We start from the raw sequence: 70891 nt of genomic DNA, 5'->3' as shown, positions 1-70891 counted from the left end.
CAGATGCATTTATAACACACATTTTACCGTTCACTAGTGCCTTTTTTGTTTTGGTGGGGGGGGGGGTTATGATTCAGATGCATTTATAACACACATTTTACCGTTCACTAGTGCTTACTTTGTAACCTTTTTTTTTTAAACGACACGGACTGTCTATATTTCAATTCATCATCCACATATTATTCTTGGAAAAAAAAATTAGACATTCAATTCATCATTATAACACATCCAAAACCATTTATAGTATAGACAAATACAGTTGTAACGAAAAGCTAAAACGACTATCATTTAATCAAACAATCATATGGTTTCAAATTTAGGTGATTTTTAGCAGATATAATCTTTGAAGAAAAACCTAAAGAGTTATTTATTGGTTTACTCCCTGAACTTGTATTGAGGTGCAAATTCCCCCTAAACTTTAACTTTAGCCGATTACCCCCTAACATTCATAATTATCTAATTTTCACCTAAACTTTAATTTTAGCCAATTACCCTTTAAAATTTTATAAAAAGTCAGTTGCTCCCTAGCGTTAGATTTTAAATTTTTCATCAAATTTTCGTCCATCCAATTTTCCATTCTTTTTGCCCCATACAATTGTCATGTGTTGATTGTGTGACCAAAATGAATAAAAAGTTTGATGAAAATTAAAAAAAAAAAAAAAAAAAAAATCTAGCCTCATGGGGGAAATTGGCTATTTATAAAAGTTCAGGGGGTAACCGGCTAAAATTAAAGTTCAAGGGAGAAATTGGTTAATTATAAAAGTTCAAGCGGGTAAAATGGCTAAAATTAAAATTTAGAAGGAAATTGACAGCTCTATACAAGTTTAGAAGCAAATCAACAAATATGCCAAAACCTAAAACATAAACAGTTCAAATTGTTAAAATATATTACAAAGTAGATCTTATAAAATAAATATCAAAATGTTTATTTTGTGTCCCGCGATCTCACCCCTATATACGTACATTATCCTTGACACTGATCGTCATGCACACCAAAGAAAGAGAAGCTCAAATTTTTATTCACATTTTATTAGTTATCTACTATTAACCCTTGGATCGAGTTAATTGTCATGCGCACGCATATTCTTACATAAGCATCAAATTGATGTTATATTATAATGCCCCATCAAAAGAGGTTAAGGAGATCAAAACACAATATGGTCGTTATGTCCCCTCCCGCTCCAGTGTGATTAATAAACATGTTACCGTATATTATTAAGGATTAAGTATCTAAAACTCTCTAACCTTTTAGTGTCATTTTAAATTAATCTCAACTTTTTTAAATATTCCAAATAAGTACCTAACTTATTGAAAATGTCACATTCGTTAAGTCCCAGTTAATTTTTCAAACATAGATTATATTCAATACCCATCAATTGAGAATATCATGGTCAACACTAATATTAATTGCCTCAAATTCTAAATTTCAAACAAATTATATAATATGGAACCAATTGATTAAACGAATATTGAATTGAATAACAAATGGACCCAAATTGAAATTACATCAAGCAGGCAAGCTCTTAACAAAGAACAGGGATAAGAATTTAGACAGGTTTTAGGGAGCTTATAATGCTTCCAATTCTTCTTTATGGACAGTGAAGATGGTGGTGGCTGCATCATAGCAGTCCATACCATTTCAGCAACCTCCATGAACTTCTTCTTGATGGTGGTGGCTTGAGTTATACGGTGCAGTTGGTGGTTTTGCATTGAGTTGGGAGTTGATAGTTTGATGGGAGCGGTGGTGACTCTTAGTTGGTGGAAGTTATGCTTCCTATGACCTTCTATTGATTTTGGAGACAAAGTTAGCCCTAGTTAATGTAACATATTTTTAATTGCAGCTTAACGAATGTGACATTTAATAGGTTGGGTATTTGTTTGGAGTGTTTAAAAATGTTGAGACCAATTTGGAATGATACTAAAAGGTTGAGGAGTTTTAGGTACTTAATCCTATTATTAAATAGTAACACAAATTCTTTTCTTTGAGAATTAGAGAAAGTCCTATATTCCAACAACAAAACATATTAACCATCACAGGGTGCTCCGAGGGTTGAAGACGAATTTAGACCCGTATTCAACACAACACAAAAGTAGTTATGTGCATGTTAACCACTCACTTTCTTCTCCAGTATCTAGGAGGTATGATTCAGTATCCTAAAGGTGCACGTAAAGCAGTTCTGTGCGTGTTGTAAAGAACAAAAGAGGAATATTTCTCTTATTCTCAGAGAGTTTTAGGGGGAAAGTTCCTCCTTGGCGTATAAATATGTGTGTATATACTAGTGAGTGGCACCTCAGTCCAGGATGGCAGTGCACAGAGGATAAGAGCGTAAGCAGGGACTTGCCAGAACAGCTATAGCAACCGGGCCATCGACAAGGCTCGAAATCAAAGTGTTAGGAATCATACCAGCTCTCTTCGATTCCTTGAGATTCCTGGCAAACCTTTGGTCCCAATTCTCGGCAAATCCATGATTCAGAGGAAACTTTGCAAAATGCAACAACAGTGGGCCAAGTTGTTGTGTCCATGGATAACGAGAAAGGAATAAGATTCTCTCATCTCTTTTTTTCTCTCATTTGTTATTTCCTCTTATTTGAATGGTTACGGTTAAACTATGTTAATATTTTATATTAATTATTTATAGAAAGAAAAAAATAAAATAAAAAATGTAAAAAAATGGGATGGAAGAGAATGAAAAAAAGAAGTACAAAGAATTCTAGTCTGACAAGAAAATAACATAATCTTGTTTAATCTTGTTTAGGAGTTGGAGTTTACGTGATGATGACTTAAGAGACATGTAGGAAATTTGCAACGAGGCACCCAAGAGTGGCAATAACGTGGCAGACACATCACCAGATTAGTGGGCCCACTCATGTCCCGTATGAATAAAAAAAATTAATTGACAAACCTAACGAAGAATAGAAAGTGAATCAAAAATTGAATTTGAAGACTAATGTAGTTAAATTTGAGTTCCAAAAATCGACGTGAAATGTTTTTTTTTTTTTTTTAATAAAAAAAAAAAAAACAACCGGTAGCAAGTTACGATTATCCATCTTTTTTCAAGGTCGAAGAGACTTACAGAAGCATTTCAGCCTCCTATGATTACAAGTCTAACTTTTACACCAGCATCGAGTTTTGAACCCGAAACCTTCCGTTTTTAATTTTAAGAAAATCTCGTAATCCGTTATTTACCATTGAACCATTAGCTCGTGGTTAAATCTAACATGAAATTGGAGTCCGAGCTAGTTTCGAGTTTCAAGGAGTGTACGAAAAAATAAGGTTATTCACTAACTACTGTACGACCGAACTCGAGACTAACTAGTAATTATGCCCACTTGTGTAACTGTTTTTGTGTTTGCGTAATTGTGTCACATAAGTGTTTCTCTTTTATTTTTATTTGCAAAATGTATTAATACCAAAAATTAAAAGAAAATAAATTCTACCTCAAAGGAGAAAGAAACAACAGAAATTAGAGCAGGGGGAGAGTTGGAGAAGGAGACCGAAACAATAAAGCTCAGCGGATTGGAAGGTCCAATCAGAGGTGGAAGAAGAATTTCTTTGCTCTTCTCTGCCGTGCTCGATTGGGGGTGTCAATCTGAAGTTGAAGGTATCGTCCAATTTTATATGAAATTGTTGTCGGCAAATTCATGGCGGAATTGAAAGCGGTGCTATTGCTTCGCGGGGTTGAATTGGAGCTGCGAAGGCGCTGAAAGCCTGAATCAATTGTAAGTGGCGACTCTGAATTTTTATGTTCTTCTCTCTGTGCTGACTCGTTGGTTTTGATATATGTTCATTAGTTGATGTTAATTTTCTGGTTGAGTGAAATTAGGGCATAATTTTGGTAATTTTGGGTTTCAATTGCGTTATTAGGATTACAAATACGCCATTCATGGATAAAATTTTAGGGGTTTCTTCTATTTCATCATTTTTTTTATTTGAATTTCGGGTTCTGGGCACCATTATGGTGGATATTTCTAATTCTGGTCAATATTACGATTCTCCGTTATGCATTGATATTTCGGCTTTTTCAGCGATTCAAAGTTTGCATGTTGTAATTCTAGGTAAGATGTATATAATCTATCCCATATATCTTTTTAAGGCTCAGCCATGAACCAGTTTGTGTGCTTGGGATTGTGTGCAGATTGAACTACATTTTCCGTGTTAATGAAACACATGGTGTACTGCTATTTTATTAGCTCGAAAGATAGGAATTGTATTCTTTAGCATTACACAGTGGGTTTGGGATGGATGTTGAAGTGATTGATGTCGAAGGAATGGTGCATCATGGAATAGCGGATGATGGTGATGCTGAACGAAGTGAAGGTGGAGAAGTGAATAACGCGGAAAATTCCGAGGCTCATGGTGAAGATGGGATTTCCGAGCCATATGTGGGTATGGAATTTACTTCTGAAGAGGCTGCCAAGACTTTCTATGATGAATACGCAAGGCGTTTGGGTTTTAGCTCTAAAGTTGGTCAATCTAGTCGTTCTAAACCTGATGCGACAACCATTGCTCGGGAGTTTGTATGTGGCAGAGAGGGTTTGAAAAGAAGGCAGGCTGATAGTTGTGGTGCAATGCTTAGGATAGAGTTAAAGCGTCAAGATAAGTGGGTTTTGACAAAATTTGTGAAGGAGCATAGTCATGCATTAGCGAGTCCTGGTAAAATGCAATACCTTCGGCCTCGTCGGCATTTTGCTGGTGCTGCAAAGAATGCAGCTGAAACCTATCAAGGAGTAGGGATTGTTCCCAGTGGTGTTATGTATCTTTCCATGGATGGAAACCATGGTAACCGTGCCACTGTAGAGAAAAAGCGTGTAGTTAGGAATACTTCATCTGCAGAATCAAATAGACCAGTCAAGAATGCTGTAACAATCAATCATGCTCTTAGGCCTACTAGTCGAAGGAGGACACTAGGGAAGGATGCTCAGAATTTGCTGGAGTATTTCAAGAAAATGCAGGCTGAGAACCCTGGTTTCTTTTATGCAATACAGCTTGATGAAGATAATCACATGGCAAACGTGTTCTGGGCAGATGTGAGGTCAAGAACTGCGTACTGTCATTTTGGTGATTTTGTGACACTGGATACCACATACAGAGTAAATCAGTATAGAGTGCCATTTGCTCCATTTACCGGAGTGAACCATCATGGTCAAACGGTTTTGTTTGGTTGTGCATTACTTCTAGATGAGTCCGAAGCATCTTTTATTTGGCTGTTCAAGACATTCCTTACAGCAATGAATGATAGCCCTCCTGTTTCGATTATGACTGATCAGGACAGAGCCATACAGACAGCAGTTGCTCAGGTGTTTCCAGAAGTCCGCCACTGCATTAGCAAGTGGCATGTTTTAAGAGAGGGTCAGGATAGGTTGGCACATGTGTGCCACGCACACCCCAATTTTCAGTTGGAACTTTATAATTGTATCAATTTGACTGAAACTGTCGAGGAGTTTGAATTGTCGTGGGATTCTATCGTTGATAAATATGACCTCAGGAGAAATGATTGGCTTCAATCATTATACAATGCTCGCGCTCAATGGGTACCTGTGTATTTCCGGGATTCCTTTTTTGCTGCTATATCTCCCAATCAAGGGTATGATGGCTCCTTTTTTGAAGGCTATGTGAATCAACAGACTACATTACCATTGTTCTTTAGGCAATATGAAAGAGCTTTGGAGAACTGGTTTGAAAGGGAAATAGAAGCAGACTTTGATACAATTTGCACGACACCAGTTTTGAGAACACCATCACCCATGGAGAAACAGGCAGCCAATCTTTATACAAGAAAAATTTTTGCAAAATTTCAGGAAGAGCTAGTTGAGACTTTTGTGTACACAGCAAATAGGATTGAAGGTGATGGAGCTATTAGCACATTCAGAGTTGCGAAATTTGAAGATGACAACAAGGCATACATCGTTACATTTAACTATCCGGAGTTGAGAGCTAATTGTAGTTGTCAAATGTTTGAGTATTCAGGCATTCTTTGTAGACATGTTTTGACAGTATTTACTGTAACAAACGTGCTTACATTGCCTTCCCATTATATTTTGAAACGATGGACAAGAAATGCAAAGAATGGAACTAACCCAGATGAACGTAGTGGTGAGTTACATGGCCAAGAGTCTCTAACTTTACGGTACAACAATCTATGTCGAGAAGCCATAAAGTATGCAGAGGATGGGGCAACCACTACAGAAACTTTTATTGCAGCAATGACTGCTCTTAAAGAGGGTGGGAAGAAGGTTTCTGTTGTGAAAAACAATGTTGCTAAAGTTGCCCCTCCTAGCGGTCAGATTAGTGTGACTGGCTATGATGACAAAAAAAACTCGACATCAACATCAGATTTGACTCCTTCGTTGTGGCCACGCCATGATGAAGTAATGAGGCGTTTTAATTTGAATGATGCTGGTGCACCTGCTCAAAATGTTTCTGACCTGAATTTGCCACGGATGGCCCCTGTATCTCTTCATCGGGATGATGGTACTCCTGAGAACATGGTATGGAAAATAATTCTTTCCAATGAATTCTTTGTTTTGGTTCTGTTCTTCTATTTTGTTTTGTTCCGAGTGCAAGTTCATGGCATTGATCTGGGATTTTTTGCAGGTGGTACTTCCGTGTCTAAAGTCAATGACTTGGGTCATGGAAAGTAAGAATTCAGTACCAGGAAATAGAGTAGCTGTCATTAACCTGAAGGTACAAATGAAGAAATGAAAAAATAGTTGTGACATTTTATATTACCAAATAAAATTAGCTCAAGTTTGCTGTATTTGATAATCATAGCCAGGATGGCTGAGTTTCATGAAATCTTCATAAATCCTTTTATTGTATTTAGGCTATTTCTTCATATGTGATTATTGCTGCACTTAATTCTGTAATGTAACATTGCGCTAGTGGAATGCTTGGGTTTGCACCGTCAAGCTTAGCTTACAACTGACTGAGCAAGAGTGTTCTCTCCGTATTTTTTTTTTTCTTAAACACATCTCTTATGACCACTGCAGTTGCAAGATTATAGCAGAATTCCGTCAACTGAATCAGAGGTTAAGTTTCAGCTCTCAAGGGTTTCATTGGAGCCAATGTTAAGGTCCATGTCCTACATCAGTGATCAGCTATCAACACCAGCTAATAAGGTTGCTGTAATTAATTTGAAGGTATGGGAGTCAAAGTTTCAAACCTATATTTTGTAAATTTGACCACAGTTTGATGAACCATTTTTCTACCTTATGTTGTTTGTGTTCATTCTCAATACCTTTTGCCTCCTTGTGGGTACAGAAAAATGGGGTTCCCACTTGGAGACACCCTTATGCTATTTTTCTGACTTAAATGCATTTGTAACTGGTCTTCTGCAAGCGGAATGATGGATAATTGCTTCAGAATGCTCTAGGCTGTGTTCATTAAGCTTTTCCAATTTTATCTTTCTGTTAACCAGTGTAGGCTGATAGGCTCATGGCAATGCCCTTGGAGTATCATTTTTCAATCCCTTACTATGTTTTGTTTGAAGCTCCAACTCTCAGAGGGAAAGAGGGAGTGTTTCTGTTTTGGAAGGATTTATCGGCATGAGATCCCTCTTTTAGTGTTACTTTATTTACCTTTATTATTGATTGCACTGTCTCTATTTTCAATCCATACTAAATTGATTTGGAAGGCCAAAGTTTTTCCTGAGGTTAAACTTTTGGCTTGGATTGTCGCTCATTGAAGGGTGAATACTTCTGTAGTCCTTCAATGGAAGAGGCCAAATTTTGTTTATACCCTAACTGGTGCACTATGTTCAGAGGAACTTCGGAGAGCTTTCATTGTCTCTCTCTCTCTCTCTGCGAAATCCTATATTTGTAGTGACTTTTTGGGGAAGGAAACAGCCTAAGTTGTGAGGGAAGGTTGGGGAGTTTGTGGACTGCTTCTGGGATAAGGCTAGATTTTGGCTTAGGTTTCTTTTGGGTTTCATGACAGCCTTTCTTTTAAATATGGATCGGGAACTTTTATTTATTTATTTTATTTTTTTTTAAATTTATTTATTTATAAAAACAATGTCACTGCGGGTTCACTTTGGATCATACTCCCCACTTTTTAATTCATGGCAGTCCTTCTGTTTCCTACAAAAAGAATAGTGTATTTATTAGATTGGGCAGTTTCTTACCTTCCTACTATAGAAAAGAAAACAATTTATATCATTTCAAAGCATCTCGGGGAAGACTTTTCCATCTTCTCATATTCTTTCTTTGTTACATTGTGCCACTTATGGTATAGATGGTTTAAAAGAACTGAAAAAGATTTGAAGTCATTTTTACAACCATTTCATTTCTAGTTTTAGTTATAATTTTTTGTGTTAGTGATAGAGGGAAGATATATGGGGTAACGGAGGGATGAAGACAGTTTGAGGGAGAGTGTTGAGGGGGAATATGGAGAATGAAGAAGAATGTTTGAAACAAAAACTTGAAACTGTCAGTTTTTGGTTTTAAATTTTGTTATGTGTACCATTCTATACCCTCCCACCATCATGCCTCCACCCTTCTTTGTCTCTCCTTTCTCCCTTGTTTTTTTAATTTTCTTGTCAATCTCTAAAAACTAAAAGAGAAATGGTCACCACACCGACGCTAAAGAAAGAGGGTTAATTACTAGTTTTCACATGTTTGTTCATTTTCTGAAAAACGGGAATGCAGTTGCAATGATTTATTTCACACATTTGCTGATAGGACAGTGGGAAATCAACTGTTGTAATTTTGGTAGACATGAATTCATTGCATATTTTATTGGTTGTAAAAGTAAGCATTAGAGGAGGGGGACATCAACTAGGTTATCAAATGAGATAAGAAGAAGATGTAAGAATCGCATCATTTAGTCAGACGTTTCTACTTGTGGGTTATTGGAAATGCAACATATAATCTGTTACCTGTTGCACCTTTCAAAAGCCTAAAAGCATACTGGTTTTACAAACATTTCCATTGTATTGATCTTGATTCTAGCACTTCTAAAATTCCTAAACTTGCCTGGATGAACTCTGCACACACATAAATACACACACATTAATCATTTTCAATCCTTGTTGATATGCTTAAGCTATGGGTATGTGGAACGCCGACTGTTTAATTTCATCCGCCCCCTCTTGTGTCTGGACTCTCCCACCATTTAAATTAAATAGCTCAACGTTTAGAATTATAGTGAGGTTGCAATTGATGGGATATACTATGGTAATCTAAACAGTTTTTGAATCTCTTAAGATGAGGGCTAACACATCTTATGGGTTGGAACAGATTAAATGTTTAGCCCTCAAATGAAACTAATACTCTTAATATAAATCTTACATTAAAGCCTTGAGTCCATCTCTGTTGAGTGTTGACTATTCTGGATTTGAAATGAAAATTAAATAGAGGTCACTCCTAGATATGTAATAATAATTTGTTGTTCTGAAGGCTCTTTTTCCCATCTATTAACGTTTGATGGATTAAGATAAACAAACGTTTTGAATTTCTTCAGCTTCAAGACACAGAGACAACTTCAGGGGAGTCAGAGGTCAAGTTTCAAGTTTCTAGGGATACATTAGGTGCCATGCTAAGATCAATGGCCTATATCCGCGAGCAGCTTTCAAGTGCTGTAAGCTTTCTCAACCAATTCTGTATTGGATCTCTTGTTTTCGGTTTATCGACTACATTTATGCTGTTTCATGGATGACAAAAAATCTCCGAAATGTTTATGTTCCCTAGTAAATGATTACTAGTTTGAAAATTAGCGCATTTAGAATCAAGTATTTAGGCTGTACGACAGAAAGAATTTAAGATTTTACCGGCCACTATAGGCACAAAGCTGAAGAGAAAACCTAATGAACCATATAAATAATTTTTTGGTGAACATATTGCAGGTGTATCTCCAGAATTCCAAATAACATAGCTAGTATGGAATTTGACGTTTTGATGAACCAGAAGTATTGTAATTTTGACTCCCTTAAGTATCTGGCGATATCTTTTTCATAGGAAACATAATATTTTGTAAAATAAAGTAAAAATTAATCTACCCTCTCTCTCCCTCCCTCCCTCTCCAACCCCCCCCCCCCCCCCCCCCCCCCACCCCAAAAAAAAAAAAAACACAGTCCCTCTTAATACACTTCATCCAATATATTTGTTGGACTGACCATGTGAGGTGTTACTCGTCAACAAGACTTTCGTTGATGACAAAGGTGGTAACTTTTTATCTTATACAACGACTGGTTGCCCAGCCATAGAACTACACATGCAGTCTTTCTTTTAGGTTACAGAAGAGGAACGTATGCAGGAATGATGGGTGGATGAAATTTATTGATTTACTACACTTGTAGAGGCATACCCAGCATATACTGGGACTTTTGCCTCTTTTTATTATTAATACAATGTACTTGATAAAAACGAAGAAAAAAACCTGGAGTTTTGCGAAATTAAAGTAGGAAAATCCTGGACATTGTGTTTTTGTTGAGTGATTACTCAATTCCTTTAACTGTTTACTTATGTAAAAGTTTAAATTGGCAGGCTGAGATCCAGCCAGAGTCCGTCGCTAAAAAGCAGCGGAAGTAAGGGCATCCTATTTATTCTACTTCACATACTGTAACCCAGATGTGTGTGACATCGGGTCTCCATGCGTAAGGGTGGCCACCTAGCAAGTTCGGAGTGCTCACAGCAGCTACATCTATCGCCTTGCATGGCCCTCCTCTTGTGTATGATTGTTGTCAACATATTTGTACATGTACCGCTAGAGAATCCAAAGCTTCAAAGAGATTTGGTAGGTCTACGTGGGCGAAGAATCTACGACAGCCCAGAAATTAGAGGGTGCCACTATTTGACATGCTTGTGCCGAAATTTTTTTTCTATAGGAATTGGTAGGGGTGATTCTGATTGCCGTAAGTTTGCAGTTCCCACATGTTTTTTTGTTTTTGTGTTTTTCTTACGTTGTAGTATAAGATGTGAATTCGTTTGTTTTGCTTGACTATGTCAGTTGAAAGGAGTATCTAATTTCCCATATTTCAGGGCCCCATCTGCACTGAAGTCTTTTACTAATGTTCAGGAACTTAGATTTCCCTCTACAATATTCGTTTGTATGCAATTTGGAAAAATAAATAAATAAATCGTTTGGATAGTTTGAGAGAGAAGAAAAACATTCATTAGAAGGTGTCGAGCCTCGAGAGTTCGAGGTGTGCAATTTTCTTCTATGCGTCCGGAGCACGGGGACTCGGAATTCGATCTCGTTCAGTTTACAAAGTGACATGATGGGTTAATAATCTTACCGAAGAGACATGGACCAAAGTCCATAATTTTCTTGGTCCTACTAAAGTAGCTCTATGTGCGTTAAATCTTGGGAATTTTAACGAAAAGCTTATGATACTGTTCATTTTAACGAAAAATCACATTTTTACTCTAAAAAGTCAATCATGATATTATTCACTTACGATACTTTTTTTGCTTTTTTGTTAAAACTCAAAATTTGCTTTGGTTCCGCCGTACCAATAAGTGGTCAAGAATTAAGTTTACGTGTACACACACACACACACACACACACACACACTTGTCGTGTGGTTTGGCCGTACATCCCCCCTCTTCTCCGTCTAGTTATGTACACAACTCCGATTCATAGTCGCTATTTGCAGAAGAAATACAGGGAATGGAAGCTTCAAATTGTCTCAATGATTTTCCAGCTTATCGTGTGGCAGTAAAGCTTTTTGCTGCTCTGAATGATCTTCCAAGGGCTGCAAGATATTTCTCCAAGTTTAAGGAAGCAGGTTTCTCTCCGACATATGATGTGTATTTGGACATGATTAAAATTTACATGGTTTCTGGGAGGCTGGCCAAATACAAACCTCTGTGTGAGATCAAGTGTGCATATGAGAGTGTGTATGTGTGCGCTCTATCTTTGCACATGACAGCACATTTGTGCATGCCTTTGTGTGCGGTGCAGATGATGTTTTACACTTGATCTCTGAACATTTGGCAAGTTGATCAATTGTTGACAAGCTATGCTACAATATTCCTTTGTGTGAGCATGAGTGTGTATTTGCGCTTGTGTGAGCTGGGGCAGAATGCAGATGATGGTTTACACTTGATCTCTGAACTTTACGTAGATTCAATTGTCGACAAGTTATGTTTATCCTTTGCACATCTGTTCATAACAATCCTATGTGTGAGCTGTGCGCATTTGCACCATTGCGTGTTAGTTCAGATGATGCTTTTTTTCTCTTTTTCTTGCCTTGTGAATCATAAACTGCCTCTTTGTTACTCGTTTATCTTTTAGCATTGCTGTTATTATTCCTTTGTTATCGTCAAAGGTGAGTCGTGAACTTGTGCAAGTTTAGTGGGTTCTCACTGTTTATTTGATTGTTGAAGATGTACGAAATCAGGAAAGGGAGCTTTCAAAATTCACTCTTTCCGCTATGTAGAGAGGGGGAGAAAAGGTAAAAGATGGTTTTGGTCGCTGTTATTTTACACTATGGGTCTTGCTTATGAGTCTTCCAACAATTTTTTTGTCGTCGAGTTGGGTATTCTCTGGTTGTTTCTTTTTTTTCCCCAGTGCCATCCCTTTTAAATTTCATCAAGAGCTAGATACAATTGCTATCATTGCTTCTTAGAACCTGCACCAAGGACCCTCCTTCGGTTGCAGACAACTTTCTTCCCTGCATTGTGTTGGGCTGAGTTTCTGTGACTTCTGTTGGCTTAAGCTTTTAGTATTTGGAGAGACATCTATAAGAAAGAACTCGTGTAACTAACGCTTGTTTTAATCTCAGCGAGCTACTAGGCTTATCCAACAGTGTAGGAGATAGCTTGGTTTCGGTACTCAAGAATTCACATTGTTTTTCTGTAGTCCTTAGTTTGTAACCATTGTTTTAGCTCGTGCTTTAAACTTATGGTCAATTTTTGGACAGTAGAACTGGATACTGAATGAAAGAAGGTAGATGTGAGTAACGGAAGAATATGATAAAACGGACAGGGGATTGGGATGATCTTTTGATTGAGAGATTTATGCATAAAGAGTATGGAAGACGGTTCTTTTCAACTGCTGCTTATGATAACATAGTGAGAGAACTGCAGGAAAATTGAAAAAGGGTCGGTTGAAAAATCGGATGAAAGCTCTCAAACATAATTTCAATGTGTTACAATCTCTTCAAGGGTATGAATGGTGCCATATGAAGCCCCAACCTGATGCCTGAAACGCTCTAATAAGGGCGGATTATTTTATCATGGAATGTGCATCACGCTTGAGAATTTTGAAGCTGTAGAGTGTGTTTCTGACTGGTTTAGACAATCTGGGCTCGGCTTCGTTTGCTTTACTCTTCTTCGGACACATTTGGCATGGTGCTCGAACCTTGTTTAGAGATGTTTTTGTTTCTGGTATTGATCCAGATTTAGAAGCTCAAGTGGAATTTGGAGCATTCCAAAAACTTGGAGATCCAACTACAAGAAGACAAGTAGTCTAATACAGTATGCTTTGTTACGTGTTACTTTTCATTTTTATTTTCCATGCATCTTTATTTACAAAACTTGCAGCATGTGGCGTGGCAGTAAGGAGGTCGATATGGTTTTTGCGAGGCTGGAAAAAGAGTACGAGTGCATGCAAGGAGGTCGATATAGTAGGACTGAAGCTAGATGAAGAAACAAAGTCTCAACTGTTGTTGCAATTACAGGAACAAAAAGGTAAGGCTTTTAAAATTCCAGCTTTCAGATCAAAGTTATATGCTTGGTTGCCTTTTACATTCCATTCTCTCTGTGTCACACTTTACAAATGATAGAAGTGCACAATGTTTTGTGCTATAGATAAACGGCAGCGGGTGTTGCATTTTATTGTTTTGTGCCTGGCCTTCTGCATTATTCTCAGAAACGCATACATACAAGTAAAACAATTGAGCTCTATATATCTATGGATTCCATATCTCCTTCAACCAACTCAGCTTCTGAATTTGACAGTTCACAGTATGTTCCTTCCATGCGTGATCATTGTCAAGATAGTTCTCATAAAAACTCAGGTCACCGTTTTGCCTTACTGTCACTGCAGCGCTGCTCCTGGTGCCATAGCGTCCCTGCACAATTGAAAATTGACGGATATGTAAGTTTCAATTCTTACAGGTAACTGGACTATGAATTCATTGCTAATAGCGTTTACCAGTGGAGTGTCAACTTCAACAAATATGGAGCTTAGATTGAACTCCCAGTCAAGTTCACATATACGAGGTAATGCTCTCTTATCAGCTTTAACTCCGTCCCTCATTAGCTTCTGAATCATTTCCTTCACGGGCATTTCTCCTTCACCGTATTTCTTAATCTCTTCCTCGAAATTTAACCGCAAGCGCTGAGCCTGCAGGACATAAAGCCAGTAACCAGGTACATGAGTGTTGGATCGATGACAGAAACAACCATGTAATTAACATAATTAGTAAGGTTAGTTCAAACCAACCTTGTGCCAGGGTGAGTCAAGCTTTGCATTTGATAGCACATGAATCCCTGGAGGAACTTCTTGAACAAGAATGGCTTCTCCTTTCGGCCTGTTGGACAGGTAAATCATGGTTCTGGAAGGAATGTCTGCCAAAACCAAGTTAAACCCGTTATACCGATGCGCCTCCTTCGCCAATTCTTGTGCAAATTCCTTTGGAGTCTTGGTGCTCTGCCATTGATTTATTTGCACAACACATGAACAGAAACTAACAACACAAGAACAACAAATGGTAAAAAATAGCAGGTAAAAAGAACGAAAACTGTACCTTTAAGAAGAGCACTGGTAGGTCTCCGCGGCTCTTTGCCTCCGGGTCGGTATCCAGCTCGAGTACATTTGTAAGAAAAGCGAGTCTCCCTCCTCTTGAACAGGCCAACCATGTCCCTCCTGCAACCTCATCTTGCCCGCCTAGTATCTCGCAACCTTCCCACCATCCGACTGGCGTTGTAGGCCTTTATATACGTACAAATACATACATACATATATGAAGATTAGATAATAAACAACCCCATGAACTTAATAAATCAAATAAAAGTAGCGTAATTGTGAATTAGATGGGTGACAGACTTGCCTGTTGTGATATTCATCTCTGTTTTGCAGGAGAAGGAAAGGGTAAAGAGGGTGGGCTTGCCAAAGGAACACCGCTATACACATCGTTCAATCACACTGATTCTTCTTACTAACATGTATAATATGATATACACACACATATATATATATATATATATATATATATATGTATGTCTGTATGTATATCCTGAGCTAGCTCTGGTTTTGTATAAAACAGGTGGCCAAAGAAAAGCTATTAGCAATATCCTTGGATTCGAGGGGTGGAGTGTTGTGACAAAAGTAGGTTATGAATAAATTAACTCTCAGTCACAAAAGTAGGTTATGAATAAAAGCAAACATGCGGTGTGCCGACTCGTTTTTCAAACAAACTAAAATTTTTATTTTTTCTAAATCGTTTTCTTATTTTGCTATGAGCGATTTGTTTCCGCTTCAATAACGCTTAAAAGATTACGTTTTTATACCACACTTTAATATTGCAAAAACATGCCATAAGTGATGTAAACAGTTTGTTTTTTTTGGTTAAAAATTTGTCTTGTAGTTAGAAATTGGAGTGGTGGAAATCAGAATAAATATGAAATGGCCTTTTGTTTCGTCTCATATTTATTTATGGAAAAGACTTACATCTAATTCCAGTTGGACACGTGTCTAGGTGAGATTGAGTGTAAGCAGGACCTATTGCTGAATTTTTAGCAGCTAAGTCTAGTTTTTTATTTATGGGGTGTATTCAATTGGGATTTTAATTATTTTAATAAATCTAGGGGTATTCAATCATGATTTTAGGTGATTATTTGAAATTCATGGTGTATTCAATTAGAATTTTAAGATAGTTTATTAAAATTCTTAGAAATCCAGATGTATTCAATTAGGATTTTAAAGGAGTTTATAATATTCTAGGTGTATTTAATTGGAAATTGATTTTAAAGAATTTGAGAAAGTTGAAGAATTAAAGGAAATTGAAGAGATTTCGTAGTGTATTTTAAGCATTCACAAATCTCATCTCTTCCCATGAGATTTCGAAAGAATTAAATCAAAATTTTATATGGAATCTCTACAACTTAATTAAACTCCATAAAAATCCATAGATTTATAAATTCATTAAAATCTCTCAAATTCTCAATTGAATACACCCTAATTTTAAGGACTTGGATCCTTTCCTGAGCCCAAGGAGAGGATCCTCCTGACCAAATGACTTGGGCCGTTGGATGAAAATCCAACGGCTACAAACAGAAGTCTCTTTAAAGTTATAATAATTATAACCGTTGAATTTTTATCCAACGTCCCAAGTCCTTTAATCAAGAGGATCCTCTCATTGGGCTCAAGAAAGCATCCGAATCTTAATTTTAAAACCTAGGCGTCTGTATCAAAACCCCTTAGCAAAATAGTCCTTATCCTTTAATCCGTTGTTTTTTGATCTTATACGAGATTCGAGTGTGCTAAATAGGATTAATTAGTGATCGGATTAACCACACGCAATTAATTAATTAATTAATTAATTGGGTAAGCACCAATTCTTTTGCCTATGTTTTGTTTACTTAGTAGTCAGAGCATTTAAAACAGCCTGTCGTGTCACTTGCTGGTTTCGGAGGCGCCGCTTCTTCCTCACCCTTATCGTTTAAGGTCATTAATACTTTGACGTGTGCCGATTTTTTTTTTCACGCGGTAATGCTTTTTAAAAAATGTTCAAACAATTTTCCCAAAAGTATGATTTTTTATAAATTTTTTATATCTCATGTTTAATGTTAGTATATAAATTAATATTAAATTATAAGATAATAAAGAATTTATAAAAAATCTCACTTTGAGAAATTCTTCTTAGACTTTTTCATACATTATTGAATCAAAATATCACATTTTGTAAACTTTTTCAATAGAAGTTTTTCTCCTCCTCTAGTGCCACAATTTTGATTATCTTGAATGAACACAATCCTTTTCACATATATTAAGGAAATCAACTTTGGAGTTTGTACGTTCTAATAATACGATATAATCAATACTAAGAGACTGATGAGTAGGCTAAAGCTTTACAATGATTAGCCATTAATTTGGTTCGAACTCAACTTTAGCGAGATTTCAACTTAAAATCTCTCACGTACAAGAATAATTTGTACTTGGATTGTGTTACTAATTATGGTTTTTGTATATAGAGCCTCTCTGAGCTACTAGGTACAATTTTTAGGCAACCTACTCGGCATTCAATTTGGAGGCAGATTGTCTGCCCTCCTGTTTGGATGTCCTTTCATCTCCTCCTATTTTGTGCGGTCATGGTTAAACCACGTCAACATTTTATATTGATTTTTTTTATAGAGATAATAAGACAAAAAGTAATAGGAATATAAAATGTTGACGTAACTTAACCATGATCACATAAAAAAAATAATAAAAAAACACCCAAACAGAAAGGCAAACAATTTACCTCCATTCAATTTACCTATCTGAACTTTGCCCCTATAGGATGAGGCAAAGTAGCTTTAGCAACATTTATTGTGAAAGGGAAAATATGTAGGGTCTAATTTATCTCAATTGTAGAAAAGGGTGACACGTAGAATCAGTAATGAAAAAGGCACATACCATGTATGTGTGTTGGTCATGATTCACTGGGAAGGTTTGAGGGTGCAACTTGGATAGTAACATCCGATTTCAGTCAATTTCGAGTCAAAAAGTTTCAAAACATTCCATACAAAAGTAAAAATTGTAATTATCTAAACTACACAGTATAGATATATGAAAATTTTTATTTCAATCCATGTAACGTCTTTTTACACTCAATTTAAATTTAAATTGTTAATTATCTATTTTATTATATTACATAATTACTATTAAGTACAAAATGAAATTAATAAAAGAACTCAAATTTATCAATAAACCCATTAAACCCTACCATCACTTCTTGTTTATTCTACGTTCATTCTGGCTAAAACCCTAATAGGTCTTGTAGAGAAAAACAAGCTTTTTTTTGGTGATGGATGATGATTTTAAAGTTTTGAATCCTCCAACTGAGATATGACTAAATTTATGAATATTTTGTTCGTTTAATTTCAATTTTTTTTTTTAAGTTTAGAAGGTGAATATTTGGGTTTCATTTTTTTCATCATTTCCGAACTGTTTGTTAAACTTTCTATAATTGGAAAATTCTAAGGAAAAACTTCGTACCAATTGTTCTTAGATGATAAACTTCCTTGTTTGTTGATAAATATAAGGGGATGAATTGTTTGATTTGTTGCTTATGCACATCAATAGAAAGAAAAAAGGCAAATGTACAGAAAAAAAAAGAAAAAAAAAAGGGAAGTAGCCATGGAAATGATAGTGGGAAGAGGGGGTGGGGCAACGATGCCTCTTCAAAAAAAATAAAATCAATTATAGATGTTATTTTATAAAAGGAATAGGTGTAAAGATAACTTAACATTTTGAATTAGATTTAAGATGGTAGGTTAAGTAATAAATTTGGATTTAAAGAGAGATTAATTTTTTAATAAAAAACAATATAGGTAAAGAGAGTAAATTGGATGTAAAAAGAGATTACATGATTTCAAATAAAATTTTCCTAAATATATATGCCGTTGAATAAAAAATATATATTAATAGAATGCTAATTGTCAACCAGAACTTCATAAAATTATCATTCCAACACTCTGATCATAACTGAACAAAAATAAATAACATAGGCAGTATGTATTAAAAATAAAAAATAAACTCTCTCCTCTCTTCTCATCCCACGTTCTCTTCCTTCTCCTTCCATTCTAAAAACAAAGGTAAAAAAATGTTCAGAAACACTTTATGGGCATATGCTAGTACGTATTAATCAAATCTCAAATTTTGATAAGCGGATTAGGAAACTTTTTGATTGAGAAGACCGTCAACTCGCACCGACCAACTGCAGCCCAAGTCGGCCAGGCTTAGGTTGCCTTATTTTCGCCCAGCTGCTCTCCCATCGCTTGCTTAGGGCCACCAGACGTCATCTTCATCGGTGATAAAGATCCGTTTCACCTGCATATCATACAATTAATTTTGTTCGATTCTCAACCACATGATTAAACTAACAAAAACCAGCCAACTTGTTAGTTCCAATAATTCATAATAATTTATACTCACAGGGTTCTTCTTGTACATAGGTTGCAGCTTCATCATCCTCAGAACTGGCCGCTTCTTCTTCTTGCGGTTGCGACGACCATCTGTTGCTTCTGTTCCTTCCCCAAAGAGCGGAAATCTTTTTTTAAAAGACACAACAAGCAAACAACTAAATAAGAAATTAAGATTATATGTAATGTACTACAGCCTAATATATATATATATATATATATATATATATATAGGAAGCTTCATACTTGTTCCAATCACTACGTCTGTAAAATGAAAGAACTCTGGTTTCACCACCGTTAATTTAAAATAGAAAACACGAGACAAATGAAAGCCAAAAAGGGAAAGAAAAAAAAACAATGCAATCATGATTGCATCAAAGTTATACGGGGAGCAAAAGAAAATTAGAGCGAGGCTAAACTGAAACGATTGTTGACTAAAAACCAAAACGATTTGGGGTATAAAATTCAGATTTACCTATTTTTCCTCACTCGAACCTCAGAAATCAGACTTGTCGTCTGCAACTGCTCCGTCGTCTCCATCGTCTCTGTCTGCAACTGCTCCGTCGTCTCTATCGTCTCTGTCTGCTCCGTCGTCTCTATCGTCTCTGTCTGCAACTGCTCCGTCGTCTCCATCGTCTCCGTCTGCTGGTGAGAGCTTTCGACTTCGTTAATTTTGCATCTCAATCTGATTCCCAAAACTCATCTCTGGAACTAAGAGCCTGCTTTTCTGTTTTTAACTTCGAAGTAAAAGTTATGTAAATTGGAAAAGCTAAAAGCACTTTTTTGGTTTGGGAGTATTATTCCCATTCTAAAAATCTAATCCTACATTCTTATAAGGATATTTTTCTTCTAAATATAGAAAGTTTGGAGTGTAGAACAAGATTTTTTAGAATCCTAATAATAATTTCCTTTGCTTTTTATATAAAATATTATTATTGTAATTAATATAATATACTATTATGCTTTCATGATATTTAGATTATAATACAGTGGTCTAGATATTATTGTGCTTTCATGATATTTAGCTTATCTGTTATGTAAATTGAAAATACAGTGATCTAGATATTTAGATTATAATATTTTATGTATATGCTTTCATGATACATTTTTTTATCTCTTAAGTTAATATAAATTTCTCATGTAATAGTCTCTGTTTATACAGTGGATTGACTCTTATTGTTTATATGTTTGTTAATTTAGGAAAATGAATCACTCTGATAATCATGCGAATGATAATGTTAATCTGGATGAGATTGTTGAAAATTATAATGCTCCGTTGTGGAAGTATGTCAAAAAGCTCGAAAAAGTGGGAAATAAAGGAGGAGGAAATACTAAATTTGAATGCAATTATTGTCAAAAAAAAACTTATAAAGGATCCTACTCTAGGGTCAAGTTTCATTTGTAAAAAATGTCTGGAAACGGGATTGCGCCTTGCAACAAGGTTACTGATGAAACTCTTGCAGAAATGAAAAAGTTAGTCCAAGAGTGTGAATACAAGTTGAAGAGTTATGCTCCTAAGCATGTTTTGTTGCCCAATATTGGTTCTTTATGTTATGATCTACCTCAAGCGAATCTTGATCCAAATAAGAAAAAGGGAACAAGTGGGCCTCTCAGGAAAGCTTTTAACAAGGAGGCTCGAGATCAATGTGATGATGAAGTTGCAAGGATATTTTATAAAAGTGGCTTATCATTTAACCTAGCAAAAAATCTACACTATCGGAACTCAAATGTTCGTGCTTCTACACTTTCAGGGTATGTTCCACCGGGTTACAACGCACTGAGAACTACTCTTCTGCAACAAGAGAAGAATCACATTGAGCGGTGCCGCCAACCAATCAAGTGCACATGGAGCACTAAAGGTGTAATTGTAACATCCCAATATTTCTAATTCGGAAGCTAAATCCGATGATAGGCCAAAATAAAGTCATGGCTAATCTCTACGCTATTAACCATAACAAATTTCTTTCATTAAAAGAAATCCAGCGAAATATTAAATTTGGGGTTATTTTTATGGCTGCATCTAACCGTCTCGTTAGACTACCTACGTACCCTGCGAAGAGATCAAGTCATTCGTAGTTCGTCATTATGCATTCTAGAACAACATCTCTCCACAAAATCTGCAGAAAAACAACACTATTGGACCAAGTTTAGGTTCCCCTTGGAGCATTCAAAACTAAACCAAATTGTATAATATTATATGGGTTTTAAAGCTTGTGTTATGTACTTTAAAGGCATATAAAGTTTGTAGAAAATAGAGTTCTAAATTGGAAGTTATGCCATAAAGAAAATAGAGTCTTGAAACTGGAAATCCAGTTTTCTGCTGCTGTCTGGCAGCCCAGTGACCCAACTTTGGATATAATTTTGATCAATCAAAATTCAACAGAATTTAGTGAAATCATATGGGTTTTGATCACAAACATGTCTAATTTCAAAACACACAATATTAGATCTAAAGGAACTCATGAGGACATAGAAATCAAGAGCCAAAGTAGGCTACTTGAAACATAGTTTCTCTCTGTAAAATGAACAAGTATTCTGCAATGTTAAACCCATACTCCTTTAATCAAATTTACAATTCCAGGCAATCCCAAACTATCCAGGAATCATATTTAACTTCTATTTCTATGTGTTAGCTTACCCATACCATGCTTAATTCTTCCTCTTGTAGCTAAAGACTACAAACAATTCAATAAAATTAAAGTATGTACCATTTCTTGTTTTTGTCCTGCCCTCCAAAGTTGTTCATCAATCTACCACATAGCTACTAAGCTCCTAAATCAATGTTACCACCACAACTCCTCAACAAGAACACCAGAAATTCAAATTAAACACATAAATCTCAAACTTGTTGGAAAAGGAAACTTGAAATTCGGAAGATCCACTTAGATATCCTGAAAGCGCATGAAGAGAGAAGTATTTTTCTCTCTTGGGTCGAGACCTATCTCCGGTGAGGTTAGCCGGAATCGGCGTCAAAGCTTCTAGGCTTCAACATACGGGCATGCTTGGTTCCATATCAAATTGAAGAGGGCTTCGCTACAAATACATAAGCTTCAACTGTGCGTGATTTCGTTACCGTATGAGAAAGTTATGATTCCTTGAAATTTTTGGAGTGAAGGAGAATTAAAGGGAAGAGGAACACAGCAGCCACCTCCTCACTACTGGTTTCTCACGCAGGGAAGGAGAAAAATGAAGTCATTGGCTTCCAGAAAGTTCCACTTGAATTTACTAAAATGTCCTTTTATTTAGAAAATTCGTAACTTGCTCGTCCTAACTCCAAATCACATTTCATTTGCGCTCATGCGTCCGTATCGAAACGTACTATTCGAATATGTAAAGAAATCTGGAAAATCATGAAAGGATTCGCAAGGAAATCCGTTTAATACAATAGGGCAATTTCATCATTTTCCACTTAACGAAAAATTATACGACATAATTAATAATGAAATCTTGAAGCAGAATTTCACATTTTCCCCATTCGAATTTCATAACCATAAATCTATTTATTCTCAATTACTCCACATATACATATATTTTAAATTTTCAGGGTATTACAGTAAGTGTTTGCAGTGATGGGTGGGCAAATGCTCAAAGGAGACCACGTATTAATATTATGGCAACTTGTGAAAGCGGGCCAATGTTCTTAAGGGCAATTAATTGCGAAGGTGAATACAAAGACAAACATTGTATCGCCAATTTCCTTGCATAAGCTATTAAAGAAATTGGTCATGAAAATGTTGTTCAAGTAATCACTGATAATGCCCCTGTTTGTAAAGCTAATGGGTTACTTATTGAGGCCCACTATCCCCATATCTTTTGGACACCCTGTGTTGTTCACTCTCTTAATCTTGTTGTGAAGAGTATATGTTCTCCGAAACTAACAGATGTTTCGTATGATGACTGCAATTGGATTTCAACTATTGCTAGTGATGCTTGGCCCATAAATTTTTTAATTATGAACCATAGCATGAGATTGTCCATGTTTAATGAACATTGCAAACTAAAGTTACTTTCCATTGCCGAAACAAGGTTTGTTTTCTCCACTTTTTTTTCCCTTATTCAATTATAAACTTTCCTAATTTTTAAAATTTTTAGATTTGCTTCCACACTTGTGATGCTTAGAAGATTTAACGAAATAAAGGAAGGTTTGCAACAAATGGTGATTAGCCCGAATTGGGCTTTGTACAAAGAAGATGATTTGGTTAAAAGCAATGATGGTGAAGCAAAAGGTATTGGATGAGGATTTTTGGGAGAATATTGATTATATTTTTTTCTTTACATCTCCAATATATGAGGTTATTAGAATGGCTGACACAGATAAACCTTGTCTTCACTTGGTGTATGAGTGGTGGGATGTTATGATTGAAAAGGTTAATGCTGCTATATACAGGAATGAGCACAAGGCATTACATGAAAAATGCAGTTTTTTTTATGCGGTGTATCACATTTTATTGGAGCGATGGACTAAAAGTAGCACACCACTTCATTGTTTGGCACATTCATTAAATCCAAGGTAATGATTTTGCTAACTTCCTTATAAATTCTTCTAAATTAATCTTTAGCATTATGAGTACATTTTTAAACTACTATTTCTTTTAGTTTAGGTATTATAGTTCAAAATGGCTCCAAGAAAACCCTAGTTGTCTTGCTCCACACTGAGATGTTGAACTTACAATTGAAATGAAAAAGTGCTTTGAGAGATACTTTTCCAATGAGGAAATTAGAAGAAATATCAATGTGGAGTATGCCTCTTTCTCTATGTGCTTGAATGAATTTGGAGCTATTGATTTTATGAATGACAGGTTTCATTTGGAACCAGTGATGTGGTGGATTCCATGGAGCTTCTACACCTAGTCTCCAATCCATAGTGTTGAAGCTACTTGGACAACCTTGTTCCTCCTCTTGTTGTGAAAGAAATTGGAGCACTTAGAGTTTTATTCACTCTTTAGGAAGGAACAAGATTACGCCACAAAGAGCCGAGGATTTGGTATTTGTGCATAATAATCTTTGTCTTTTATCAAGGAATAGCTCGACCTACAAAGAAGGTATTACTCAATTGTGGGATGTTGGAGGAGATGGCTTTGAAAACTTGGGTGAAGAAAGTGTCGGGATGCTTGAAATAGCTAACCTTTCACTTGATGAACCATCATTGGAGATTACTTTAGTTACTGGAGGAGACATCATGAATGTGGAAGTTGAATGAGACTTTATTTTTTTTGTTTTTTTTTTTCGTTTGGATGTTCATTTTAATTTTTCAAGTTTGAAGACTAATTGCTTGTTGGATGGACTATCTTTCTAATTGTTTGGAGTTTATTGAAATAAATTTAAACTTGAGTAATAAATTTGAATGATATTTTAGATATATTTATTTATTTATATAATTTTTTAATTGTCGTATCCCTGACATATCGTGTCCTTGTTTTTAGAAATTTAACGTGTTCCCGTGTCGTATCCCTTTATCCGTGTCCGTGTCCATGTCCATGCATCCTCATGCAAACTGTTAACTAAATTGAAAATATTTGAGGCATCTAATTGAGTTCAAAAAAATTGATAAACACTTTGTTCTCTAAGAAACATTAAAATTTCATAGTAATAATTAAATAGGCGAATGGTTTCTAATTAAATTGAATTTTTGCAAGGATGATATATGAATCGAGACTTACAAAATAAACAATTCAAATCATTCAAATTCTATTTTGAGTGGATCCCACAACTAATCTCCATTTTCTGAACGATTGAATTCGTAAGCTCAAGGGACATAAAAATAATTGCTTACGTGGTAAGTAGCTGGAAGATGTCTGGACCATCATTGCCGTAGGGTAGGCAATACTTCATCCAGAAGTTGGACTTGGATCCGAATCGATATAGAATGTTCCTTTTGTTTTGATATCAACACAGACGAATTGATTAGGAGGAAGACCTTCGATGCACAATTGGAACACCACTACACGTGCCCAGGAGAGCTTGTGATGCTGCCGCTCCTTATAAATGCCAGAACACACTACGGACATAAGACCGTCATCACCAAAATTGGCAATGAATGGAGGGTAAGTGCTTGGGTAACGGAAAATGATATTCTCAAGCTGAACCAGCTCTGCAACACGTCGGGGGGTTCCATTGGCCTCATCAAATGGATAAGCATACACGTGCCCATCTTCGACAGAAACTAGAAACTGCTTGAACTGTGCTGAACAAGGGACGGTAGCGTCCGGGATGTCCGATGCTTCTTCCCATTTCTCTTCATGGGTGTTGAAGATGTAGTTTTTGCCCGTAACGGGATCCTTAACAATGAGCTTCTGGCCCCACACGCCGTAGTGACCGATAAAAGGACAAGAGGAGTTGAGCGTACGACCAATGATGAATGGAGGATTTGGGAGGACTTTTCAATCATCGTATCGGATCCTGGATGTAAGGCCTCAAAAAGGAGTGGAGGTTTTTTGCCCTTGATGCACCCATCATAGAAGCGTGAGGAAAGGACGTAGATTTTACCGTCTATCGTGACGACACAAGGATCAAGCTTGGGAGCAGACAAGGGTGCATCAACAGCAAGGTTGGCCCTTTCTTTAACTATGTAATCGGGTGACAACTGACCCCCAACCACGTACGGCTCCGAATACGCAATCATGTAACGAAATTCTTCAAACTCAACAACAGATTGACGACTACAGGCAATTTTAAACTCAGGCCTAGTAAACGACTTCTTAACGTCCTCATTAGAGTACCAATCCAGCCATCTACTAACATCAAGAACGTAAAGATGTTTGCTCATGTTCAAATACAACAGCCAGTCCATGTTCAGCGACATTATACTTGAGAAATTCTCCCTTAACCTGATGTGCTGGATCAATGAAAGAAAGACTCGTCAATTAAGCAAAAGTAGTCCGCAAGAAACATGTAGCAGTTGTAAAGCAGCCCGCACATAAGCACAACTAGGCAAACAGACTATTCCAGTCAATAAATAACCTGTAATATTTTCAACAACCACAACATACCTGCCTGCAGATGGCAAGAATGAAAGCAAGACCGAGAGATTGGATTTGGATAGATGAGATGAGAGAGAGACAAAACTGATCTGACAAGGGGAAACCCTAGATAATGATTTCTCTTGTATCACTTGCATCCCAATTTATTCAAAGGGTTAGACGGACAGTCATTTTGGGCCGTCTTGCGGTAAAAGTGAGCCCACCCCAATTTGTGGACTCTGTATTTTTTTTATTTTTTATTTATTAATTAGCATATGCCTCACATTTTGTTTGTGAAGATAATTTTTTTTTTTAAATGGAAAGGAAAAAAGGGAGAAAATAAGTATATGAATTCGAGAGAAGTTTATTTTTATTTTTATTTTTATTATTTTTTTATTTATATATTTTATTTTTCAAAATTAGAGAATGTTATGGTGGGTGAGGTTTTGAAATAAGTGTAAAAATTTAGTTTGACTAAATTTATTTTACTGCCCATAATTATATTTTGGGAAATTTTATTTGAATCCGTTTAACTTCTTTTTATACCCAACTTATTATATACACTCATATCCAATTCAAAATGTAAAGTCATCTTTACACCCATTTAAAAAATAAATTATCAAATTGAATAGTTTTGTTTTCAAAGAGACTCGAAAGTCAAAAAACATTATGAGTCTTTTGTCCCTCCTCCCACTGTGATCTCTTCAACTAACTGGTCCCAATTCCAATCCATATCCAAATTCTTCAATTGTTTTCGTGGCAAGTGTCAATATATCTAACAAAGCCTTGAGTTTTAATAAACGATACTCTTTGTATATATATACTAGTGACTAATAAGGCTGTCACATCTCGGCCCGAGCTCCCACCACAATCCGGGCCCGATTCCACCGCAGTACGAATATCAAGATGTCACGAACGATCCTCACCTAGAACAATTATTCAGTCACATCTCAGAACTCTTATCTATAGAACCCATAGTTTACATAATAGGCAACTCCGACCTTGTCGTATTGGTTGTCCATGAGTCATACATGTTATATTAGATATAGTTAGAGCTCATAAACCTGCGTTAGTGCTCCTGCCCGTGGCTAGGGCATAGTCCTTCACGTGATGTTCACCTCCTACACCTTACGCTTACCTCGGATCTAAGGTAGATGCACAGTCCTGCGTACATACCACAATAGGTGGTTTCGACTCGTAGGTGACCCGCGATTATTCACACAATCTTCACGTGATCGTAGCACTTGAGCGTGTTTATTTACACCTAGTCATGTCGTGCAGATCACTTTAGGTGGTTCCGACTCATGTGCAGGTATACTTATTGAGCTATTGGCTAGCATGCTATTGAGCTATTGGCTAGCATGTTGATGAGCTATTGGCTAGCATGTTGATGAGCTATTGGCTAGCATGTTATTGAGCTATTGGCTATCATGTTGATGAGCTATTGATTTAGTCATACAGGTCACATGAGGTGACTTTGGCTAACATGTTGATGAGCTATTGGCTAGCATGCTGATGAACTATTGGTTCAGCCGTACATGCCACAATAGGTGGATCCGGCTGACATACCATTTCATATTGATTTATTTCACCTGGGTTACTTATTCTTGTTGAGATATTTGACACGGCATAACTGTGAGATTGCTATTTTGGTTATGGTTTTGAGTTATAGTCACTCCTGTTATTTTCTGGGAAATTATACAGGTGTTACGGCGAGGGGTTACTGCCTTTGGTAATTGAAATTGATTTGAAAAGTCACTCACATTTTCTATTTTTGCACCCTTCCAAGTTCTAGCAGCAGAGTTCCGTATCGACGAGGATTTGTGTCACTTTTTAGTACATATGTCCTCTTATGATGGTATAATCATTATCTTACCTTACTGTACCATACATATGTTCTGTATCATGCGTGAAATGGGTCCAGACCCGCTTATCGCGCACTCATGTACTTAAGCACTTTTAGGTTTTAATTTACTCACATTTTATACACTATCACACTTTATGGCTTCGTCACCTTCCGGATGCTGGCCAGCACAGCTCGATTCGGGGTCCTAGTAGACATTCCAGGTCAAGGTGTGTCAAAGGCTGCTGTTATTAACATTGGAGAAAAAATAGTTGTTTAAAACTAACATTCATCTTCATAGGTTACATTTTTTGTAATTTATACTTGTATTGTTTTAATCAAAATCTTGAGTTTTGAATATAATTGAATCTTCTGAAGGTTAAAGTTTTTGTGAGCATATTCAAGTACAATAGCTGTTATTTTGGGCATAAACCAAATTGTTTTGTTTGTAATCTAATTGTTGTTGAACAAAAAATTTCCATAAGTCGAGTCATAACTTAGTTAGAGGAGTTAGAGGATTGATCAAAACTTTATCACCATCTATCAATAAAAAAAAACTTGTTTTTTTCTCTATAAGAACTTAGGGTTTTAGCTGGAATGAATGTAGGATTAACAAGAAGTGATGGTAGGGTTTAATTATAGGGTGTGAGTTTATTGATAAATTTAAGTTTTATCATTAATTTCATAATGTACTTGATGATAATTATGCAATAGGGTAAAAAATATAATTAATATTTAAAATTTAAGTTAAATGTAAAAAGAGGTTATAAGTTTAAATAAAATTTGTATCCTCTTTTGATTGACAATTTTTTTTAATTTTTTTATTAATGTGATTTAGATATAACGATACATGTGGAAAGTCCGAATAACATTACCCAAAACACGAGAGATAAATAGTTTTTTCAAAAGGAATAAAGGTAAAAAAATTAATAAATAAAAATTATTCAAAATAATAAAGGAAAAGCATCTTAATTGGAATTTAGAGAGAGAGAGAGAGAGAGGGGGAGCGAGAGAAAGAGAGAGAGAGTAAAAGAAAAGAGGGAGGATAGAATAGAATAGTAGGTGAAGGGGGCGAGGCGGAGGCATCAGAAGACAGAAGCGCCGGCCGATGACGACGATGGATAATCCACCAACCAAAAAGAAGAAAGGTCGTCCTTCTCTCTTGGATCTCCAGAAACGCGCCCTCCTCCAACAACAGCAGCAGGACCAATCCCCAAACCCTCGCCGTCTATCCACTCGCCGGAACCCTACTCCTCTCGGTTCATCCCCGCCGTCCAATTCCCTCTCCGATGCCGACGCCGACGACGAGCGCGCAAAGAAGAAGCACAAGCCCCTCCTCGCTTTTAATCCCAATTCGGCTCCGACATTGTCGCCCTTTAATTCGGGCCCCTTCGGCTCCGATTCGAACGCGGGTGGTGAGGATCCGGGGGCCGCTCTCAAGATCAGCACCATCCATCACGGATCTAATCATATGGTGATCATCACACTACAAATCCTAAAACCCTTTTGCTTTTCTCAAAATTAAACACAAACCCATGTCCTTTTTGCACTTATTCTCTCCATTTTTGTTTAATTTCGAAAAAAGTAACGAAATTATTTGTTTATTTTGCTTAATTTTGAAAAAGTAATGAAATTTATATATTTTTGCTTTATTTCGGAATTAGAATCTTTTAGGGATTTTCGCGCGAAAACCAGAAGTTGTTTTTGGGGAGACGGAATGGAGTAGTGGGGGGATGTGTTTGACTTGGACATTATTTAATTTTTATTTATATATTTGGAATCTGGGCAGTTTTTCTTTATTTCCTAATTTAAATTCTTCATCTGGTTAAATTGTACTATAGAAAGACGCACACCATTTTGTCTGAAAAGCTTCACTTTGTCTTTTCTTGATTTATTTGTTCATTTACTTTTCCAATGATTGCAGAAAATTAAGTTATAAATTAAATATGATTTGTTTGTGTTAATGGTAATTTTAGCAGTGACATTGTTGTTAATGGTTTTATTGCGTTGCAGAGCCAAGAAGAGATTTTGAAAGCGACGGACAGTAGTAGTATATTACATGGTATGACACTGTTAGTCAATCCCAATTCTTGCTCAAAAGCTCTCTCCCGGGGGTTAAATTCTAATGACTGTCAACTTTTACCTGTGGACAGGGTCGCAGGTTGAGTCCGGTCCCACGACACCTTTGCCAGACAAAAAGTTGTTGGTGTTCATCCTCGATAGGCTTCAAAAGTAAGTGTCTTAGGTTCCAAAGTTGTTTTGTCTTTTCATTGACTCTCTGAAATGGCCATGGATGTTCACTCGTTGGTCTCAACTTTCTTGCAGAAAGGACACTCGCGGGGTGTTCTCTGAGCCTGTTGATCCAGAAGAGGTATGTTTTACTTATATTGAAATTGCTTGTTGTGATGCTAATCTTAGCTTGTTTTACGATTAACAATTTCGTGGTTTGGTGTAAACATGTTGGTGTCTGTTCAGCTTCCTGATTATCACGAAATCATTCAAAACCCAATGGATTTTGGAACTGTGCGGACAAAACTAGATCAGGGAGCTTACTCCAGTTTGGAACAGTTTGAGGTTCGTATTACAATCTTTTTCTTGCTAGTTTTCAGTTGTGACACACACGGACTCACCCACCACAGTTGCATCAATGTCACCAGCTACTTGCGTCCTCTTCCCTTTCTCATCTCCCTTGCCTGCTCACTCTCCCCCCACCAGCTGTAGGAATAAATGAAGTGTTTAGGGATGGGTGTTTCCTAGATATGGTTTTTGTATGATTGATAAGAACATCAGGGATTATTGTCTTTTGGAAATTACGGAGATGTCAATTATTGTAATATAAGGCATGCTAATTCAAGTTGAGTCTTTTGCTAGTTAAAGAAGGCAAATGAATCCAGGACTGAGAACATAGTGCAATTTGTCGTTCCATTCAGTATTCAAGTTATTAACTTTGGTCTATTTTAAGAACCATTTATTTCTTTGGCATCTTGATGTATCACGGGAATGTTAGAAATAGAGAAATGGTGTGATTCACCATGGATTCAATCTATTGAGAACTCTATTCTTGGTGCACTAAACTGCGATGGTATCTCATTGCTTATGATCGTGCTCTATTTCTGGTTTGATTTTCTTGTTAAATTAGTTGTTGTGACAGGTTTTTAAGTTTTAATGTTTAACTTTTGCAGAAAGATGTGTTCTTGATATGTTCAAATGCAATGGAGTATAATGCACCAGACACTATTTACTTTCGACAGGTTAGGCCCGTCTTACACTTCTTCCTATTTAGGCAATCTGATCATGTTTGATGGTTAACAATGACTATTTCATTAGGCACGATCTATACAAGAGCTCGCAAAAAAGGACTTCGAAAATTTGAGGCAAGTGAACGAAGATGGTGATCCGAAACCAAAAATTGCAAGGAGAGGCAGGCCACCTGGCAAGAGCATGAAAAAGTCAATTGAAGGATCTCCTGTTGATCGTGTAGGTCCTCAAATTGTATCTGAAACTACTCTTGCTTCTGGAGGAGAGAATTCTAACTTATCCGGCACATATAATCTAAGACGGCCTGCTCCCCATAAGTTCAGGTCTTCTGATGCATTAAATATGGCCTCCCATGGGTATCTTAGTGGTGAAACTGGTGCTAGTTGGTTGCCTGGTTGGGAGAATGAATTTCCAGGTTTGTAATTTCAAGTGCGCCTGCTTCACTGATTTGTACCCCTTATTCAGTTTCAGTTTTTTTCTTTATTTTTTGTACGAATTGCTTGATTTTATTTTGATTCTCTAGTTTATTGAACAAACGTTGAGCCTTTCCTTTTTTTTCTTTTTGGGTTGCAGCTTCGGTATTGAGGAGTGATCTGAAGTATGGAAAGAAACATTTTACTGTAGATGAGAATAGACGTGACACTTATACACAAGCTCTGGCTTCAGGCGATGAACCATCTATCTTTTCTGGTTGTGAAGGAGAATGGAAGCAACTTGTGGCGGTATGTATAATGAGAACTTTCTTGTATTCTTTTCTGAATGGGAGACTGGAATTTTTCAGTGATGTGCAAGATGATGGGTAAGGGGTTTGCTATTAGAAAATAGAGAAGTGGATCTTCAATATGGAGATTATAGGAGTCTTCAAAAATCTATAAAAAGACAGTAGATCTACTATACGTTTATTTGTCGGACTTGTATAAAAATATGATTCTTGTATAACATGATTTCTTAGTGTTTGTTTTATTGTTTTTCCCCAATATATAAACCAGGTAGGTCTACAATTTGAGCATGGATATGCAAGGAGTCTAGCTCGATTTGCTGCAAATCTTGGACCCATTGCTTGGAAGGTTGCTTCAAAGAAAATTGGAAGTGTTTTGCCTAGTGGAATCAAGTTTGGTCCGGGATGGATTGGAGAAAATGAGACATCAAGGTTGCCACAGTTCTCAATCTGTGAGAGGGAACAGAGGGTTCAAAGCAACCCTGCATCTGATGACCACTCAGACAGACTTCTACCTCGAAATACATTATGCTCAAAATCTGTTGTTCCAAATAGATTTTCGCTACAAAGTGGTGTTAACGTAGAAAGTAGGAGACAATTGAGTTCCCACAATGAAGCGGCATCAGTTGACAATGGTGCGTGTGGGATAAGACCTGTGCCTCCTTTCCCGGTTCAGCAGAATTTCACAAATCACTCTGGTAAACTATAGTTCGAGTAGTAGGTTTGTTTACGTATTGTATATGTTTTACCACGAATGAGAATGTTAATATACTTGCCATATTACCAGGGATGTCATCTTCAACTGACAAATCAGTGCCTTCTCAAATGCTCAGCAAGGCCTCCGAGAGCAACGCCATCATCCATCAAATGCCTATCAAGCATATTGCTTCAGAGGAAGCCAAATTGCCAGAAATTTCAAGTGGATCGAGATCTAGCCATCTACTTGGTGGGGAAGCATCCTGGCACGGTTCATCGTTACACAATAAACAGGTTTCTTATTCATTCCCCTCTGACTTGAACGTCAAACTGGGTGCACCCGGCTCACCTCAAATCGGTCTGCAACAGCAGCCGGATTTAGCTTTGCAGCTTTGACTACCGTGAGGGTGCCGGAGGCGCGTATATAGACAAAAAGCAGTAGGGATTAATGAATTACATTAACACATCAGGATTCTTTTCCCCTTTGTTTTAATCTCCCTTTCGTTCTAATTAAAAATTATTATGAAGGTCGTTCTCTGATTGCCGCAAGGAATCATTACCAGTTAAAAGTGGTAGGGAAAAGATTTTGTACAGATTAATCATTTTTATTTTAAAATTTTATTGGTTTAGCAATTTAATCCAATGTGGATGTACATTGGTAATTTAGTATGGGTTTGTTGAATTGTGACTCAGATATGGAGGAGTATCCTGATTGTTGGATCCCATTATGTCTATGGGAGAATTAGACATCGAGTATAAGCTTCTGTATAAGCACTGTTGTTGAAATTTTATTTTTTGGGACCGTGAACGGGAATGATAAACACACATTTTCGTCTCTTGCACAACTATGTATAATCTATTTGTTGTTTTTGTATAATTTATTTAATCAGATGGATAAAAAATAGAAAAAGTGTGTGAGAGGTTAAGAAGGGTGCGTAAAAATTAGCATCCTAAGGAAACACGACAAAATTGTTTTACGGATTAGCACTTCAAAATGTTTTTAATACAGCCGTATTTTTTAAGTTTTTATTAAAACCGATGTGGGAAATATCTTTGGTTATCTGAAAGCACTTTTGACGGTTTAAGAAACAATGTCAAACGAGTCCGGAGTAGGTTATGTAATTTTGTAGTAAGTTTTGCCAACTGCAGATGGAAGAAACTAGCCAACGAAATGGGTAGTCGTTTATGTTCATTTTAATTGAGTCTCCAAGTAGTTGGCCCTCACGTTTTGTAAATATTTTCATGAAAGGCGGTGGAGGAGTTTGAGACGACCGACGAGGAGGAGGATGATGTTGAAAAAAAGGGCTTTGAGTTTGAGGTCACCGCCACCCAAACTTTACCGAATGAGGCATTGGCATTCGGTGTCAAAATCAATGTTTACAAAACAAAAGATGGAGAAGTGGGGTATCGATCCCCATACCTCTCGCATGCTAAGCGAGCGCTCTACCATCTGAGCTACATCCCCTTGTTTGATCCTTGTCATCACTTGACATTTATCAGAGAAGAAAGGGGTGTGCTATTCACACACCCCTGTTTACTTCTCACACACCCTTATTAATTTATGTCCGTTGATCTTCTTCAATTCATCTGATCCGACGGCCGAAAACTAAAAAGGTGTGAGCGAAGTAAAAAAGGGTGTGTGGATATCACACCCCGAGAAGAAAACCCACACATTTGCTTCTTTCACATTTAATTACAAATTGTAATTGATATCCGCAATTGCAGGCTGAAATTATCAACTCACTTTGTTGGGATTTTATATGGTTTATTTAAAGTTTTGTTGCGAAACGTGCATTGCAAGTTAAGGTGAAGTTGAAGCAAAATTTATTTTCTATTCATTTTTCCAAGCTCAGTCAACCATGTTTCATCCACAAGAAAAAACTTGTGTAGGACCTAATTTCTTGTTCATCCACGTTTGAAACGTATCTTGATGCCTGAAAGTTGAAAAGTTAAAATCAGAGACAGATGATCATAGACCCGACCTTACCAACACATGAATTGTACTAATTAGCAAACCCTTGAAAATGAAAACAGGATTCTTGGGTTGTCAAAGAGCGGGTTTACTTGCTTTGTTGAAGAAAATTAAAATAGAAATGAAATTTTTTAAACTTGTAAAATGTCCATAGAGACAGAAGTTTTTTTTTTTTTTTTTCCTAATGATAAACTAATTTTATTAATGATCAAATACGAATAGAAACATTAACAAAGGGATGCAAAGTTAGAGAGAACATAAAAAGTTGGAATAATATACAGTTGTGGAGTCTTGTGCCAATGATACAAAGTCTTTGTGAAAAAATGAAAACATATCCTTATATTATTAACACGAGACGTTACAGTAAGAGTATATCCATGCCATACAAATCCTCGTTGAGCCCGCTAGTACTCGAAATACTAGTCTTGTTAAATCATAACTAAATATTTATGTACTTGGAGAATGTAGTTGGCTGGTAGCGGATAAAGTATTGTATGCAAGGCCAACAATTCAGCTATGCTTCTTTGCGTGGTCTAGAAAAAGACTTCCTGAATCTGCATGTGGAAGGAAAACCGAGAATAACCGTTTGCTTGAGACTCCGATAAGACTCAGACAGCCTGCAGCTCTTCTTTATATTTTCTTCTTTTTCTTCTTTTCTTTACTCTTTTATGTTTTTGGATGGAGGATTCTTTTCGATGTTAAAACAGATGTGAGACCCATATGTGTTGGTAGGTCTACTTCTATTAGAGAAATGGTACAAATAGATAGTAAATGTAACAGTACCCGTGATGATAACCTGATTGAAATAGAACCAAAAATTGATGGGCGAATTCCTTCATTTATGCATGTCAAGCAAAAGCACTGTTCATCATGCATTTTGACCTTTTTGTTGATATTACTCTCATGCAATCAAACATGCCAGATAGCAAACATCTACTAATTAGTTTGTTCAGTTTTAAATACGTAGTAAGCAGCATTCGCAGAACTGGTTATATCATTAGAATTATGCATTTAGGTGTGTAAGTTAATCTCAACTACGAATTAAGATCGCATCGCATGTCAACAATTTGAATAATTTGTTGAAAATGAATACACATGAAAAAAAAATTAGAAATTAGAAGTTCCTTGATCTTAATTTCACATTCAACTAGCAAGGGACCAGAAAAATCGACTGTAAGGTTCCAATGGAGGGGAAAAAAATTCCTCTCTCTCCTTAATCACAGGAATAAAATCTATATCCTATACAAAAAAACAAACATGATGAACAGAATGAACAAGAAATTGAAAGAATCCCACCTCATCAACTAGAACTACTTCCCACCATGTAATCCTATGCCTTAAATATTATGTATACATTTGTGACAAACTTGAACTCCTGCTACATACCTAAGCTTGTGTCTCTGCACATTGTTTTCAATTGCATTTCGAACTCGCATCCATGGCTGCCATCGCCATGGTAACAAAAACAAGTAGGAAACAAAACATATATATGGAATGAATTGAGATATATGTTTCATGATTGCCACACCATTCTGTAGCCATCCGGCGTATGAGACCCAAACCATCTCTGGGTCAACATCTTCAACCGCTCGTCTCTAACCTCGCAAAACTTTTCCGCCCAACCTTTCGGCTCCACCGGCTGAAACCCTAATCCGGGGGTCCTGTCCTTGGACTGAGGATTCAGCGCCCGCATCCAATCCACCACGTATGCCGACACCCTCCTCCGAAACTTGGTCTGGAATTCCGGCCACGCCTGGTACTTATAATGGTTCACCACCGCCTTCTCCATGCTCAATTGCCTCGTCCTGTACCCCTTCTTCAACTTAAAGTGATGTATCACGTTCACCAGCGAGTCGTCCACCGCGTCCAGCCGCACTATCGACTTGTGCCGCTGCTCGAACCGCCTCCGGCACGTGTACCCTTGCGTAACGCCTTCTGCTGGGTGATTTTTCTGGTTCGACGGACCGAAATCGTTGCACTTGATCGAAACCTGCCCAACAACGGTGTTGTTATGGTTGTTTTCCGGTAGCAAAGATTTCAGCATGTGCTTCGACGGTTGGTCCGACTGGGCCCACAAGTTCGGCGCGAACACGAATTCGTCCACGTCGATATACGCGACCCACTTGCACGTACGCCGGGCGTACAGGGCGCCGTGCGAGAACCCGGCTTCCTGCGTCTTAGGCCACACCCAAAGCAGCGTCGTAACGTTGTACCCCTCGTCGGTCAGCTCTTTTACGACACTCTCGAGACCGTCGTCGCTGTCGTTGTCGTACAGGATGAAGCGATCGACTCCGACCTTGGAATGGTAAATCACCCACTCCCTCAGGAACTTTGCCACGTTGTACACCATGGTGCATACGCAGACCTCGTCCAAATTATTTTGCTGAATTTCTGTGGTCCCCACGGTTGTAGCAATCTTTGTGGCCCCCGCACTAGTAGTAGTCTCCATAGGTGGCCTGCACGAGTAGTACGCAACGGACGGGACTACGACATTTGCATCAACGATTTCCAGTGAGATTTTGATGAGCTTCTCGTTGAAATTGACGTCCGTCAAGTTGGGGTGGTGGCACCTGAACACCTCTTGTACGGAGCTTGTAACGGCGGTTCTGACGGCGTTTTTGTTGTTGATGTCGCCAAACACGCACCTGAACTCGGTGGGAGGTCGGTTGACGCCCTGGCGGTTGTTCAAACCCTTGGCGAACAGGAAGACGTCGTCTTCGGTCGAGAACGACTCGTAGACCATGAAGTTCCACCGGACCATCAGCTCCGGAGAATTCGAACCCGGCGCCAGCGTGTCTTTGTCGGAGCACTTGGCCAACGCAGGTTGGTAAAACGGGCGCAGACGCTTCACTCGGTTGGGCATGGGGCACGCCAGCGTCGTCCGGTTCGTAAACGGCAACGGTTTGGAGAGCCTGGCGTCAGATGTGTCGTTGTTCTGGAAGAGACAAACATAGGTGTTGCCTCCGGCGGATGGAAGTGGAGTCTCTGGAGAGACAATGAGTAGGATCTCCCAGGAGGGGAGGAGAACGGAGACGGTGGATATGGCGGTGGAGGAGGAGTTCGTGACGGAGGAGACGTCGTGGCGAGTGCGGTGAGGGGTAGGAAGAGGCTGATCGCGGATTGCGATGGAGTGGTGGCGGTCGTCGGCGAGGGTGATGGGGAAGTGGTGGATTAAGTCGGTGGTGCGGGAGAGGTGGAGGGAGAAGAAGGCGAGGAACAGGGAAGCGCAGGTGAAGAGGAGGAAAGCAGGGAGTGTGCGGCGCATGGCTTCCTGGAAGCAAACGAAGAGGGACAGAAACGAAGGAGGCCGAGAATTTAAGGAAGGTAGTGGCGGGGGTGGTGGTGGGGAGGAGGAGAGCTGGAACAATTGCTTTATTTGGATCGTCATCGTCGAATATAAATTCGAATCGAATCCAAATCCGAGTTGAGATTGGAATTGGATCGTTGGTGACGGGCGTTTGGATTCAAGTTTGAATTTGGTTTAGAGAGAGAGAGAGAGAGAGAGAGAGAGAGAGAGAGAGGAGATTAAAGAGAGATATGGGAAAATAATGAGATGATAATAATTGTTAAAAATTGTGTTGTTTCGAAAGAATTGAGTGTTTAATTTGTTTGGTTTGTTTGGGAAGGAAACAGAGAGTCAGAAATGGAATACGACGACCAACGGAATGCCTATATCTGTTTTATTTATGAGAATTATTATTAGCACTTTAAAATTCTTATTCTACATTTTAAATTTTTTATATTTAAAAAAAATACACTCATAAAATATATAAAATAAAATTTTAAAGTATCAATATCACTTCTTTTATTTATTTACAAAAAGATGTCAAATTCTGATGGGACAAGGATTTTGGGGAATCTGGGCGGCTTGTGCTGCTTCTTCCACTTGTATTCTGTTCTATTTGTCGACTTGTTTTCGGTACGATGTCGTTTTCGTTTCCTTATTTTTATCCAAGTGTGATCAGCTTGTGTGTGACGATACATTATTCAAGTGTTTTTAATTATTTTAAAAATACGTTTAATCGAACTCTTTTTAATTTTTCTTGTATAATATCTCCAACTGATTTTGGGGTCGTCTCCTCCATTTTCTTCGCTTATTTGACTCTCTTCATCAACTCAATGTTATTCATATCTTATTTTTGTATCACATTTTTATACAATTTTATGTGGCATTTGATATGGATAGCCACATCATTTAATTTAATTAGATTTTTAAATTTAATTCATTATTTAATAAATTAATAATTAAGAAAAATTAATTAATTAAATGATGATTGTGGTATACGAGGAGTCTTTCTCCTTTATTTCCTTGGGTTTTACAATTTTTTTCAAATAATGTGGCTGTCCACAACAGATATCACCTTAGGTGATATAAAAATATGGTATGAATAACATTACTCTATCATTTTTCCTTTTTTTTTTCTCTGTGTCCTCCCTCTGCCTTATCTTTTCTAATTCTATCTCCGTCTAATCGTATTTTCATCATTTGTTTCTTAATTAAAATTATCTTTTCATAAAATATTCTCTTTCCTTGTGTATTTCTTCCTCCTTAATTTTCCTTCTTCGTATCTTGGCTCTCCCTTTTCTTTTTAATTCTATCTCCATGTTTCTTTTTCTTTTTTTTTAATTGGAAATTCATTTTTTGTTTCTTAAATAATTATTTTCTCATAAAATTTTCTCTTTTTGTGTATTTTTTCTTCCCGTATCATTTTTACCTCATCCATCATCCTCTTTTTTTCTTGTGCTTTTGGTGCCTTTTTTTTTTGGGAGCTTTAATGAAAATGGCTTGTGTCACATCTCGATCTGGGCTCCCACCACATCTTAGGCTCGACTCCACCATAACATGATATTGTCCACTTCTTGTACTTTTGGTGCCTTTTTTTTTTTTGGAGCTTTAATGAAAATGGCTTATGTCACATCTCGACCCGGGCTTGACTCCACCGTAACATGATATTGTCCACTTTGGACCCCGATCACGCCCTCACAGTTTTGTTTCTCGTCGGCACACCTCTGGCCAATGATTGGCTCTGATACCAAATTGTCACATCCCAGCTCAGGCCCCCACCACATCCTGGGCTCTACTTTACTGTAGCATGATATTATCCGCTTTGTGCCCCGACCACGCGCTCACGGTTTAGTTTCTGGGAACTTAAACGATAACTTCCCAGTGGGTCACCCATCCTGGGATTGCTCTTACGCGAACTGGCTTAACTTCGGAGTTCCGATGGAATCCAAAGCCAGTGAGTTCCTAAAAGGCCTCGTGCTAGGTAGAGATGAGAATATACATATAAAGCTTACAGGATCCACTCCATTGGGCGATATGGGATGTTACAGCTTGGGCCAACAAATATTTAAATCCATAAACAGTGACTTAGATTCCAGAAACAGTAACTTAAATTCAAAAAACTGTGACTTAGATTTCAGAAACAGTGTTACTTAAAAACCAGAGACAATTTATTTTTACAGTCCATAAACAGTGACCCGTTATTATTATTGAATAGCATGCAAATCTCAAATTTATTTTCTGGAGAAACAAACGATGAACTCCACTGACCAAGAAAAATTGAAAACCAGTACCTCAAATACACTATAAATAATAATGACGATCACATTTCAACGAAATAATACAAAATATAAATTAAATAGCATGAGATCTATATTTTTGTTTTAAAGAAAAAGAAGAAATTCTGCAAAACAATGATGAATTCCATTAACGATGAAAATCTGGAACTCAACCTTAAAAGATAAGGGTAAAATCGACAAATCATAATTTATTATAGTTGGACCATTTTTAGTTGGACTGCTTTAATATGGGCCTTGTACTAATCATTAAACAAAACTTATAACATGATTTTTTATTAAATTAAAAATTTTCAAGCCCTTTTTATTAGTTTTTTTTTTTTTTTGACGTATTAACATACTGCTCCTAATTAAACATGGTATTATTTACCTATAACCCATGATTTTATTTGTCTACCTCTACCGCAGATTTTAGTTTGTTTTTGTTTCATACCAGAGAGTATTTATATAACTTACCTATATATACGTGTATTACTTTTTCTACCTATATATATATATATATATATATATATATATATATATATATATATTACATGTCCATTTTGTAATCGACCTCCCTCTAGTGATAATCAACTTTATCTCTCTACCTATATAGTAGTCAGATATTTGAAATTAGTTTTATACAACTATTTTTGGAATTATTTTTTCGTGTTTGTAAGTAATATATGCTCTATCTAAACCAGAATATTCTGTCATTTAAAGGACAAATTTCTCAGATAATAGTTTTGAGGATTTAAATATTTAAAATTCAAAACTGTGTAAGTGATACAAAAATTTAATATTTTTGTCTGAAAGGGAAAAATGGTACCAAAACATGTAATTAGGGGTGGTTTTGGTACATTACCGTACCAAAATCTCTGTACCAATTACCATACCAAATATTTGGTACGGCAAAATCTATTACCATTACCGTACCAAACTTTCAGTATACCGAATATTGGTATATCAAATAGTTTGGTTGGTATGGTATGCCAATGGTAATTGCCACTTTGTTTTACGCCAATTAGTTTGCCCAAAACTAATATTTTTTAATTAATATAGAAGTGTAAAAAATATAGAAAAAATATATAAACGCTCGTAATGACAGACTATACAACTTTCATGAAGAACTTAACTTTGAAATTCGCCATTATAATCATATAAATCATAAATCAAAATTTAACCGTTGATTGTTGTTTACATTTACGCTTCATTTTTCTCATCAAATTTTGTTTTTGTCGGATTTTCTTTTTTGAAAACATGATCTATTAGAGGATGTAGGAAGATGAACAGTTTGGATCGTTGATATTATGTTCAGAGTTTTACAGTTAGTAAAAATATTGCATGATGTTTATAAAGTTTCTACAAACTATACGACATCGACTCATATTTCAGTTAACCGTAAATATCGAAACGTGATATCAAAGATCTGAACCGTTCATCTTCTTACATCTGCCAGATGATCATGTTTTCAAAAATGAAAATTTTAAAAATGAAATTTAGTAAGAAGAATAAAGCGTAAATGACAATCGATGGTTAAATATAAATTTAAGGTTTATGGATTATAGCATTGGATTTTGAAGCTGACATGTTGTAAAGCTTGTCACTATGAGTGATTGTATATTTTTTTTTCACATTTTTCACACTTCTATAATTATTATTAATTTTACCCTCAAATAATTATATGAATAAATACATAATATAATATTAATAATATTGGTAGGTATGGTATACCATCGGTACTGGTTTTGGATACCAGTACCGTACCGAAACTGTATGGTATGGTACAAATACCTTACCATTACCAATTGGTACAAATTTTTGGTAATAATTTGGTATGGTATGGTTGGTAGGACGGTTGGTAAGGTAATTTAGTAAAAAATTTCATCCCTACATGTAATTGGACAATTGAACTGCTAAAAAAAAATATCTACATTTAAAAAAAAATTATTTTTACTCACCACGCACATACTCAAATCTCCAAATTTAGATCTCATATCCTACATGAACCGGTCACTTTGACTAAGATCGGCACAAAAACCCACAGTCCATGTAATTGAAGAACTTATGAAGAAACCGTGAGTGCCAATAAAATTTGCCACCTCGTTATGACACCCACAGACATTAACTTTTGGGTAATGATATGGATATCAAATTCTAAATTAAATATTATGGTTGTTGATAATTGAATTATTACTTAAATATGATTAACGTGTTTATTTTTTACTGGTGACACATTATTTGTTTTGAAGAGCATTTTGGCTCACCACCATAAACTATGTTGTATTCTCACCACACACAATCATTTGTCATGTGTCTTTTCGCTATTTTTTTTTTTTATAAAGAAAATTGAAAAGGTAACATTTAATGCGAAAGCTAACAAGAGTTAAGTAAAATGACACGTGACATATAATTAGATTTATGGTGAGCATACATCATAGTTATGAGGTGAGCAAAAATCCTCCATTTGATTTGGAAATTTGATTTACTAGCATTACCCTTAACTTTTAGGAACATCTACTTAGACTTTAATTTGTGGATCACTTGATGTGGCAGTTGATAATTGAATATTTTTCTTAACGATTTAAATAAAGAATCTAATAATTAACTACCACATTATGTAGTCTCTAAAATATTGTTCAAACATATGGTTTCTCTAGCATTACCCTAATTACTTTTACCCAACCCTTTAAAAGAGGTACCCAACAAAAAAAAAAAGCATGAGTTTGAGGAAACCACATTGGCCACAAGCCATTCTTTCCAATAATTGTCGATAAGAAAAAGTGGAAAAACTGATGGCAAACTACAATTATTCACCTTTTTGGGCCAGAAAAAGGCCATGGGAAATTTCTCCCCTGCTCGTAAGTCAATCCTTCCAATAGACTATTATAACATGCTTAGGATTATTGGGCACATAGAAAATGTAAGCTAATTTTCGCTTGAATGTTTAATGTTTTGGGATATATGGACCCACTTTGTGTTACAAATTTTTCATTCACTTATTTTTTTTATACTTTTGGGTTTGTTAAAATATTTGGATTCTATGTTAGTCAAGTAAAACTGGCTTGTGGGTGAAGAAATACTGATCCTCCAGGATGCAAGTTGCTTAGAGAGCAACACAAGTTTGCTTAATAGTACAAGTATCTGAAGGGATCCTATTTTCATGCAAAAATTAGGGACTAGTTCTGAAGTCCACTTTACATCCAATTTCAACAGTCTAATTTGTTTATTTTTTTGGTGGTGTTATCTACACATATCTTTGAGTCTTTGCAGTTCATTTGATCCGATAACCGACAATTAAGAAGTGTGTGCAAAAGATAAATGGGAGTGTGTGAATAGCATTGAATTATCATGATGAAAATTCAATGTTTCTTATAACATAGTATTGATATCACGATTACGGAATCATCAGGAAAATGATCCTTTTTCCGTGAAAATCAAATGTAAAAGCCAAGACACAACTAAACCTAACCCAGTTGAAACGAAAATGAAAGATACAAAAAGATCACAGTTAATCAAGTTACTTATTCATTCCTACACGGAACTCACGTGTCATATGATGAAATCATGCGTGTGATCTTGGTGTTACTTTATATACAACATTATGTCTTATCAAAATGTTTTATATAATTATCTCTTTTTTGAAACCAAGAACCATAGCATAGAAGGCCTACAGAGAGGCAAACATAAAACAATACTAAGCAGTGTCAAGGGAATTCACAACGACCCCTCCACCAAGTAGAGGCGTCATCCCCATCACCACCATAACCCATTAATGAGGGCACGGTAATCCGTCATTGTTCAATACATAGACCAACGAAGATGGGGGCCTAACGACCCATACGACGTCACTCATCTCCGAAAAACCAATCGATGCAATCTTGTGAGCCACGCCATTAGCAGACCGTGGCACCCAAGACCATCGGCAATCAATGAAATCCCCCCCCAGCTGTTTAACCCGAGCCAGCATCGGGTAAGCCTCCCAACTACCCAAAGACAGCGAGTTAGAGAGACATTTAATCGCATCCAAGGAGTCCGATTCCAGAATTACATACCTTACACCCAGCTCTGCACCTAGCCTGCACCCGTGCAACAACGCATAGGCCTCCGCTGCTGCAGCAGAAGGAGCAGTAATAGAATGCCTCACAGCAGCCACGAACTTACTCTCCAAGTCCCTCACAATCAATCCAACAAAACCCGTCTTTGATGCCTTGGACCAGCTAGCATCCACATTAATCTTCACAAAAGGATAGGCCGGAGCACACCATCTCGTAACCAGCAAGTTTCTCCTGCCATCGCCCCCTCCTCTATCCCCAGCCTTTGCCTTTGCACCAAAAAACGAGCTCACCGCCTCAGAGACAGCAGCCAGGACCATTAACGGGTTAATGGGCACCCCTTTGAAAACAAAAGCACAGCGAGCCTTCCATATACACCAACAGGTAAAAACAATATAAGATTGTCTCCACCTTATATCTTCAGAGTTGCATAGATTCGGAGAGAAAACCCCCTGAATCCAGTCCGACCAAGAAGGGAGAGAAAGATGATCCATTTTATAACCCAATGCCCCTCCAAACCAGATTGGCGCAACCCAAGAGCAGGAAAGGAAAATGTGCTCAATGGTTTCATCATGGCAGCAGCAAATAGGACAAGTAGAGGTTTGAGAGGACCTTCGTCGGAACAGTGCATCCCGAGTAGGAAGACAATTGTGAACAGTAAGCCACAAAAAATGCCGCAACTTGGGGGGCACCTCCAGCTTCCAAATCCCTTTCCAAAACGCTTTGGGAACCCCACGAACAGAAGGCCGACGCAAATCCCTTCTCGCCATCGATCTTTCTTGCAGCCATCTGTATCCCGACTTGACCGAATAAGACCCGTTCTTACTCATATCCCAGATAAGCCTATCTTTACAACTCAACTCTCCAAGAGGCGTCTCCTCAATAGCCTGCATAGCCTCCCCCGATATGAAAGGCTGTAAAAAGCTGATATTCCACCGCCCCGACTCCGGACAGATAAGTGCACTTACCCTTAAACTGGGAGTCACCGCAACCTGGCCAACCGGCACCGGATGTCCAAGGGGCAAGGATGGAAGCCACCTATCCTGCCACACCCGAACCTCCTGACCACCCAAAATCTGCCAATGGGAGCCCTCCCTAATCAAGTCCCTGCCACAGATGAGGCTACTCCACGCCCAAGAGACCCGCCCACCCTTCTTCGCATCCCAGATCGAGCTATGTGGAAAATACCGAGCCTTGATCACCTTAGCCCACAGCGAATCCGGATCCGTGATTAACCGCCAGCACTGTTTAGCAAGCAGAGCATCATTAAATTCCTGAAAATTTCTGAAGCCTAAACCACCCATGTCTTTTGGCAAACCCAAAACCTCCTTTGAAACCCAGTGAATCTTGTGGGCTCCCTCCTTACATCCCCACCAAAACCCAGCCACCAACGCATCCAGTTCCTTACAAACAGCGGCTGGGAATTTGAAAATGCACATTGGGTATGCCGGGATAGCTTGGATAACAGCCTTAATTAATACCTCTTTACCTGCACGGGAAAGAGTATTTTGTTTCCACCCTTGAAGCTTTTCCATAACTCTTCCTTTCACATAAGCAAGACCACGCTTTTTTGATCGACCCCATATGGTAGGGACCCCCAAATATGTTCCCGGATTGATTACTACCTTCATACCAAGGGCGTTCCCCATTTGATCAGCAGTTACCTTCGGAACGTTAGCCCCAAAAAATACACTGGATTTCTCCAAATTTACTTTCTGCCCTGACGCCACACAGAAATTGTCCAGCAGATTTCTCAAATTCCGGCAGTTTTTCATATCAGCCCGCAAAAACAGAAGGGTATTATCCGCAAAGAAGAGGTGAGAAATCACAGGTCCTGATCCACCAATCTTAACACCCTCCAGCCTGCCTTGGACTACCGCACCCTGAATCAGAGTGGATAGAACTTCCCCCACCAAAATAAACAAGTAAGGAGAAATAGGATCCCCCTGACGGAGACCCCGTGAGGGAGCAAAGGACTTTCCAGCCTGCCCATTTAGGAGAACAGCGAACTTCACAGACGAAACACAACCACTAATTAACGATCTTCAGCTACTGCAAAAACCCATTCTTTCCATTACCGCGTCCAAAAAATCCCATTCAACCCTATCATACGCCTTCTGCATATCAAGTTTAATCGCCATTTCAAATCTATTCCGAGCTTTCCTTCCTTTCAGATAATGAAACATCTCATGGGCTATGCCAATACAATCCTGGATTTGTCTACCCGCCACAAAAGCATTCTGAGAAGGAGAGATGATTTTAGGTAATATTACCTTCAACCGGTTAGCAAGAATCTTTGACAGGATTTTGTACGAGTAGTTGCACAGGCTAATCGGCCTGAAATGCGACACAACTTCCGGATTCGGGACTTTGGGAATCAGCACCACATGAGTCTGATTTATCAAACTCGAACCCGTAGCATCCTGAATCAAATCTCTAACCAAAGCAGAAACACCCTCCTTCACAATCTCCCAATATGTCTGATAAAAGACCCCCTGGAAACCATCGGGGCCAGGAGCCTTAAGTCCTCCCATATTCCCAGCCGCCGCCTTTATCTCCTCATCCGTGACTGGTGCAATTAGCGCCTCATTCATTTCTGGCGAAACCGAGGGATTAATGCAATCTAGCAGCGTCCCCCAGTTACGATCTCCTGCCGAGCTAAAAACTGATGTGAAGTGATTATCCACCAATTGGCGCACCTGAGACGGACTCTCCACCCAATTCCCATTCTCATCCCTAAGCTTCACTATCTTATTTCTCCTCCGCCTCTGAAGAGTTGAAGAATGAAAAAACTGAGTATTAGCATCCCCCTCCCTCAACCATTTTACCCTCGATCGCTGGCACCAATAACTCTCCTCTTGGAGTCTTAATTCATCAATCCGCCTAGATATCTCCCTTATCTCATCATAGTTTGGACCCCAGTCCCGCTGGAGCAAATCTAGCTGGGAAAGAAGATCATGGATCCTACTACCTAGCCCCATAAACTTAGTGCGATTCCACCTGCTTAAATGATAACGACAATCGTTTAGAGAACTCACCCACCTCTTCACAGGGTTGCCATTATGCCGCCGATCCCAGCACTTTGCCACCAAATTCTTACACTCTTCCTCCGAGACCCAATACGCCTCAAACCTGAACATCTTCCTTCCTTTCTGCCCTTCAATATTAGAAATAAGAAAAACTGGGCAATGGTCCGAAGCTAAAACCGTTTCATGCATAACTTGGGAGTTCGGCCAGAGTTGCTGCCACTTCTCATTCGCCATGACCCTGTCTAACCTCTCCTCCACCCAATCCCCTTTTCTCATCCCTCTCCACGTAAAAGCCAGCCCATTGTAACCCAAGTCCATCAACTGAGAGGAAGATAGAAACTCTTCTAAGAACCTTGGCCTGTTGTACAAAACCTCAACTCCACCAGACTTCTCATGATCCCACAGGAATTCGTTGAAGTCCCCGCCACAAATCCAAGGAATGTCCGTGGGGGTAAAGTGATTAACCATCCAATCCCAAAACAGATGTTTCTCAACTCTATACGGCGTACCGTACACACCCGTAATCCGACACCAATGCGTTTGCCCTTTAATTCTCATCACAGCATCAATAATATGCTTGGACGAAAAGATAATATTAACCTCCAGATTGTCCTCCCACCACAAGCTTAATCCGCCAGCACTTCCAATTGGCGAAACATCAAAGCCATGAACATAACCCAATCTCCTCCTCACCCCAACAATTCTATGATCTTTCATCTTAGTCTCCGATAAAAAGATCATAGAGGGTCTCTTTTTGCGAATAAGCCCATGGAGAGCCCTGACTGTCGTGTTCGACCCTAGCCCACGACAGTTCCAGAAGATATAACTTATGGCTGGCCTGCGGCTGTTGAAGGCCAGCCGCCACCGCCCCGAGCCCCCTTGCCCGCCTTCCATATCGCCATCCTACCTTTATCAAAGTCCGACCCCCCTTCCATTACATCCTGTCTTCCAGTATTCTCACTTATTTCTTCCTTATTTTCCTCCGCCGTACTGTTCGCGCTTTCCATCGTTAGCCCTCTATCCTTGCTGTTTAACCTCCTTCCTATCTCTGCCGCCCTATCTTGGCAGTTCTCCTCCGTAACCGGGCCCTTAAGTTTCTTCTGTGGAGCTTGAGTTAGCACCAAATCCTGTGCTTCCCCACTTCTTTTGCTGCCCCAGAGTGAGTCATCACCCTGGGCGGACAGAGTATCATTGCACCCCTGGACATCGCCCGATTGTCCTTCGCCCACTGTTTTGATGCCTTCCATTTCAGAGCAAGAAGACGAATCCTCTCCCTCCACCCGCATTCTTCTACGCCATTTTTTATTACCTGTGCCACGGCTCTTAGATGCTCCCCCAATCTCACTGGTTTGATTACGCTCCATTCTTTGTAAGTTTGACATTCGCAATCTACCTTGATTTTGTGCAGCCGTGAAGCCCAGTCCGCGCACCGCCCCTGCCTGCCGGCGTTCCCCCCTGCCCACACACTCCACTCTCGTTGGTATCACCACCTCTCTTATCGGCGACGCCTTAATCCACTCTCCATACGCTACCTCCCCTTCTCCAGACATCTCAGCAGAGCATTCTGTGTTGATATGCCCAATCCGTCCACACTTGTAGCAGAAATCTTGAAGCCGTTCATACCGAAATTCCACCCAGGTTTCCTTATTTGACTCCCTTCGAATCCAGCACCCCTTAAATAACGGCTTCTCCGTATCAACTAAGATTCGTACTCGTACAAATCCACGAGCGTGTCCGGTATCCTCCATGGCTATGAATTGCCCAGCCTCTTTGATTACACGCTGGACGTTCTCAACAGAGGCTAAGCCCAGCGGAATTCCCCTTAATTGAGTCCAAAATGGAACAGCATTCAACTCCATCTCCTCTAATGCTAGCTCCGGAGGCCATTTCACGACCGAGAACACCTTCTTCATCACTGCCCAGGGGGCCTGCTTAATGATCTTTGTGGCCACATTTTCATCTTTGACCGAAATAATAAAGACATTCTCCCTTACCCATTTTATTTCCACCTCACCCAATTCTTTCCAAGCCGCTCTAAGAATATTCCTGACTCCCCATTTGTTCACTGGTTTCTGCGTAAAGACTTTCCCAACCAATTTAACACCCTGCTCCATAGTTGATAACTCCAGTGTTTGGTTCAGTTGAACCACCAGATCGTCCACCCCACTAGTCGCCATCACCCTGTAGCACCGCTGCCCCACTCGCCCAGCCTGAGCCTTCGAGAAACCTTTACTTTCTGTAAACAGCCTCAGACCACACTTATAAGCCACCTAGTCTACCAGCTGATTTCTTTCTTTTACTCGGCCAAAAAGTCAGCACATCGTTAGTATCCTCATAAATGCAACCAGTCGACCAAACTTAATGTTTGTACCCCACTCCTCCCCGTCGCTGAAGCCCCCACCCCCCAAACAGAGTGGATCGGAGATATCACCCCCGCTAAATCAACGTTCTCAAAGATCGATTGCAACAAAAGTCTCACAAGCATTGTATAACCTTCCTACCGAACCTGCTCTTCCCTCGGCCTCCTTCTGCTCTCCGAGGCATAGTCCTAATCCAAACACCCGAGAACCCAGCACTCTTCTTAGACCCCAAAACCAAAAACCACCCACGCCCACACTCCTTCAAGTGGACCACCCAGAACAATCCTCTCTCGGATCACCCCAGCATTCGCCACCACCCTCGAAACGGAAGCTGTCACAATATAAAACCCCACCCCTTCCCACCTACAAACCCAGCCCCCGCAGAGCGAGTCACCTTTAATTGATAAACCCCAACCCACCCCGTTCCATCTTTAGGAGAAAATCACCCTGAAAATGAGAAGCCCCTCCCCCTTACCTTCACCTTAACCCCTCACAGCACCCCCCTTCTCCCTGCCAGTAAGATAGGAGCCCACCGCCCCGTATAAGCACCACCACAGCTGAAGCCCCAAATCGCACAGATTCCACAGATCCAATGGACAGAAGCAAACCCCCCAATCAGATCAAAGCATCATCCCCTACAGCCCTTGTGGGGTAGATCGACCTAGCGTTGGAAAGCCCCACTCCCGAACCGTACCCTAGGCCCTCTCTTCATCAACCTTCCTGCTGCCAGTGACTTAGTTGCCCACCACCCAGAGAGCAAAGCCCAAGAGCATGATCGGAAAAGCACAAAAGCAAATCGAAAACTGACCTGTAACCACCACCACAGCTGAAGCCCCAAATCGCACAGATTCCACAGATCCAATGGACAGAAGCAAACCCCCCAATCAGATCAAAGCATCATCCCCTACAGCCCTTGTGGGGTAGATCGACCTAGCGTTGGAAAGCCCCACTCCCGAACCGTACCCTAGGCCCTCTCTTCATCAACCTTCCTGCTGCCAGTGACTCAGTTGCCCACCACCCAGAGATCAAAGCCCAAGAGCATGATCGGAAAAGCACAAAAGCAAATCGAAAACTGACCTGTAACCACACGCACTGAGGCGGAACTCACGAAGGAGCAATCACTCTCACACCAGGAGAGAAAATCGACCGGCGGCGCGCACCTAGGTCGAGAGAGACAAACTGCAGAGGTCCCAAGACAGAGAAAAGCAACTGCTCTTTGCTGTTTTGGCCATTAGGTTAAGTTGGCCTCGCCATGTTTAGTGTTTGGAATCAACTGACAGTGGATTGGTGAAGCAAGTAGGGAAGTATGTATGAAGAAGAAAGGCAGGATATTATCTCTTAGAAACTAGAAAGTTTAGATGTTTCATCATACTATCGACATCAACCTCTATGATTATGACTTTTCATCTTATAACTGAACTAATTTTAATAATGGTTTCACAAATAATCAATTGCCCTTTTTTCTTGTCACCAAATTAGTCATCTCCTAGTTGGGTTTTTAATTCAGACTAAAATCTCAACTGGTTTAGTCAATTTCCTCATTGTCGCTGCCCAACACGGAGGAGATCGTGCGGAGTTACAAACTGGTCTTGTTGGAGATCGTATTCAATTCGATCCGATCGTTACTATCTCACCATCATCGCAAAATATGTTTTTGAGATTTTGATTTTTAGTTTCTCTGCAACCTTGATGTGATTTGCTTTAGAAAGCCGTGAATTTTTCAATCGTCTTCATACTGCTAGAAGTGATTGTGGTGGCTATGATTTGTGTGGGAGAAATGTCATCGTGTCTTATTTTGAATTGTTAGAGTTACAATTTATGTCGATGACATACATCTCACTAAGACTCTAGAAGAGCTTGAGAAAACTATCTCGCACCCAAAGACAGAATTTGAGATGAAGGATCTTGGGAAAACTCATTTACACCTTGACCTGAAGTTCAAGCATTATTATGATGGTACTTTGGTCTCTACCAGTTGAACTACATCCCGAAGGTGTTACATTTGAGTATACATATGATCTTTCAATGCTACATGCAAAATGGGACCCTTAAAGAGGTTATGGAATCCAAAGTTCCATATCTGAGTTCAACTTTGCGCTTTGTTATACTTAGTTCATTGTATTAGACATGACATCTCCTTAGCTGTTGATCTATTGGTAAAGATGCAGCACCGCGCCCACACGCAACCATTGAATTGGCGGTATTAAAGACGTTTTTTTGGCTACCATGAAGTTACTACGGATTTGGGCTAATCCCAATGCATCCAGAGCGGATTCGACCCTCTTGATCCTCGAAATAATGCTTGCCTTGTTTGTTATGCTGACGTTGGTTACTCATCAAACCCGCACAAGGCATATCCTTGTGTGGTTATGACTTTACCGTTAGGGATATCGCAATACTTGGAGGTCCATGATATGACCTTAGTTGTGAAACCTTCGAATTGTTCCAAGACTCACCTCATTTCATAATGCCACACGTGAGACATGGTTGAGAGCTCTTGTTGAGCATATTCGAAGTACTTGCCATTTTCATCCATCATTAAGTCCTAATGACGATCCATGAAGATTTGCCGAATGTATCAACCCAACCAATATATGATACATGAACGAAGTCAATGCCAAGACATATTGCGTTTAGATCACATCAGCAAAGTATCAGAAGATTGAAGTCAAGCAGTCCAATCCCAAACAACCTTGCTGACCTCTACTTGACGTCACTGTCGAAGTCAACCTTTTAGAAGCTTGTCCAAGGAATTGGTATGCCTAACTGTTCATATGAAATGCTTATGATTCTCATTTGGAAGTTTTGTCAAACTCAAGGGGAGTATCCAAAAGTATACTCACTTGATCTTAATGTAATATTTTTCCTACTATTAGGAGCACTTTTCCCACTAGGTTTTTGCTACCTAACTAGGTTTTGACGAAGCACCCATCATGGTTTGGTCATACCCATGTGAGCTCTTCTACTTGTGTCCACAAGACATATAGTTTGACTTAATGCAACTTCTAGCTTTTCTCTTTAGTCTATGGGCTTTTCTCCCACCTTGGGTTTTACCATAGTGAGGTTTTGTGAGTTTTACCTTTTATGCATTCTTCCGTTGATCTGTGACTCACATTCGCTCATTGTGCTGACGACTTCATCAATTGCACTTACTTTATCATTGAAAACCTGATACGCCATTTACTTGAGTATTTACACACTCAAGGGGCAGTGTTGCAGTCATATTAGATTAGGAATGTGATTGTGTAAATCCTATCATATTTAGGATATCCTTATGAGATTCTATCATATCTCTTAGACCAAATATTATCCTATTAGAGTTGTAATCTTATTAGGGTAAGAAATTTACCTTCCCTACTATTATAAACAAAGGCACAATGGGGTAGCATAATACATACCTCACAATTCCACACCTCTCTTCTCTCTCTATGCCGCATCCCCTATCTCTGTCCTTGGTAAATTAAGTCTGCAACACGTTTCAGTTTTTTTTCTTTTTAAAAGTAAATTAAAACATGCAAATAACTTGTAGTCTGTGAGTAACCACATCAATTGACCCAGTGGTAAAGGCATGAACTGCGGCTCCTAATCAACAAAAAAATGTGGGAGTTCCAAGGTTTAATACTCCGAGTTGGTGAGTCTGCTTGATTATGGTCACAGGTAAGGTGAAATTCCCATAGCCTCTCTAGCCTCAGAATAGGTGAATAACCGTGCCTTGCTATCAGTCCCCATTTTTTAAAGAAAGAAAAAAAAATTGTAGTTTGTGTATTAGTTTGGCTTCACTATTTTTACATTGCTTAGTCCAAGCCAAGTCAGTATAATTTATATAGTTCCTGAAACTTGTCCAGTCCGAAATAGTCTAGTGCAACAAAATCATCTTAATATTTGACAAGCTTAATTTAAAGGGAGTTTTAACAAAACACTCCGGTACTGTTCACTTTTAACGAAAAACCACATTTATACATTTCCCTAATAATATTCCTTATACTTTTAAAAAGAGCTTTTCATTAAAAGAGAAGTTTTTTTTTGAACTTTTCGTTAGTTTTCCTTAATTTTTTTAATGAATAATTCGAATACTTGTTCACATATATATCACTTTTTTTCTTTTCTTCTTAGGAAGCTGCAGATCGATGTCAAAAAGTGTATAAATTAACACAAAAATTAGATAATATGTTATTTGTGTCCCTAAACCCCTATGAAGAACTTCATCGTTGGGATTTGGTTGCTTCTAATTGGCTTTTTAATCTAATTTGACACAAATTAATCTACGTATAGCATGATTTGCTAGCATTGATAATAAACATATCGGATTAATGTCAAACACGAATACAAAACAAACCTGTTTAGAATTATATACAAGTTAGAAAATAGTTCTTCTCTTTTCTGATATAATTGTTGAGGTTGGTGGGATTATTTTTAGAGCAAGTGAGCAACCGATGTCAGCGTATACGTTAGAGTATATTTTTTTTTTTTGGGAACTTTAACGAAAAACTTCCGGTACTATTCATTTGAACGAAAAACCACACTTTTACACTAAAAAATCAATCATGGTACTATTCACTTTACCCTTTATTTTATCATTATCGTTAAAACTAAAAGTTTTCAAATCATTTTCATTAGTTTTTTTTTTTTTTTTAAGGAGATGTCAAATTTTAATTTGAACCCACCCAATATGTCAAATTAAAAATAATAAAAACTATTTTTTGAAAAAATAATAATAAACAAACATTTAATGATCAATTATAAAATAACTTGAAGTTGCTATTAATTTTGAGCAAAGGTGGCGATTGCCAATTCACGTCATGCCACATTAGCATTCTCTTTTCGGTTAGAAACCTCTGTTGTTGTTTTCAATTTTTTTACTATTAATGCTGATTTAAACTTTTTGGAATATCCTTTTTTTTCAATTTTTTTTTTTTTAAATATCCTTTGGTTATGCTTTTATAGTTCAATTTCCTATCATGGCAAGTGGACTAACTTAAATTTACCATAATTTAAGTGACTTGGTCTGTTGAAAAATCATAGTTGTCTAAAGAAAAACCAAAGAAAAATTTTATGCCGCCGGACCTTGCCTTTGGCTTTGGGGTTGGCGGCAATCTTCTTAACAATCATTCTTGGTCTCTTTTCTCTTTTTTTACGTTTACTTTGTTTTGGTATAGAATTATCGTCATGAAAAGTTGTAGTTGATGTGATAGTCGTCGTCTTTTGGCCCCCACACACAGTAAACACAACGTTTTGAGGTTGAAGCTGGAACCCCTAAAAGATGTCGGATTGCGTAAGGTTTTGATGATATGGTTCTAGGATGTCCGGAGGATGTGGATCAGCGACATGATTTTATCCTTTAAGTTTGTTTCTATTTAATAATTTTCCGTAATTGTCTTGGAGTTTGGCTTTGATTTCTCTCTTCAGGAGAGTTTGCTAGTTTGATTGCTCTCTATAAGAGAGTTGCTTCATTTTAATTTTCATTTTGGTGTACTCTTTTGGATCTATGTGTGAAGGGGTGGAACTATTTATGTGAAACCCCAAGTTTTTTTTTAATTTTTTTGTAAGTGTTTTAAAAGTAATTAGTTTGAATTTTAGAGAAAATATATTATATGTAACTCACAAGATGAAAATATATTTGATTACGAGTTTGTGGCATTTTTCGGAGTACTTTTCAAAGCTCAAATGAATTTAGGGTTTGGAGTTTGACCGTTGTGTCAATGACACATGGCAACCATTGAGTGGCTAAGTGTGTGCCACGTGGTGATCATGACAGTACAAAGCCACTGGTTGTGTTATTAGTATGCATTGGTGGAAAGTAAATAGACGAGGTGTTAAATAAGAATGTTGGCCATGAATAATCACATTAGGATGTCCCATTTAGATTATTAGCTTCTTCTTTAGTTGTCACGTAGGCTGCAGGAGGTGGCTTAATAAGGCCATGCAATATGAGGTGGGTGATATGATAGCAGTGAATAAGCATTTGAAAACCCCCGACTGGATGAGAGACACTTCAATATGTCATTTGGTACCGCATGTTTGAACCAATAAGAAACATAAGTGAGCCGCCACTTTTTCCTATAAATAGGTCCGAAGCAAATTCATTGGAAATATTAGCATTTGGAGCTATGTTTTAATACTGAGGTTTTCAGAGAGAGAAGGAGATGGAGCAAAGAAAATTGGAGTTTGATTTGTTGGATCTACTTCACTTAGTGTTCTGAGATCGTGACGGTGATTAGGTGATGCGAGTGGACCTATTGGCATCGTACTTCCTGTCTCAATATATGATTTGAGATTTTTGTTCTCAAATGATCTTCGTGTAACATGATGTTTAACGGTTTTATGATTTGTGTAATCTTGCAGTTCCGGATGAGCTCGGATGACTGCTTGATGTCTACTCATTCTTTTGTGATTGGTGATGTTTTATTGTAATATTTTTATATTTAATTTGCAAAGACCTTTTTTAGGTGGAGTTTTTCATAATATGTATTCAATAATTTTGTTCTTAACAAACGATAGTATCTACACAAATGGGGAGAGGGTGAGCTTAGCCTTAAAATGAGTTAACAATAATATGGTCAAAGTTTGTCTTTAGAGAAAATAGAATTTAAGACCTCTCACTTGCAAATGAAGATGGATACTAATCGACCTTAATACTAAGTGGCTTATGATGCTTTCTTTTCAATGAATAAAAAGTAAATTGTAGCAATGGTCCCTTAACTTTAACCCAATTGAGAAATTGTCCCTCAACTAAAAATCCATTACCATTGGTTCCTCAACTCATCAAAACATGTAGTTATGGTCCTTTTCGTCAACTTCGTCATAATTATGTCAAAATGAGTTATGTTAGAAGAACCATTGCTACAATTGGATTAAAGTTGAGGGCCCATTGCTTCAATTGTGTTAAAGTTGAGGGACCATTGATACAATTTTTCTTAGTTTATTTTCCGTATTTGTCCCTTGATTTAGCCTTACGTGTATGACACGTGACTTATTTTACCGGAAGTTCTAATGGAGTTAACAAAAATGACCATAACTACACGTTTTGATGAGTTGATAAACTAATGATAATAGATTTTTAGATGAGGGACCAGCTCCAATTTGATTAAAGTTAAGGAACAATTGCTACAATTTACACATGAATCAAATATCACTCTTCTTAATAAACAAAACTGCGAGACAGCGAGTGAGTAGAGATTAGAGAAGCATGGACCACGAGCCATGGCTTTACGGACAGTTCGCACATTCTCTAAAAGCACAAAGGTTGTGCTTCAAGTGCACACAAAGTTCAACATTCCTTCGATTTTATGCCATTTTGATAAGGTTGATGGACATATATATTGTTGGATGATGGATTATATGATATTATCCTTTAATAGCTTCGAAAGTTAACTCACATCACATTTAACTTTTTTTTTTTTTTTTTTTTTTTTTTTTTAAAAAGGGACAACTGGTGGCAAGTCACGATTATTTACTCATTTCAGAGATTGGGAAGACTTACAGAGATATTTCAACCTCCCCTGACAGTAACATGTACATTGCCCTTCCGAATTTTTCATTCAATAATTGTATAAAAACTATTGAATCACTAGCAGCACAATTGTTTGACTTTTGTCGCAAAACCATATTATCTGTGGGTACTTTAAATCAAGTGATCTAAAAAACATGCACTTTGGATTCAAGTTTTGGTTAAATCCCCAATCGTATTAGAGAATGAGCATTACCCAAGCAATATAAGTCATATTAGATATACACACATGAGGATAATTCTTAGACTTAAAAAAAAAATAACACAAAGGATTTTTTATTGGGTCAAATAAGAAAATGAGTACATAGAGTACTTACGTTTCTTTATAACATTCTCTGTGATTTTTTTTAAAAGGAGAACAACTGATGGTAAGCCACATTCTTCGTGATTTGAACTGATTGTTTTTTAAGTCATCATTAAAAATTCATGTATATGAATGCGGTCAGAAATTTCTTATTCCTAGACTATAAACATTGTCAAATTTTGAAGTAAATAATATTTTTATAGTTTAGATTCAGAGTTTGACAACATAAATATTTTTTATTTTTTACTACACAAGTGTACGATGTTTTGTATGTCTATGTGTGTATGTATCCTATTTAATTACATAATGCAAAGCGAATTAATCACATGGTTTGCCATTTTTATGCAGATATGCAAAATAAAATGAACCTTATATATCTATATAATCCATTTGACTAATCCACAAGGCTTTCGAACCATGACAGTTAACAACTACTATTCGAAGTTACGATAGCATTTGATTTTATTTATTTTAATAATGATAGTTGGACGCCAACATTAACCCTAATAGGGTTTATTTTATGTAGAAGATGGCCGATAAGTGGTGCTATTTCAGTGGCTTTATTGCCAGCATCGAGAGCATGCATGCCTGGGCATTTGTCACAGTGTTGAAAAGCCATACGTGCCACACACTACCAATGATATCCTAATAAAATTTTGTAATTAAAAGTGACCTATAAATGTAAGCTTCATACGCAAATGTTTTTAAATAATTGAAAGTGTTTTAAGTTAAAATGTCTTTGAGTTCTAAAAGCACTTGAAGTGCTTCCTGTGCTTTCTGCAAGAAACACAAGAAGTACTTCAAATGTTTTTCTAAAGTTCACTTGCATTTTTATTATGAATTGGTTCCAAAAATATTTTCACTAAAATTGCTTTCAACCATTCTAAAAGTACTTTTAAACGATCACGTAGTTGGTGGCTTATCGTGATAGTTAAGGTCTTTTTCTTCGATATAATGCATTTTGAATTCAAATAAAAACCGTATAAACTAATGAACGCAAAAATCATCCAAAGCATATATTCTTATATTTTGGAATCCCTACCCCTCTAGGCAATATTCCAAACTATTATTTATTTTCATAATCATCACTGATTCGTCATCATTTTGAATGATTCTAATAAAAATGATATATAATTGCACACGGTGTCCTCTGGTCGCTGGACGATAGTCTTTTTTCACGTTGAAAATTTTGATTGTTTTATATTTTGATACATATGTGGCCATAATTTGTTACGCGATAGAGATGTTTCATACAGATCTAAACAAATAAAAATATATGGCCAGTGTCAAGATTAAGGACAAACAATTTGTTGTGGTAATGCATTATGTAGCATAGGTGTAAATCGCTTAAAGATAAAATTTTAGGTCATACTAGAATTATTGCTCGATCCACTTCAAGGAACATAAAGAAATAGGTAGTGATTATCTACAGTTCTACTTTTTTTTTTCTTTTATAAACTTTTATGATTTATGTTTCTTAATTCTCGTATGATTTATTCAATTTAAGGTTGGAAGAAATTTATTTTATTTTATTTAAAATGATCTCTGAGATTGACATAACTCTTCAATTTGGTACCTAAGGTCTAAAATCGATAGGAGTGGTCTCTAAAATTGTCTACCGTCAATCACATTGGTCATTCTATGAGAGATCTCCGTTAAATTGGAGTATTTTTATGAAATCAATCTCTGCCCTTGAACTGGTTTCTTCAATTCAACATAGATTCTTCACAAAATAACTAAAATAATTAACGGTGGACAATATCAGGAATCACTTCTATTGATTTTAAATCTCTGCCCTTGAACTGGTTTCTTCAATTCAACGTAGATTCTTCACAAAATAACCAAAATAATTAACGGTGGACAATATCAGGAATCACTTCTATTGATTTTAAATCTTAAAAACCAAGCTAAAGAGTTAAGTCAATCTTAGAGACTATTTTCAATAAAAAGCTAAAGATTTATAATGCAACAGAGAAAGTGCAACAATCACCTCTACGTTATTGGCATACTATTGAAAATAAAAGGGGCAAAAGAGTTTATATTAGTCTGAACCATAACCAATGATTGGGCTAAAGCCCAAAGATCACCAAATATCCATTCTTTTGATTATTCACATGTTCAGCCCCAAGTTTTTTTCTTTTTTTATCAAAACAGCCCAAGTTTTCTCCAGTAATTTAACATCAAAACGTTGTAATTATTATTTTTCATCGATGAGGAGAAATTTGAATGCAGGACTTTGGATACAAAGACGATTGCTCTTAGTTTCAGTGGTCCTATTCCTCCTAGTGCTCGTATTTTTTTTTTTCCTAACCCTGCTATTCCCATTTCTCCTCATGTTCCTACCCCTCGTGGTCGTCTTGGATATAAACGGAAATTTTGTGAAACATCAAATTAGTACGGAATAATTCACCACTTTTTGTATGGAGTAATTTCTCCTAGTATTTCTATTTGTTAATACTCATATATGATGAGGGCACAATGTGCGTGAGATTTAAATACAATAAAGTTTAAACGGTTTACTTAAAGGAACACGCTATCCGCTGAAAAAGAACATACAATGTACAATAACAAGCCTATTCTTTTGGCAGAATCTAACCTCTTCTTTGGGTCTCTCCTCCTTATGTAGGCCCTGCTTTATTAGCCCAAAAAGCTTGTATTCTGTTTTTGGGCCTCTTTGTGGGCAAGTGGGCTATAGGTGAGGGTCCTTCTTGCTGATGACTGACACAAGGTGCAGAGTTGGCAATCTGTGCATACCTATTCCTTGGGAACTGTGTCTCGTGTGACATAGCTCTCGATCAAGGAGGCAAGTACTATGGTTTCAAATTGGGAGGAGGATTATCTCTCTTCTTAATTTCGATCTTTTTCTTCTTTATTTTATTTAAACAATTATGATTAAATCACGTTAACATTTTGTTTTACATTTTGTATATAAAAAAAAAAACAAAAAATAAAATGTGAGACAAGGAAAGAAAAGAAGAGAATAATAAGAAGACAGATAATCATACTTTTCTAAATGGAGACAATATAATTAATAGGGACAAATCAATAGTTTGCAGTACATTTTAAATCTCAAATTAAAATCTACATAGTAGGTGGTTAACTTCATTCTTTTGGTATTTAAATTCAAGGATCTCAACCATCTAATACTACAATTTTGTGGCATTTATCGTCACTTATAAGTGAAATACCTTAGGTTTGAGACCCATAATGGTTAATTCAATATCAATTTGTTCTCCCACTCTTTAGTGCAAATATATCGCTCTATCAATAAATAAATAAATCCCAAATAAATTATTAAATAATTTAAAAAACAAAAGAAAATCAGTTAAGCACATTACGGGTGGGCAAGAGGCTAATAATTGGTTCATGTCATTGAATCTAAAGACTAGTAATGGAACAATTATGATGCCAATTTACAAATTTTCGTGAAACATCACAAATAATAGATCAATTTTATTTTTGTTCGGCCTTTATGTTGGGTGGAACAGTACACAGTGAGACGGAAAATAGTTCATCTCACGTTTGGCACGAAAAATAGCGTGTAACTCTATTGTTTTTGGAAAAAAAAAATATGGGTATTTATCTTCTATGCAGTTGAAAAGCACAACTCCATTGTTTCTATGAAATCTAGAGATCTTAGTAAGGTTGCAAGCAGCATTTTAAAGGCACAAACCTGGAGATCTCAATTTTTAATGTTGTGCATGTAATGTTGGATTTTGTGTATGAATTGAAAATTTCTTGTTCAATTTCATAATTTGAATATGTTGGAATGTTGATTTTTTTTTTTTTTTTTTTTTTTTTTGTTGAAAAGCGGGTCTTTTACATTATCAAACACACAAAAACATTACAACGTCCAAATATACAGAAGATGACCTATCAAACTACCAACAAACCCAAACAACAGTTAAGGCCCAAACCATAAAATGCAACAAAAGAAGACCTAGTCTTCCACTACATCCCCCACTATTGAGCATCACTACCAACACAGGCCCACACCACCAACCGGCCGACACCTCATCGATTGCAACATCCAACCACGAGCACCTGTCCGAACACAGCCACAAAGACGAGAACCAAGAACCAAGTAAAGAAGCTTGCAGGATTCCATGAGCAACATTGCCAACAAAGGCAGACAATGAGTAGGTGGTGGTGTTGAACACCTGAGCCGGTGGGAACACCAGAACTCTACACACATCTCAAAGTACCGCAACAAATCGTGGTTATGAAGATGATGTAGATCGAAGCAAAGATGAGCAAGGAGGAGTGACATCGATGGGGTGTGAAGAAATGGGCAAGTCGGGAAGGAGAGCAAGGGAAAATAGCAAAAAGGAAGATGAGAACAATGAAAGCACGATCACCGACCCCAACCATAACTAGGGTCAGTGGTATCGGATTTGAACAGAAGTGAAACCCTCGCACAAACAATGGTGAGAAAAGTCTCTCACAGGGAGAGAAAACTTTGTATGGTAAAGTAAGTTTGTTTTGGCCTCTGTAGTAATCATTGTGCTTTTTCGATGTCAATTTTGTTGGAGAAACCAATGTGGAGAAATGATGAAGTGTTGAGACTTATATTTCAGGTTTTCTATGATAGTTTTCATAGAGAGAGTGCACATGGGTACATTGGTTATTTAATCTTTTTGTTTCATTGTTTGCGTCCTGTGCATATCAAACGAAAAACAAAACAACTGTCCTATTCCAGTTTGCGCATACCAAGCGTAGCATGTAACTTCCGCTCCATCCCATCTTCGTACCAAACACTCAAGTATTACTTAGTTTCTTGTGTTTTAATTTTAATCATAATTATGTGCATGTGAGTCGCACATTTTTTTTTCTGTTATTAAAATCGACCGAAAATATAAATGTCTTTCAATTAGATTGTTTGCTAAATTAAATTACTGAAATTGAGACAATTAAAACTATAAGGACGAAAAGAAAACTTCAACTAAACTATAGTCCACAATATAAACATTGTTGTAAAATCAATGGTATGTGTGCAATGGAATATAAAGTAAATAAGACACAATATTTATGATGTTCGGTAAGTGTGCCTACGTCCTTGGGGTAGCAGTAGTACTTTCTTTCATGATGTGAAATAATAGGAGTACAAAGATAACTCTCACTAGTTTCTTTCTTTTCTCTAACCCAGCTCACTACTATTTTGTTTTGTATCTCTCTTCTTTCTCTTCTTCTTTTCCTCTATCTTCTTTTCTTTCTCCCTTTCTTTCTTCCTCTGTATGCTTTCATTTTATAGGTAAAAGGTTATTGTAGCAACATTATTTGCTTTACAAACTTTTTTCATATAAAATGATAACCAATCTGATTTTTCTTTGGATGAATAGTAACAAACTATTTATGTGGGTCATCCACATATTACATTACAACACTCCCCCTTGGATGACCATATATCAATTTCGGTTGCCTCATTAAAACTTTCATCCATTTTGGATGCTCCCCCTGATTTCGAATTCTTTAATCTGACTGACTACTATTTTGATGTAATTTGATACCATTCATGATAGTTGGAGTGTTTGCTTCTGAAGGTGGTTTGCATGAGCCCTAAATTGTAATAGTCACAAGTTTTAACCAAACTCTTGTATTTCTGAGAGATATGAAGATGTGGCAATGAATCCTTCATGCATTTTCTACACTTTATGACACATTCTCCTTTAAAATTTATACAGAGTAACTTGCTTCCATGTATACTTGAGGGATTTACTTGTGGAGATATGTTTTGGGCATGTATAATTCTCCACTAAAGTGAATAAGCTTCACAATGAGAAATCATGTTTCCAGGAGTGTATTACAATTTCAGGTTTCAATTGGAAACTTTGTGTCATATCATGTGAGTGTATTTCACTATATTACAAATGCTTATATATAACCTTCTGGGTTCAACATCATTTGGCGATTTGTACTATAAGTCAACTTTTCCACATTCTTAATAAATTGTAATGGAATTGCCTTTCTCCATTTTTTGCCAATAATTTTTCTTTTTTTTTGTCGACGAACAAAAGAATGTGGCTCAATATCAACACAACTCATTGATGAATTTAGTAGCTACTGTAAAACCAAAATTATATTGGTAATCATCAATTCTTGATCCCATAATTCTCATGTGCATGCGCATGCATATTTATAAGTATTTCATTACTTTAGATATCATTACCTCTTCAGGGGCTTTGCATTGTCTCTTCTAGGACAGTCATCTCTTATTAGATGAATTGTTTGAGAATTTGGATCATAATCTCCTTTAGCGCTAGCGTTATAGAGCTTGGATTTTTTTTAATCTCCACTTTTGGGGAGTTGAGTCATTGGAACCTACACATCAATCATGTTTCAGGCATGAGATATATTAAGATTGCCGTGTTCATGGATTATCCCTTTTGGAACTTGAATCCATGCGAAGACTGTCATGCTTCAAGCATGCAACAGTTCAATAGTGTCAAGTCTATGATAGTCTGACTAAGATTTCAATCTGTGTGGCATCTCTGTAACTTGTAATCAATTAGTAATTTTCATTACCTTTTTTGTACATAATGTGAATGATATAAACTGGTAGATTTTGCTGGGGCTATGAGTAGGATTCCTATCATTGAACTTTAGTCTTCGATTCACTCAGTCAACCACCAATTTTCTATATTTGGAATTCCATGGGCTCATCTTTGATCATTCTGCTTCAGTCTCTTGCCTAGTAGAAGTGGTGCGCAACCTTTGCCCTTGGATGGTCCATCACCTTTTGGTGACTCGTCCATGTTTGACAGCTTCAGTGTAAAAAACCAGCATCATATTAACTGTTTTGAGGTATTTACTGAGGAAATCTGAGACTTAACAATAGTTGAAGATGACTACTCGAGGGCAATGCAAGGTAAGAAATCAAAGAAGTTGTTCCAGGCAATCAGTTCCAGATCGAAAGTTTGATTTCAAGTTCCCACTTATTGCTCTCTTTCTCTTTATCTTGCAGGTAAGAACAACAACAAAGAAAAATGACAAGGAAAAGCATGATATGAGATACTTTTGCTTTCGACCCTGATAATACGAGATACTTTTGCTCTTGAAAAAAATAGTAGAAGGTTTTGATACTGATGCAAAACTTCCCGATCAAAACTATTTTCTTGCTGAGGAAATGAGTTGAGTATTTTGAGTGACTTGTTTGAAAAGGTATTCTCGAAGAGAAAGAAAATTGAGTATTTCGAATGCTTCGTTGAAAATGCACTTTCAGAGATGAGGAAAAGTTAGGCATTCTTGCAGGTCTGCTTTGCCATAAAGGACGGAGGTCAACATATATAAGGATTTCCCAATAACAAGTAGTGGTACTGTTGGGATCATTTCCTTTACGTTTGTTAGCAACAATGGTGTAATTTGAACTGTAAAATTCACGTGTTTCAACTTTGTCAAAGATCTTTGACAAAGTTTTCTGTGATATCCGAAAAACTAAGATTGCATCTGAAAAGTGTCAACGAACTTTATTCAGGATAATCTGGCTTTTCAAATTCGGAGAGCGGTGCTCTTCGATTTTTGAACAAATGGCAATGTTGCCTCTTCTTCTTTTATAGAGGCATTAATTGTGTTCAAAAGCACGCTCCAAAAGTTGCTACCTGTAGAAATTTCCCATTTTTTGCACTTCTGAGATTTCAATTTATCTAACTTCCTTTTCCTTCATCATTTCTGAATATGGCTTGCTCATCTAACCGTCATTTTAATTTGAATGTTATGAAAGATGTAGACATGTCTCCTCAAGATAATACATGACACCCATCATTCTCATCTGCTAATGGTCCTCTTACGATTAGGGACTCTGTGATGAAGAATAACATAACTGCTACAGTGATAATTAGAAATCTTCTCATTCCTAAGGATAATAGGATACTTTCAAAACGGTCCAATGAATTAGTTGTTCAAGACTCTCTGGCTTTCAGTGTTCAGTGTGCGGGCTCTGTATCTAATATGGGCCAACACCTACTTGCTCGAACTCGCCAAGTTGAATCATTGATGGCTGAGGTGGCTAGTCTTAGACAAGAGATTAGAGAGCTCAAGCACGAAAATAGAGAGTTGCACATGCTTGCAAATAATTACTCAACGAGCATAAAAAGAAAGCTTGACCAGCTGCAGGAATCTGAAAGTCAGAAACAAAGTGAACACTAGAGATTCATGGCTAGATTCCAAAAGCAACTAGTGCCTTCCCCTTCTAGTGTTTTGCCAAGTACTGGGGCGTCACATAATCAATCTTCAGTGCCTCTCCCTTCTGGGGTACCGCCAAGTACTGAGGCTTCACATAAGCAATCTTTGTGAAGGCCCCCTATTTGTTTGTTTTTGTTGTTGTAACTCATGTGTATGCACGCGCGCGCGCACACACACACACACACACACACACACATATATAGAAAAATTCCTTATCTTCTGGTTTTATACATGCCTGAAACTTTTGGTTCAGTTTGTTAGATATAGGAAACTATGGAAACTTCTGGTTCCGTTAATATGAATCAATAAGCCTTTAAGCAAAAATGTTTTCTAATATCATATGTTTCCACATGAATTCTCGGGCATTATGAATTCATGAAAATATCACTTGTGTAAGATGTCAATGGTCATAAAATTGGGTTTTGCTAAGTTCACCATTTCCTTATTCCCAAAAAGAAGAAATTTAGGTATGACAGAAATTGCGATAATTAACTCATACCACATGTAGCATATGTCTACACAAGATGTTAGAACTTCAAGTTCTTATCATTATTCATATTTTGAACTTCAGGTCAAAACATTATTCATATGTACTCAAAATTTATTCTCAAATTTGACATCATTAGAATCTTTAGGTTCATATTTTTGAAATTCTTGCCCATACTTAATCTATACATGGATTAAGGAACTTATGGTCCTCATTTACATGAATCAAGGAACTTTTGGCCCTTATTTAATTTAATAGTTTGTGGACTAAGCCACTTATGGCCGTCATTTTAATTTAATTGAGGAACTGCTGCTCTCTTAGTTGATTCAAAAACTTCAGGTTTTGATTTGATCGAGGAACTTTGGGTCCGATCTTTTTTAATGGTGGAACTTCAGGTCCAATCATTTTATATGATGATAATGAAAAAACTTCAGGTTCTAATATGATCAAGGAACTTCGGGTCCTTTTATGCTCTCATCATAAAATGTAGTACATTAAATAAATTAAAGCAATAGGCGGTAATTCCAGCCATGATAAATAAATTGCTTTTAAGTAAATAAAGTTTGTGACAATGGCTTTGATTCAGTACCATTCACATAAATATCAAAGCTTAAAGCAAAGGGTAATAACTCCACCCACTGTAAATAAATAGAACTTGTGATAGGGCTTTAAACCAGCACCATACACATAAATATGCAAAAATAGAAAACACAATGATTAAGTCTCCATCTCTTTTTTTTTCCTTTTTTCTTTGTCTGCCACTTTCTTTTGTTTCATCCCTTTTATTTTATTTTCATTTCATAGTTTTAAGTCCTTTAAGTTACCCAGGGAGTAATAGTAACAATAAGTCTCAGTTGGTGTTCCTCCTCCAGTGAGTTCAAAAAAATCAAAACGGTTCCCATAAGTTTTGGAGTCAAGAGTAGTGTCTGTGACTTATGAGAAGGTCAAACTGTTAGATTTGGCTCAAATTTTAGTATGATATGGATAAGAGTATAACGAACAACTTTCATGAAGAAACAATTTCGATCTGAGCTACCAAAAATGGAGTTTTGGTACTCATAAGATGGTTGTCCAGTTTTCTGCGGAAATTGGAAACTGGGTTGGTGTTTCAGACATCTGTGACAATCGCACCGTTGGAATTTTCTGAAAATTTTGATATGTTATAGGTACTGGGCGAACGAACAACTTTCAAGACGGAAGTATCTCAATCCAAGGTCCACAAGTTGGAGTTCAAAGGTTGTTTACATGACTGTCAGATTTTGTCAATAATAATGATAGTAGTTATATAACCAAATGTATATTTACTTTAAGAAAATTAGTCATACAGAGATATGAAGATGAAGTGAAAAGATTTTCATATTTGTGAGATTCCAGCCGACAGAGATGAGAGTTAGGTAGTGCTTCACCAGATTTATGGCGTTGTGCTTGCCACCGACATGAGAGTTTCTCGTTCTGATGACATGTTGTAAAATCAACGGTATGTGTGTAGTGGAACATAAAGTAAATAAGACACAATATTTACGAGGTTCGGCAAGTGTACCTTCATCGTTGCGGCAACAGTAGTCCTTTCTTTCCTTATGTGAAATAATAGGAGTACAAAGATAACTCTCACTATTTTCTTTCTTCTCTCTAGCCCAGTTCACTGTTATTTTATTATGTATCTCTCTTCTTTCTCTTCTTCTTCTCATCTCTCTTCCTTTCTTTCTCCCTTTCTTTCTTCCTCCGTATGCTCTCATTTTATAAGTAAAAGATTACTGTAACAACACTATTTGATTTACAAACTTTCTTCCTATAAAATGATAACCCATATGATTTTTTTCTTAGGATGAATACTAATAAACTATTCATATGAGCTATCCACGTATTATATTACAACAAACATCAATTTTTTCTCTCTCAGAACCAAAATATATAATTATCACGAAGTATAGTTGTCAATTAAAAAAAAGAAAAAAGAAAAATGAAATGAAGCTCACGTGATGTCACGAGTAGGTCACGTGGTAGGAGAATGAACGACAGTACATCATCGTATCGAAGCCTTTTCCCCTATGAAACAGACTCATCGGGATCCAGTGTCGGTCGGAAAAAAGGTTTCCCACTTATTTTTTGGTCAAAAAAAGGTGAGTCACTTGAATCCCAAACCATCGCTTTGTCAGTGTCAGCAGTAGTAAAAACAACCCAACAACAAGGGCAATAACGTGATATCACCCCAGGAGCCAACCGGAACCTTTAAATGCGGGAAGGGAGATTGCGAGAAGTCGGAGTGATAAATGGCACAGCTCACGTTCATGGGACCACATGAAATATATTTATTACAACAAATTTAATTTCTTATTTCTTAACAAAAATAAATAATAAATAATAAAAAAATGGAAGCTGAAAATCCCGTTGTTCATAGGCCACCGCTAAATGCGCTAGCTCACTGCCCAAATTTAGCGAACGCGTTTTGTCCAATTTATTTATTTAATTTCTTGTAAGTTTATTTAATTTTAATTGGGGAAGTTGATTTAATAATTTTTTATTTTGCTAATTTATTTACGTTTTTTTTGGTTCGTGTTATTAATGGGTGGCATCTAAATCTGAAATCATATCCAATTGGGATTATAATTATTTGGGAATTTTTTGTTGTCGGGGCCTCGTAAAGATTTCGGCTTCTGAATCTCTCCGTCTCCGGCTACGGAGGAGAGAGAGGGGACAAAACCAAAGCTTATCTGTTTGTAGATTAGGGTTAGGGTTAGGGTTTCTCTTTTTACTTCTTTTTGTATGAATTTTAATTGATTACATCGATGGAAGCTTAAGGGATGAGTTGCTTTAGTTGCTTCAGTCCTCACCGGAAAGATGTTAGCAAGGTCGAAATCGATAACGGCACTCGATCCTCCGGTCAGTCTGCCTTTCACTCTTTTTACTTATATATATGTATAGATACGTATATACTTACCCAATTGGATTTTTTTGGCTCGATTTGTTGAATGTGAGTGGTCTTTTATTGCAAATTGCAGCAGGTAGTGGGAGAGGCAGAGGAAATTCCAATGACAGCGGTAAGATTCTCAAACACCCGTAATTTCTGAAAGTTTGGAATTTTAATTGCTTGTTTGGTTCTGTTGTGACACCCATTTTTCTGGATTTTGAGATTCAGCTGCTTAACACATTATCTGGAATTTTGGAATTTCGTGTTTTTGTTTTGTAGTAGCGAAATTGAGTTGAGTTTTATTGTGTTTATGTATGTGCAGAGTGTGGGAGGGGAAAAGGCAGCAACGGACAGAAAAATGTGGCACGGAGTTTCACATTTCGCGAACTTGCAGCAGCCACCAAAGGCTTCAGGGAAGTGAATTTGATTGGGGAAGGAGGTTTTGGAAGGGTTTACAAAGGCCGGCTTGATGCAGGCCAGGTAAATGTTGCCCGGCTTTTCCAACGTTCATATTACCGTTATTCCGTTAATCTTTGTATGGAAATTTTAATTAGGGTCATGTCCGCCAATATATGTTTCTGGATGTTAATGAAACTGGAATTGCTCGTTCAAATCAGAATTAATATCTTTCCATAAACCCTTCTTTAGATGGACGAAAACTTGATCCATTGGATGTAGTCCAAATATCATTTTATAGACTAGGTTGTTTTTGATGTTTATGTGTTGCGGCTTTTCATTTATATGAGCAGGTTGTCGCAATTAAACAACTTAATCATGACGGTGTTCAAGGGTTCCAAGAATTCATCGTCGAGGTTCTCATGTTAAGCCTGCTACACCATACAAATCTGGTCACCTTGATTGGCTACTGTACTGACGGAGATCAGAGACTCTTAGTCTATGAGTACATGCCAAGGGGTAGCTTGGAAGATCATCTTTTTGGTATGCATCTTGATACTTAAGTACAGTACATTCTCATCCATTTTACAGCCTCTAATTCATTCATTTTCCTATTGTATTATCCCTCGTGTTAAATGATAGCTTGATACTTTATATTTATCACATTGGGTGAAATATGGGTGTTGTACACCAAAAATATTCGTTGGCAGGAATAGTTTAGAAGGCTGAATTTCCGATCATTCATTTCTGTCGCTATAATTGTATTTTTGGTATGTTGGTTATTTCAGTTACAGTTGTCCTGCTATTGAGGATGGCTTAAGGAAAGAATGGATAACATCTAAACAAGACATATAATCTTTCTTTAGCAGCCTCTCTTCTTTATTATTGTACTCCATTGTATTTGACCTAACAAATGTGGCATTTTATGTTTCAGATCTTAGCCCTGGTCAAGAGCCACTGAGTTGGGACACTCGAATTAAGATAGCTGTTGGTGCAGCACGGGGCCTTGAATACCTCCACTGCAAAGCTAACCCACCAGTTATCTACCGTGACTTGAAATCAGCAAATATACTGCTGGATGATGAATTCAATCCAAAGCTTTCAGATTTTGGGCTTGCTAAACTTGCACCTGTGGGTGACAAAACTCATGTCTCAACAAGAGTGATGGGAACATACGGGTACTGTGCACCAGAATATGCCATGAGTGGCAAGTTGACTCTGAAATCTGATATTTATAGCCTTGGTGTGGTTATGTTGGAGCTGATTACTGGGAAGAAGGCAATTGACTGCTCTAAGAGGCCAGGAGAACAGAACCTAGTATCTTGGGTGAGTTAACTCTTTCTATTTCTCAGTTTTCATTCAAATTTTGGACTATCAGATTTTCAGTCTCACTTACCTTTGTGGAACTACTGCTAGCTTGTATCACAAATAATTTCCTATTGTTATTTTTTTCTAACCTATTGAACACCTTTGTTTTTGTAAACGCAGTCTCGCCCATTTTTGAAGGATCGGAGGAAGTTTGTCCAATTAGTTGATCCTCTGTTGCAAGGACGTTTCCCAGTTCGTTGTTTACATCATGCAATTGCCATTA

The 70891-nt window shown here is 37.4% G+C and overlaps 6 protein-coding genes, 1 long non-coding RNA gene and 3 other non-coding genes across 11 annotated transcripts in view; 6 read left to right on the top strand and 4 right to left on the bottom strand.

Annotated features, from left to right (window-relative positions):
* Positions 1-3433: 3433 nt before the first annotated feature.
* LOC137711068 (protein FAR1-RELATED SEQUENCE 3-like) lies at positions 3434-11095 on the top strand. The gene is made up of 6 exons (XM_068450270.1): positions 3434-3720; positions 4137-6489; positions 6596-6685; positions 6991-7140; positions 9461-9577; positions 10483-11095. The coding sequence occupies exons 2-6, from the start codon at positions 4240-4242 to the stop codon at positions 10525-10527; spliced, it is 2652 nt and encodes an 883-aa protein (XP_068306371.1). The 5' UTR covers positions 3434-3720; positions 4137-4239; the 3' UTR covers positions 10528-11095.
* Positions 11096-11524: 429 nt separating this feature from the next.
* On the top strand, positions 11525-15120 carry LOC137711393 (uncharacterized). The gene is made up of 4 exons (XR_011065055.1): positions 11525-13632; positions 13753-13961; positions 14062-14166; positions 15026-15120. It is a non-coding gene; the product is annotated as an uncharacterized lncRNA (long non-coding RNA).
* Positions 11908-11965, top strand: LOC137711798 (small nucleolar RNA snoR101). The gene has a single exon (XR_011065143.1). It is a non-coding gene; the product is annotated as a small nucleolar RNA snoR101 (small nucleolar RNA).
* On the top strand, positions 12035-12100 carry LOC137711797 (small nucleolar RNA snoR101). Its single transcript, XR_011065142.1, has one exon. It is a non-coding gene; the product is annotated as a small nucleolar RNA snoR101 (small nucleolar RNA).
* On the bottom strand, positions 13656-15218 carry LOC137711392 (uncharacterized). Its single transcript, XM_068450629.1, has 5 exons — positions 14997-15218; positions 14694-14877; positions 14390-14596; positions 14099-14290; positions 13656-14015 (listed from the first exon to the last, which is right to left on the bottom strand). Exons 1-5 carry the CDS (start codon positions 15077-15079, stop codon positions 13854-13856), a joined length of 828 nt encoding a protein of 275 aa, XP_068306730.1. The 5' UTR covers positions 15080-15218; the 3' UTR covers positions 13656-13853.
* A 3377-nt stretch (positions 15219-18595) lies between these two features.
* LOC137709765 (uncharacterized) lies at positions 18596-19800 on the bottom strand. The gene is made up of 3 exons (XM_068448749.1): positions 19547-19800; positions 19085-19199; positions 18596-18979 (listed from the first exon to the last, which is right to left on the bottom strand). The coding sequence occupies exons 1-3, from the start codon at positions 19702-19704 to the stop codon at positions 18932-18934; spliced, it is 321 nt and encodes a 106-aa protein (XP_068304850.1). The 5' UTR covers positions 19705-19800; the 3' UTR covers positions 18596-18931.
* A 9063-nt stretch (positions 19801-28863) lies between these two features.
* LOC137710561 (uncharacterized) lies at positions 28864-33381 on the top strand. Its single transcript, XM_068449626.1, has 10 exons — positions 28864-29347; positions 29887-29935; positions 30027-30105; positions 30199-30244; positions 30349-30447; positions 31056-31124; positions 31201-31546; positions 31705-31853; positions 32121-32547; positions 32637-33381. The coding sequence occupies exons 1-10, from the start codon at positions 28982-28984 to the stop codon at positions 32939-32941; spliced, it is 1935 nt and encodes a 644-aa protein (XP_068305727.1). The 5' UTR covers positions 28864-28981; the 3' UTR covers positions 32942-33381.
* A 556-nt stretch (positions 33382-33937) lies between these two features.
* TRNAA-AGC (transfer RNA alanine (anticodon AGC)) lies at positions 33938-34010 on the bottom strand. Its single transcript has one exon. It is a non-coding gene; the product is annotated as a tRNA-Ala (tRNA).
* A 1636-nt stretch (positions 34011-35646) lies between these two features.
* LOC137711522 (glycosyltransferase family 92 protein At1g27200) lies at positions 35647-38017 on the bottom strand. Its single transcript, XM_068450761.1, has one exon. It carries the CDS (start codon positions 37903-37905, stop codon positions 36031-36033), a length of 1875 nt encoding a protein of 624 aa, XP_068306862.1. The 5' UTR covers positions 37906-38017; the 3' UTR covers positions 35647-36030.
* A 30255-nt stretch (positions 38018-68272) lies between these two features.
* The window catches only part of LOC137710560 (probable serine/threonine-protein kinase PBL21), a 4123-nt gene continuing 1504 nt past the window's right edge, over positions 68273-70891 (top strand). The window contains exons 1-6 of one of the 2 annotated variants that reach the window (XM_068449625.1): positions 68273-68876; positions 68999-69034; positions 69227-69384; positions 69654-69843; positions 70235-70626; positions 70789-70891. The exon at positions 70789-70891 is cut by the window's right edge and continues 247 nt beyond it. In XM_068449625.1, the coding sequence (XP_068305726.1) occupies positions 68798-68876; positions 68999-69034; positions 69227-69384; positions 69654-69843; positions 70235-70626; positions 70789-70891 (958 nt within the window). In that variant the 5' untranslated portion in view covers positions 68273-68797. Of the gene's footprint in view, positions 68877-68995; positions 69035-69226; positions 69385-69653; positions 69844-70234; positions 70627-70788 lie in introns of both variants that reach the window. The other variant, XM_068449624.1, reaches the window with a different exon arrangement.

The sequence above is a fragment of the Pyrus communis genome, chromosome 12, assembly GCF_963583255.1.
Source record: "Pyrus communis chromosome 12, drPyrComm1.1, whole genome shotgun sequence".
Lineage (NCBI taxonomy): Eukaryota > Viridiplantae > Streptophyta > Magnoliopsida > Rosales > Rosaceae > Pyrus > Pyrus communis.
This window is presented reverse-complemented; position numbering and strand designations above follow the sequence as displayed.

Bases quoted from the DNA above. Each gene is read 5' to 3' on its own strand.
- LOC137709765 (XM_068448749.1), bottom strand. From the start codon at position 19,704: ATGGAGACGACGGAGCAGTTGCAGACAGAGACGATAGAGACGACGGAG. The intron at 19,200-19,546 runs GTAAATCTGAAT...TTTTAAAAAAAG, and splicing joins GTTCGAGTGAGGAAAAATAG to ATTTCCGCTCTTTGGGGAAG. The intron at 18,980-19,084 runs GTGAGTATAAAT...TATGATATGCAG, and splicing joins CTATGTACAAGAAGAACCCT to GTGAAACGGATCTTTATCAC.
- LOC137711392 (XM_068450629.1), bottom strand. From the start codon at position 15,079: ATGTGTATAGCGGTGTTCCTTTGGCAAGCCCACCCTCTTTACCCTTTC. The intron at 14,597-14,693 runs GTACAGTTTTCG...AATCAATGGCAG, and splicing joins TACCAGTGCTCTTCTTAAAG to AGCACCAAGACTCCAAAGGA. The intron at 14,016-14,098 runs GTAAACGCTATT...TCAATTGTGCAG, and splicing joins TTGAAGTTGACACTCCACTG to GGACGCTATGGCACCAGGAG.
- LOC137710561 (XM_068449626.1), top strand. From the start codon at position 28,982: ATGACGACGATGGATAATCCACCAACCAAAAAGAAGAAAGGTCGTCCT. The intron at 29,936-30,026 runs GTATGACACTGT...ACCTGTGGACAG, and splicing joins CAGTAGTAGTATATTACATG to GGTCGCAGGTTGAGTCCGGT. The intron at 30,245-30,348 runs GTATGTTTTACT...GTGTCTGTTCAG, and splicing joins AGCCTGTTGATCCAGAAGAG to CTTCCTGATTATCACGAAAT.
- LOC137711522 (XM_068450761.1), bottom strand. From the start codon at position 37,905: ATGACGATCCAAATAAAGCAATTGTTCCAGCTCTCCTCCTCCCCACCA.
- LOC137711068 (XM_068450270.1), top strand. From the start codon at position 4,240: ATGGATGTTGAAGTGATTGATGTCGAAGGAATGGTGCATCATGGAATA. The intron at 7,141-9,460 runs GTATGGGAGTCA...GAATTTCTTCAG, and splicing joins TTGCTGTAATTAATTTGAAG to CTTCAAGACACAGAGACAAC. The intron at 9,578-10,482 runs GTAAGCTTTCTC...TTAAATTGGCAG, and splicing joins GCGAGCAGCTTTCAAGTGCT to GCTGAGATCCAGCCAGAGTC.